General features: G+C 40.8%; 1 protein-coding gene and 1 pseudogene across 4 annotated transcripts; one reads left to right on the forward strand and one right to left on the reverse strand.

Moving 5' to 3' along the window:
• Nucleotides 1–556: 556 nt before the first annotated feature.
• Nucleotides 557–11,248, reverse strand: LOC147885750 (serine/arginine-rich splicing factor RS41-like). Of its 4 annotated transcripts, none has more exons than XM_087396535.1 (6): nt 11,087–11,248; nt 10,516–10,688; nt 9,175–9,290; nt 1,432–1,670; nt 1,127–1,297; nt 557–1,023 (listed from the first exon to the last, which is right to left on the reverse strand). In XM_087396535.1, exons 2-6 carry the CDS (start codon nt 10,619–10,621, stop codon nt 960–962), a joined length of 696 nt encoding a protein of 231 aa, XP_087252661.1. In that variant the 5' UTR covers nt 10,622–10,688; nt 11,087–11,248; the 3' UTR covers nt 557–959. The 4 variants fall into 4 exon arrangements, with proteins under 4 accessions (XP_087252661.1, XP_087252660.1, XP_087252663.1 ...); XM_087396534.1 differs by having other exon boundaries at nt 11,069–11,248; XM_087396536.1 differs by having other exon boundaries at nt 560–1,023; nt 9,175–9,287; nt 11,069–11,243.
• Nucleotides 11,249–33,252: 22,004 nt separating this feature from the next.
• On the forward strand, nt 33,253–34,187 carry LOC147885751 (chitinase 2 pseudogene; annotated as a pseudogene).
• The last annotated feature ends 37,902 nt before the right edge of the window (nt 34,188–72,089 follow it).

The following is a 72,089-nucleotide window of genomic DNA, read 5'->3' on the forward strand; positions in this document are numbered from 1 at the left end:
ATTGCAAGAAAAAAAATAAAGGACAAATGACTTTGATTTGATAGACGTTTCTTACGAGAGAAGCACCTATGAAATGGAATACTGGTCCATCTGCTATAAAAAAATTATCTTTCCTGAATCCCTACAGCCAAAAAAATATACGAGAAAGTTCACCTTCCAAAGAGAGCATATTTCCTGGTTCTTCAACACCAAGGGGACTCGTTGATTAACATTAAGTATTCTCCCCTTCTGCTCTACAGGACGGGAGTCCGTTCACTTTCCAACAGTCTAGCCTGCGTTTCATTGCAATCCAAGCAAATCCTAGCTTCTCTCCTGAAGCAATTGTCGTGAAACCACGGTCATGACTCACAAGAACAAAGTCCCGTAGGAAGAGCTTATTCAGTTTGTCGGTTCACTACTAAAAACAGAATCCATCTTCATGTCAGACCCGTTCCATTTTTGCTAATTAACATGGGGCCAACAGACAGCAAGATATCCATGGAAACAAAATATTAACAGAGGGAGGGTTGGACAGGTCCACAGGGCAGGGCCCAAGAAAATTCAGCAAAACTTGCTTCATGCCCATCATTTCCAAGTTTAAAAATGTAAAAATGCACATTCATCCACTACATAAACAACAGATGTACATTTCAGAACTCAAAACTAACACACTGCCTAATTGCCAAGAGACATAACTATCAGTTGTTCCCATTTGGTAGACAATTTTTCAAGAACAAGGTCATTCCTTGACGACTTGAAAGATAACACAGTTTTGACAACACCCATGTAAATAATGTTGAAATTTGCACATTCTCAACGTCTACTGTGATCAGCTTCAGCATTTGATACCTCTGAATATTTTGCTTTCAATGTGGAAAGGCTCCTTGGTCAAACCTTTGATACAAGTGATCTTGGATGTACACAACTTTGCATACAAAGCAAGCAACATCGCATCTTACATTAATACATCAATCACTGTTTCAACGAGTTGTATAAGGCCGGTAGTCAGGAGACCTGCTGCGATATCTGGTGGGTGGTGAGCGGCTGCAAGAATCAATACATTATTGACAAATACATCAACAACACAGAACAACATGGAGATGCTTCAGTACAAATCAATGAGGGTACATATGATATTTTAGATCACCTGCGATATCTATCATACACAGGGCTTCCTCTTCTGAAGTCAGGGCTACCCCTGCCCCTGTAGCTTCCCCTCGGACCAGGACTTTCACGGCGCCCTCCCGATCCCCTAGTGGGAGGGTCACCATTTTCTCTAGCTGCATACTCAACAGTGATGACCCGATCCATCACTTTGCTGCCACAAAGCAAAGGATGAATATGGAAAGCAATTTAAAAAAAACCAACTGACGAGAAATACAGATTTCACAAGAGGTAAGGCTCGAGTCTCGCAGAGACAGGGAAGAGGGAGGGGGAAGCGATCAGCTGCACCTCATGTTTGTACTCTCTAACGCCTTTGTAGCTTCCTCTTGTGTCTCATATTGCACAAAGGCAAAGTTCTTGCGTATGTGGACCCGAATCAGCTTGCCATAAGGCTCAAAATGAGTCTCAAGGTCTCGAACAGATGTATTAATTGGATCAAAGTTAATAACAAAAAGAGTCTTTGCAGGTTTCAAATCGCTAGAACTCCTCCTCCGTTCTTCTCTCTTTCGGCTGGGCCCATCACCTTGCTACACAAGGAAAAGTTTGCATAAAACCATACTGGCAGACAACTGCTAGCAAGCTTTAACAAAAAGACTGAAAGGTTCTACATATAAACATGGAAGAATAAAAGAAGTGTGAATCTTGAAACATACTTTGAATCCCACATTGGAATTTTGCAAAACACAACGTTTACATTGTCACTCACACTCCAGCATGGTGAAATAAACACTCATCAATGTTCCTCCAGCATACAAAGCATTGAGTAGAAAGCAGTAATAGTAACAGCCTCTTTCCCCAGACTGACTCTTACAAACATCCAAAATTCTCATCTTCATTGCCATCATGTTGTTTGGTCTGCAATCAGAATATGATCTTTCTTGTTGGAATGTGGGCCTTGAGGAGCCTGCCTCTTTCCCCAGACTGACTCTTACAAACATCCAAAATTCTCATCTTCATTGCCATCATGCTGTTTAGTCTGCGATCAGAATATGATCTTTCTTGTTGGAAAGTGGGCCTTTGAGGAGCCTTTGTTAGTGCTAACCCCCCTCGTGGCACCTTGGAACTATGTAAATAAAATGAAAAACTTGGGGGCTTAAATCCTCGTTGGCTCACGCAACGACATGTGGCAGAGGGCCTTAGAGATTAATCCCATAGGCAATTGTGTAAAGTCATGGACCCTGGATATAAAGAAGGGAGGAACCCCTCCCCTACATCCTGCTAGCCTTTTGTTGGGATGTGGGGAAGGCTCTGCGTGGCTATGGGACAGGCATTGGGAACCCCGCACCCAGCACATTCTCTTGACACATGGCAGCCTCTGGTTGGCCATTCAACATGGTATCAGAGCGTGTCTTAAGGACCTGCGGGAATCTTGCAGAGAAGTCTATATCTGTACATGAATTCTCTCATCAGGTTCTGAGAGATTTTCATCAACGTAGTGCCGTGCATCTTTGCTAAGACTGTTTCAGAGTTGTACCTTGGTAGAAACTGTTGGAGAAGTATCCAAAAGGGAAGAGCCACTTCGACGTCATTGGACGGATTCTTGTAAATATTAGTCTAAGCTTGGTTTTCTGTGAGTTCCTGAGGATCTAAGGGTCTGCAGGGTTCGTCTGTGTGAAGGCTCTAGTCGAGGTCCAACTGTGAGGTGTTTCATCAAGTCTGCTGCAGCTAGTAAGAAGACATGGACAAATTAGAGAAATCCGAGAAGTTGACGATTGTCAAATACAACAAAACTAACTTTGCATCCTGGCAGCTTCCACCAGACTCTATTTCATGGAGAAGGGCTTGTGGGGGACTGGTCTCTGGCACAGACAAGAAGCCACAAAGAGGCCGAAAAGATAGTCACTTAGGAACAAAAGAATGAAAGACCTATAGCGATACCGGGACATGCACTGGATTTAGACTACCTTGACATTACAAAGACAGCTGCAGAAAATTAGGTGATACTTGAGGCACTCTTTGGTGTTAGAATGAAACATTCATAAGCTGCTTTAAAACATGAACTTTTCATTCTGCAAATGCAAGAAAATAAAATTCTTGGTACATATCTCAATCGGATGCAAGCACTTCTTAAGCAGTCAAGCGTTCTTGGCTCTAAAGTAGACGAAGATGATAATAAGGCTATTTTTCTTGCGAGTTTACCCCCTCGGTACTCTAAATTGTCACTATCTTAAGAATAAATGATGACATGGGTTTCTTAGAAGTTGTCGCTATATACCTAGATGAATCCAAGAACTCATCCTCTAAAAACACAACATAGTGCAGTTTCAATCTCATGATAGTCACTCACAAGGTTGAAAACCATAAACTCCATCATGCATAGTAGGGACTAGCTACTATGACATCCCCACTGACGCCATCAACGCCCAACAGTGGGTGTAGACCATAGTATAAAAATATGCTCTCACACATACAAATCCACACACCCACACATACTAGAGCATCCATTTATACAAAGTCTTCGTACTCAGTTTCTGTCAGCACTCCGGAGATGAAGGGCAGACTCAGCCATGACGAAGGCTAGCACTAAAGAAGAAGGCTAATCAAAAGGTAGTCCAAAATCTCTTCATTCAAGCTACAACTGCTTGTGAAGTCTAAACGTTTTCATTTTAGTCTCTCCCCAACGAGCATCTAAATCTAAATCTAGCTGATAGGGCAACGCACCATTTAAGATACAAAGAATTATCAGAATACCAGCAGGCCACAACTTGGACGAAAACTTCACAAGGTGAAATTTGCATGTCCGCTAATACGGCAAAAGCATATACCTAGATGAATCCAGGAACATTCCCAAACTCATCCTCTAAAAATACAACATAGTGCAGTTTCAATCTCATGATAGTCACTCATAAGGTTGAAACTCCATCATGCATAGCAGGGACTAGCTACTATGACATCCCCACTGACGTCATCAACACCCAACAATGGGTGTAGACCATAGTATAAAAATATGCTCTCACACATACAAATCCACACACCCACACATACTTGAGCATCCATTTATACAAAGTCTTCGTACTGAGTTTCTATCGGCACTCCGGAGGTGAAGGGCTGACTCAGCCATGACGAAGGCTAGCACTAAAGAAGAAAGCTAATCAAAAGGTAGTCCAAAATCTCTTCATTCAAGCTATAACTGCTTGTGAAGTCTAAACGTTTTCATTTTAGTCTCTCCCCAACGAGCATCCAAATCTAAATCTAGCTGATAGGGCAACGCACCATTTAAGATAGAAAGAATTATCACAATACCAGCAGGCCACAACTTGGACGAAAACTTCACAAGGTGAAATTTGCATGTCCGCTAATACGGCAAAAGCATATACCTAGATGAATCCAGGAACATTCCCAAACTCATCCTCTAAAAACACAACATAGTGCAGTTTCGATCTCATGATAGTCACTCACAAGGTTGAAAACCATAAACTCCATCGCTATGTTGCTAAGTAAGGAGAAATGCTCTAAAGCTCTGTCGCCAATTGCAGAACCTGCATATGTTGTAAAAGAGGAAAAAGAGAAGTTGTTGCTATGTTGCTAAGTAAGGAGAAATGCTCTGAAGCTCTGTTGCCAATTGCAAAACCTGCATATGTTGTAAAAGAGGAAAAAGAGAACTGCAGGGAGAGTGGACATGAAGATAATCGAACTTGTCATTACTATGGTAAAGTGGTCACATTGAAATACAAAATGAACACTTACATACATAGACACACACATGCACACATATATAGAGATTCTACATAGAAAAACTAGTAATGAACTCTTGGGCATTACCAAGCAACTAAAAGATGAGCACATGATGACATCACAAGAAAAAGCCTGTGTCATTGAAAACCCTCCTACAGATGACGAAGTTGCTGGATTAGTGATCACAGAACTGAATGGGCATTTTAGAACTTAAACAGTGTTTTCAAACTGCTCTGGATCTTAGTGTGTGTGCAGTTGGTTGTTGGCCTTGGCTCTTAGTGAGTAGGCCACTTTTCTACTTGTTGATGTGATAATGTTTTTGTCGTTCAATTCTGGCATTTTTTATCACTCCCCCATTTGGTTTTGGGGGAATGTTGGGTTAAACTTGTGAGAGTGCAGCGGAATGTGGACAGCCATGGAGAGCACAAACAACAAACTGAGAAATATGAAAGACAAGAGAAAGATATGCTGCACAAGAACTCAGAAAAATGCCCTCTACTGCTGGGAAAAACCTCCAATACAAGATTATACAAAGGGGGTAGATGGGCCCCAGCCCCCTACAGTTGGCCCTCAGAAAATTGGCCGACCTGCAGGTCGGTCTGCTCCAACCCACAGGTCAGGTGTACGGCCTGTTGGTCAAAGTCCTAAATTTTACAATGAAAATAAAAGAGAAGCGAAAGAGGAGAAAATGAGCTAACAAAGAGAATGAGCGGATCTACGTTCAAGTGACCAAACCTATAGTGTCACCTCGAGGGGTCCCAGTGATATAAGAGAGTGCCGTCAACTTGTAAATGTGGAGATCCACCATACCAGTGCACACTACCTAGCCAGAAGCTTTATATATATACCTTTGTAAGACTAGAATATGTCCAAACATACAAATTTAGATTTTTTGTTGTTCTAAAGACCAAAAATCTACACAGAAAACAAAAGAGAAAATGAAAGAGAAGAAAAAGAGGTAAACAAAAACTTTTATGAAAAACAAAAGGAAGACATACTTAGCAAGCAAAGCAACACTTATATCGTCATCAGTGCCCAAGCATAACCAACTATACTCGGTTTCTAAAGACCCGCGGAGTCTCTTGGGCATACCCTACATCGAATGAGACTATTCTGCCAAGTTTGTGTGTCTCATGAAGTGACAGTAAATTAAACCCCAGAGACGGAATAGGAGTGTTTTCCCCCTCTGCGATTGGGAATAGTCTTCGAGACTGCCTTCACCACGAACCTTGATGGTCGAACTATCTCATATGCAAATGTCACCCCATGACACGAAGTTCTGAAATCCAATTGGGGACAAACACATGTTTCGAAAGGCTCCACTACCTAGAATCCAAGTTCTGGAATCTTCTTCCTGACGGGCAACCCCCTCCATGGGGATGCAAGAGAGTCTGACAATCTCAAGATGAACAAAAGCTGGAGTAATAGCTGCAGACGAGGAATCGGGACCCTTACTCCATCAAATCATGACGTTTCTGGCCAAAGCGTTTGCAAGTGCTTCGTTCTCTGCATCTGTCTTCTTGTCAGAAGAGGTTCTTTTACCTGGGTTCTGTCCTTTATTCAGCGTAGCTACCAAAGCCTCCAAGCTCCTGCCTTGTAAAGGGCTCTGAAATCGCCCCTCTTGGTCTAGCTACCCATATGCACCAACTCCTCCCAGGTAGGAGTATTCATCCTCCAACTGGTGATCAAAGATGAACAAAACGTTGAATATTGGGAAGAGAGATGGGACAGTAAAGTAATGGCCATGTCCTCTGATGAAATCTCCTTTCCTACGAATCTCTTACTAAAGCTCCTAGATCTTGCTGATGTGATCCCACATGGTAGATGACATTGTGAGATCCAACACTCTCATCTGGACCTGAAAAGAGACTCTCTTCATTGGAGACGTTCTGTTGTAAAGGACCCCAAGTCTTGTCAATCGTCGTGTGCTTAACATGATTGATAATCGAGTGCAATTCAAGAAAATAAAGGAACGTACCCATGCATTAACCGGTCCCAAAGCTTAGCAAGACTTTCAACATCCTTCTGCTCCAGGTTTGATTCAAGAGAATTGGGCCTTGGAACCCCCAGTAAGATGAAGTCTGCAAGATCATAGGACTGCAATACCGACTCCATCATAACTCATAATTGTTGCCATCCAATTGCCAGTCCACAAGAAAGGTGGGTAACACCTAGCTACTTCACATGTAGAATCAATCTCTGCATAGTCAATCATCTTGGATTCATCGTCCAAAGCTTTCTAAAATCTTGACCTTGTTCTCAACCATCTCAGCCAAGATTGCCATTTTGGAAAGATCTGAAAAAGTGAAGGTGGATCGGAAAGAGTAGAGAAGATAGCCCCGACCCCCTACGGCTTTCGCCCCTCAGAAACAGGCTGACCTGGTCTGCGAAATGGGCAGGTCGGTCTGCCCAAACCCACAGTCAGGTGTCCAAACCAGGCGCAGCAGTCTTCTCTCTCTCTCACTGGCCTTGGGCTTCGCTAGGAAGGCAGTTTGCAACGCGGCTTCTATGAAGATCAGTTCTCTGGGTTTTCCCTAGTAGCAGATACGTTAGAGCAGCTGCTCATATGTAGGGTCCATAGTTGAGTCCAAATAGTCTTTTGTATGCCAACAAACCCCATAGGGTTGAGGCAAATCACGCATGTCATCAGTTGCTTGTTCTGGATAATATATCATTCTTTATCATCTACAGCGTCACAGTTTTCATTCTGTAAGAGTGAGAGCTACAAGAAAATTGATTTGTTCTTTCATCTGTCCTTAAAGCGTCATTACCTGTCATATAAGGATCGGATAGGTGTTCTGTTCTAAATCTCATTGGGATTCATGCATGTTCTCTTCACCTTGGTATTTCTCAGTTTTGAGTTGTGAATTCTCACTGTATGCTGTCAAAATATTGTAGCTGTATATTGATTGTTTATTTGCTGTTTTGTGCATGCCTGCAACAGTTTATAACACATCAATCTGAATCCTGGAGAAGGAGCTCTACCCTTCAATGCCTCTTGGACCTTCTGCACAACCTCAATTGCAGGTTGAATTGCAGGTTGTCCAGATAGACGCTCAAGTGCTGCAAAATCTGTCCCAACAGATGCAAACGACACTGCAGCAGGTTTTTATCCTCCAGCAGAGTCAGGAATCTTAGCATCTTCACAACAGGATGCCACACTTTTCACCTGAAATGTATTAGGACAAGAGGAGGATGGTAGACCGGTAGCCACGGTATAAGTGGCCAACCCATGAAAAAGAGACGTGTGCTATTATCCACACATTATGTGTGATAAAGCTAACCAAACCACAGTATAAGAGGCCAACACATGAAAAAGAGATGTATGCTATTATCTACACATTAAAAATGTATTTGTATGCAGCTACTTCTGTGGTCTACGTGGAAAACTCTTCTCTGAGGTATTTTTACAATACCTCTAACCTATTTCCATGTAATAGGATTACCACAAACTCCTAGTGGGCATGATGCAATTTGGGTGATCATGGAGTGGCTCATCAAATTGTCACGAGTCACCTACAAGAGAATATGTCAGACACTCAACTTGCCCAAAGTTGATTCGTATGTATGGCTTACTGACTGGAATAGTTAGTGACAATGATGCTAAATTCACCAGGCATTTCTGGAGATCTATGTTCATGAAATTGGGACTCAAATCAGCATGAGTTCAGCTGATCATCCTGAACCAGATGGACAAACTCAAGAGGACAATCAGACAATCGAAGATGTGCTGAGCCTGAATCGGTCCATTCATGCTGACGTATGGATACCAGCTCAAACCCCCATGGGTAGTTGGCATGTCAGCATTGGCGCTGTTTGGAGGGCCAATGAGTTACTGGTCAGTCCTATATATATCTGCACACTTTTGTGGTCCTTTTTTATCCTTAAAAAGATCATTGAAATGGCCTACAAGCTACATTTACCTGATGGTGCTACATGTGACCACAATTCTGTCAGCAAACAAAACAAAATCTGTTGTCTTGTTGCTGCCATTCTATTTCAGTAAGCATCTCTCAAGGGGCACACGTAAGCTTCATATCCACCATGGTTGTAAGAGCCTTGGATCACTCCATGTGTATAAGCCCAGTCCTGGTCAACCAGGACAGTGGAGCTGGGTTGGTCTAGTCCAGATAAGTCAACGTTCCTTGAGAACCAAACTGATACAAACAAACCCTAGACTGCCAAAAAGGCAATGCTGCATCCTAAAAGTAGCCTAGAATGGTATGTACATACATGCAAATCTCTAAGACATATGATGAGCTTACTTCTGCACACAGATTCAGAGGAAGACATCCCATACAAACATCCTGGAATTTTTCTCTTTTTTTCTAAAGTCTATACAGACCACCTAAGTACCTTTGCCCATTCAACACATAACCGCCGTTTTTGTCTTCCAAACTCTTGATTATCGAGGCCCTTTATTGCATCCTCTGCATCCCGTTCATCGTCCATGTAAACAAACGCAAATCCTGCTTCAAATGCAGACATAAATACATCAGGATTAAATTGTAGTTCCAGCACTATGAATCTAAGGCCACTTAAATCAACAAGTACACAAGGAGAGAGATCAGACAAGAAGAGCACAAAGTATTAAAACAAAACCTGGCATTTCAGTTGCTCTATTGTCAGGAAGAACACTTCAAGCTGCACTAATATGATGTCAAGGAGGTTTGACTGGTGCACTAGTAGAATCGTTAAAGAAACCAAAAAAAAGATTTCGATTGCTCCCTCCTGAACAGCAAAGATGATGACATCTATCGTGTGCCACAATTGGGAGACACTTGACATCGAGATGAAAGGGGTGAAAAGTGGGGAACGCATGATGGGAATTGTGGCTTCCTTGCACAAGACTAGAAGCTGATGAACTTCCATGTGTGGAATCCTTGCCATCAGGTAGATTGGGCATGCACATAAGTCCAGAAGCCAGGAAGAGCTTAAAGCTCGTTAAAAAAGCCTGCGCCAAACAAATTCTTAAGTATAAACGGGTAGAATTTTGAAATGTAATAAAAAACTTTGTCCATGGCTGGTGAACAGAAGCTGAGTAGATATCAAACATCCTGATTTTATGTTCTTTACCTGACATTACTCATTCTTCATAAAATAACGTAGAGAAACTTAGGTTGTAAACATTTTGGATCTGAACCCTCTATATGGAAGACTCAGCCAACCGGCGAAGATACCCTTCAAACCTCCATTTACCTTACAAGATGGGCAAAACGACCAACAAGAGGAAAGGCTGCTTACTGACCTTGCATTTTCATGCTACAAATTAGAGAGCGATCAAAATCAAAACTGGCATTTGAGCTCATACAGAGCCAGGATCCCTGGGGACAACCATTGAACACAACACACTCCTATGACTACCCGGTCTACTATTATACAACAGTAGCCATCAAATATTGTCATTCACCTTTATCACTCGAGCACAGCACTTTCATTCGACCCCTCCATCCATTTAACAAAAAGCAAACATGGCAAGATTATTGTCTCCCAAAATGGTCAAGACTAAAAGATATGAGTAGACTTCATACTACAAAAGGAGGTGGGCTCTCAACAAGGCCTACCTAGAGCATAGCCAGGAGACAGCCTCAGAACAATAGGGGTAGATGTTGTGAATCAAAGAGACTTGAAACAACGACATGCAAAGTTCGTCCATAACATACGTTCTGCAAGCCCGTGAGCTAGAAATTCGCATACCTGTTTTCATATCCACCCGATCTACCTTCCCGTATTTAGTGAACATGCGTTCTATCTCTGACTGCCGCGCATCGTACTCGAAATTGCCACAAAATACGGGCTTCATCTCTTCTCCAACGTTCCAATATAACTACAACGCTGTATCTTTAGTTGTAGCCTTAACGTTCAACGCCCTGATCAGAAATTCATAACACATGCGTGTAAGTGCATAAACAAGCAAAAGCGGCAAAGCGAATCCAGAATTGAGCGTGTAGTCAATGCCATCTCAATTAAACACTTATGATAGCGTGTGGAACGGAACCCTTGCACGAGATGAACGAAGTTCACGAAACAAATGAGCGAGTGCAAGTCCGGCAAGTCCAATGTTCAAGCGTAGAGACAAAAGGAAAAAATTTACAAAACTCACTATTACGAGACAATCCAGAAAAATTGCAACAAAGCTACGTCAAGGATCTCAAATGCCAAATCTTGTAGACCAGAGGCATCTAGGTAGCGACCATGGGAAAGAAGGTCGAATTCAAAGACAAAAGGGGTGAAAAGAAAGAGGAGAAACCTGGCGAAAGAGCTAGACCTGCAGGACGGTCATCGAATCGGAGCCTGTTTTTGGAACGCCATAGCCAACGAAACAATACACGGTTTCTCGAGATCCCACAGGTCATACAGCTTCTACTCCATTTAGCTCTATATATTGCAATTGCATATATACATATACATATACATATATATATATCTATATATCCGTGTTAGGGTTTCGGTCACATGGTGCTAGTGGGAGTTGAACCACGTGTGTGTGTGTTGGGGTGCCCATGGAGAAGGAAATCGAATTGGAAGATGGCTGCCAACCGTGGTGGTCCACCCCAACCGGCAATCATCAGATTGCTTATTTATGTCACCAACTTGATGATTCGTGTAGTGGGCGGTTGGAGGAGTTGGCCATAGAGTCATTTTGGAGGATGGTTGTTGAGTGGTGTGAGCCCAACCTGTGTGTGCACATGCATGAGCATGCATGTAGGATGCTCATTGGGTTAGAGCCCTTTTTTGGAATGCCAAAGCCATGAAACAAATAAAGCAAAGACAGTCACAAGATCCCACAAGCCATAGCTTCTACTCTTAATATCTAGCCAGCTATTTAGCTTTATATATTGCATACAAGTACATGTTAAGGCACATGAACTTGGTGCTCTCGTGTCATAGAAGTATGTCTTGTGTGTGCGTGTGTGTGTGCGCGCGTGCATGTGCCAAAAGGGCATCCATTAATTCTGCCATCAATGTGTCCCACAAGAAAATCCCATTGGGTGGGATGCTAATGCCCAGAAGCATGAGTGGTCAACCATGAAAGCAAGTGGCAGCCCAAGGCTGATCACCCTCATCGTTTTCCCCGTATGTGCCAATTTGTATATGTGAATATTCAAAATATTCAGGCCATCGAGATATTATTGGCTGATATCTCGGTGGGCAGTTTAAATAAGGTTTTATTGCCACAACCTTGGATTCTAAATCGGGCCAATTAGATCTGGTCTAGGAATAACAATGCTTAGTGGATTGCAACAACTTTGGAGCTGCAAAGTTCCTCTTCAACAACAAGTATTTTTATGGCAAGTGATGCTTGGAGTTATTTCGTGTGGACAACTCCCGACAAAGAAATATTGATCCTTCTCTTTGTCATAGATGCAAGGCTCCACGGGAATCCTTGCTTCATCTTTTCTGGCAATGCCCTGTCACTCGTGATTTTCTCATTTTCCTGCAACAGAGTCTCCAAGCTCGATTTTCTAATGCTTGCTTTGGTAAGTAGTTTGGCTTTTCGGGATACATCCACTGAGGTCGGGATTTGATATCTTCTTCACTTGGGCTCGATATTGGGGACTCCAGACTCCAAGGAAAGACCGAAATCTTAGAGTTTTTGGAGATTCTACTTTTTCCAAGATTCACTAATTCTCTTTATGATAGTCTCTCTGTTTAGCAGATAGATTACATTGTTTACTTGTAATAGATTGAGATCTTTTGATGCTCTAATGGCAAGTTCCCTCTTTGGGTATTTCCTCTTGTAATACAAATTTCCATGGATTTCACTATTAAAAAAAGGGAGTGTGTGCATGTGTGCTTGTGCATGCATGCACTTGCATGTGCGTGTCTGCAAGACGATCATCAAGTCAGAGCCTTTTTATGGAACACTATAGCCCCAAACCAGATGAAGGATGATCGCAACAGAGATGATTTCGAGATCCCGCAGGTCCTAGTTCTACTCTTAAAGTCCTGCCAGCTATTTAGCTTTATATAATGCGTTCAAGTACATGTTAGTGTTACGATCACATGATCTTGGTGCTCTCATGTCATCATGGGGGTGTGGGGCAAATGTGTGCCTCAGTGTGAATGTATGTGTGTGTATTTGTGTGCACACGCATGTGTATGTGTGCGCACACACTAGTGCATGCATGCACATGTGTGTACATGCATGTGTGCATGTGCACAAGGGGTTGTGCCGTCCAATACTTGAGCTATAACTAGTCATCCACAAGGTACCTTGAAAGGAGAACTTAGGTACACGGTAAAACAAGTGGGCATGGGTCCCTCCTCCTAGCATTCCCTTTAATTTTCAAGGGCAAACAATGAAAACGCTTCAAAATATAAGCATCTAATAGGTCGTAAAAGATCCAAAACTAGAAACCCTTAACTCCATCACATCGAATGGGCATGGAAATTATCACTAAATTAATGCAGATACCAAGAAAAGAAAACGAAAAGAAGGACTAAATACTACACGAGGTCCACGAGGACTCAATTGCTCAAGAAATATCAGGGCAATTGTTTTTTATATCAAGGAGTTAGAGGCAAATGTCTCTATTTTAAATCAAAATGCAAAATTATGTTAAATACATGAGTCAAGGTATAACCAAGCAAATGCTCGCTAATCTTTTAAATCAAAATGTAGAATTACATTAGACATAATGAGGACATCAATAGTATCCTTGGGGCTATGATAGATTAGCCGAAGCTCATGTCCCACACTAAAGAGTTGCAATCTATGATGTCACTCCCTTAGAGTGAAGTACACACAATATAGAGTATGCAACACAAAGGATGGTTTGAATCAATGTTTGTCAAGATTTGTAAGGTATTTGGCACTAGAACATATGATATGCTAAGGATGTATCACACATGTAAGCAAGCAATGCAAGTATGTTCCTCATTCCTATAAAAGGGAGGCCACGTTCATGCAACAACACATGCAATCTCTCCAGTTCCCTATGAGCACAAGTCTCAATCTTGTAACCTAATTGAGAACCTAATTGAACTTGAGTCCATGCTTATTTAGTCTAGCTCTTCATATGTGCACTTGGGATTCATCCACCTGCACATCATATGTCCAAGGTTCTCATGTTTTAACAACAACCAGAAATGTTGAAGACATTTCCTGATTGGAAGCCCCTTGGAAGGAACACATTGCTCTTGTAATTAGGAAGACCTACCAATTGATAAAGGACGTTGAGAAAACATGAGAAGATGATGTTAAGAGAGAACGGCCTTTATTTTGGCCAAATATTGGTAACAACTTGTACCCAACTTGTGGTCTCTTTGAAAATGAGTTTGAATCATTGCTGCCACATCCATATCGTGGACCAAAGAAGAGAGAGTTTATGCTGCAAATAGACATAGACGTCCATTGTTTTGTTACAGTTCGACCATTGGGGACGATGAACATGAGAACGTGAAGTTCTGGGTTGCAAAAGTGGTGGACGTGAGCATGGATGACCATGGGAGTGCTACAACATTTACAACGATATGGTATGAACCACGGGGTAGGAAGGAGAACTAGGATAACAATACATTGTATACTAGTTGTCTAAAAAAGTACTAGGTCCCAAACCATGAAGTAGTTTCAAAGCTTTCCAAAGAGACAATCATAGTATCCTAGAAATCAAGGACAAAGAAAACAAAGAAGCACATGGGGTATGATGTAGAAGAAGAAGAAAAATACCGCAAACAATTATTTCACACATTACAAAGTTCTTAAAGATGCTCGCTAAGGAGGAAGTAGAAGGAGATAGCGCAAATGAAGAATGCCCATGATAACACCATTCAAGCATCCATAAAGACTGAAGGTGATGGTGGTCAGATGAGAGTCAATGAAGATGGCACCCAAGATGCAAGTGACGATGAATCAAACATTCAAACAAGCAAATGTTAGGATCGCCCATTTGTACCTAACTCATTGTAAAGGCAGAAATAAATTATTGAAAAGGCCATGACAGACTCCTTTGTACAAAGACACATCCAAGGCAATATTTCTTGTAAACTTATGATCATAATGTAAAATTGCAAAAATAGCTATTGCTATCTTTTAGAGTACAAAAGAGTCTTCCATGTCTCTTGTCTATATAAACCTTTTAATTTCTTGAATCTTCAAGAGTGTTACAGTTTTCTCCTAGTTTTTCACATTGAATTTTAAGTGTAGTTGCATGGATTAAATTAATTTATTAATTCTTTATTTTGTATTAAGTGATTTTAATGGATTTAATTATAATAACCCAAGGAATTTTTTAAATATGAATAGGGTTCTTAAAAATAAGAAATACAGAATTAGGATTTAATAGTAGTTTTGGCATTATTAGTGCAACATTGTAGAGAGATATTGCGAAATTTATTATGTGGAAATGCCAGTGCCGGAAAGTAAACTTTGATTCTTTGAATGACATTTTCATAAAGTGAACTTTTTATTTGGGAAGGACTTTTAGGATTACTCCAAATGTAGACTCTGGAGTCCAAAATTAATGAAATAAGTGTTATTATGGGATCACATCTTAGTGCCACAGGAATACATAATAAGAAAAAATAATTTATGGATGTATCGATAGGTATAAGGGGAACCTTCAGTTTGATCTAAGTTCACTCAAGTACATGATGTCTTCTGGTACATATACATTTTACCGTGCATTCATGTTTTGGAGTTTAAAATTGAACTCTAGTAGTAGACTTTTATGATAGAGATGGTTACACTACATTGAAACTTACAATTTGATGTATTTCCCATTCATGGGAAAGTTCTTTGCTAGGCTTGCTCAATGTGGTGCATGGGCTTGCTTTGATGAATTTAAATGAATTGACATCAAAGTGCTTTTAGTGCTAGCTCAGTAGCTTCTCACTGTTCAAAATGCTCTTAAATCTAGCCTGTCACGCTTCAATTTTGAAGGAAGAGAGATCAATCTTCTTCCCATTTTTGGTGTGTTTATAACAATGAATCTAGTATATCCCAATTGCACACAACTCCCGGAGAACTTAGAGGTTCTCTTTAGGCCCATTTCAATGATGATTCTTGAATATGCACTTGTAGCTAAAGTGATGCTCTTTTTTGAGGGATTTAAAAATGCCAAGATATTATCACAAAAGATGGTCAAGCTCTATAAGCTTTCAAGTGAACAACTTAGCCAACAAGATCATTATGTTTTTGGCAAGTAAATTCCATGCTTATAATGGCTCAATCTTCGAAAACATCCAATTCTAATCTAAGTGAAGAGGTTGTCCTTAAAAGGCCTCTTAAGGACAATAATATTCCTAAGTTTCTATCTCAGATGTTGGTCTCTTTCTAGCCATCATCACTGATCTTTTCCCAGGTGTCAATAATCCAGCACTAAATTTTGACCGGTTATAATCTGCATTGGAGGAATGCATCTTTGAAGTTGGCTTGCAGTCCCTACCAAAGTTTGTGATCAAAATAATCCAGTTGTATGAAATAATAAATGTCTAATTTGGAGTCATGGAAGTGAAACCTATAGGTGAAGGTCTACAGCTGAAGGTACAACAACATGCTATCGAGTATATATTCTCACTTACTATAATTTAATTCATTGTGAGCTAATGTTTTATTACCAATACCTTGGATTCTATCTCTTGCACCACCATACCTATGCATTTTGACTCCTTACCCAAGGTCTATAGTTTCTTTGTGAAGGAATACCTTGCATGGCCTAAATATAGAATATTTTCTAGATTGCTTAACTATTCTTTCCTAATCGCATACACTTATGTCCTTGGCACCTGTAATGTTAATTTGTTACATTTCATCATGCAAAGTGATGCTTTATCAAAAGCAAATCAAATTAGCTTTAGGAACTTTTCAAATCATTTATGCATATGATAAATGTTGTCTATGCTACATCTCTTTTATCTTATGTGATTTTGTTCCTCAAGATAGAGGTTCATTGCCATATGAATACTAATACTGATAACAAAGAGTGAGACATTATAAACATGGACTTATTATCATATATGTTGACTCGTATGATCTTTTGAATGTTTCGATCAATTATAGTGCATATTGACCGAGTATTGACCATAAAGATGCATGAAACTCATAATGATTTTCAAACTGTTGAGCCTTCTTTTGTGTGCAAAGTGACTTTTTTTAACTCATAAATTTCCTTGGAAAGTTTTTTATTTACGTGTTGCACCTCGGTATCACTCCATATGCATGTCTTCTGCTGTTACCTTGAATGTTTTATAATTCATGGGTTTAACTAATTGTGCTTTTTATTACCTCAAAATTATTGTTTCATCTTTTGCTAACAAGTTTTTCTCCAGCTTCACTTTAAGGATTTGGCCCATCCTATGGAAAGGAGATTGCCGTTGAATGGTTTTGTATAGTTTTCAAGGCTAGATTTGCATCGTTGGATGCACAAGTTTTGCTAGCTATTATAGGTTTTGCTGCTAACACATTTTATAACAATAATTAAATAAGTTTTACTACTAACATATTTTGCTAACATTTCTTGAATGAATCAAGCTTGTAGCGTTCAATCTTGTTTAGAATATTAGATTTATCTTGATGATAGGCACATTTCTTATCCATACTATTTTTTAATTTATTATTCCACCTTTATCAAGGCAAATTTTTTAATTTATTATTCCACCTTTATCAAGGCAAATTTAATTATTGTTTGATTACTAGGTAGTCGTTTTATTATTTTGCATCGACCACGGATGTTACTTATGTGGCTAACCTTAGTACCAAAGTAAACCCAACAAAGACACCATCATATTCTATCATAAAGGGTATAAGCATTTTTTCGTCATTATGAGATCACTTGTCAATGCTAGAGGTATGCTTGACCTGCAAGGACAATTTGTGGATTTGATTTTCTATTGTCTAACATGGATATTCCAAGTCTATTTGCTATGGTTTTGTAGTCCAATATAATTGGGAAATTATTTCAGGCATGTTTCATTACCTCTTGAGTGCTCCACATTACTGTTTTATATTTGCTAACAAGTTTTTCTCCAACTTCACCTCAAGAAGTTGACCCATCCTATGGAGAGAATCTTCCCAAATGTTTTGTACAATTCTCAAGGCTAGATTTTTGTCCTTGCATTTGGATGCACAAGTTTTGCTACTCCAAAAAGGAGTCAATTTCTACTTTGAAAGAAACGTCTCAAATGTTCTATTTTGTTTTGAAGGACGGATTTTTCCCAAGATGTTTTCCTCATCACACTCAAGTATGTGCAGGTTTGGGCTACTACTTGTGTCTTGGATGAACTAGATCACCTTATGGAGCCCGGTTTGGTTTCATCCAAATGCTGAATATTGGTTTGAATAATGATGAGCACATACGTTTTCCTTCATCATAGCGAATTGTGTTTATGAGTGCATGCAGGTTTTGCATAAGTTCTTGGAAGAATTAGGTTTGTCTAAGTATTCAATACATATGTTGGATTCCTAATTCAAGTTGTTTTGTTATTTATTTTTCTAACAAAATATGGTTCTAGCTTTGCTTCAAGAAGTTTTATCCTCTGGAAACAACTATTCTATGTTGCTTAGAACAACGGATTTATTTTGATGATGAGTGCACTAGCTATCCGCATTGCCTTTCATTATTTTGCCTCAACCACAGAAGGACCACTTATTAATTGATTGCTGGACATGGGTCTGTGCCGTATTATTGAGATGCCATCTTATTGGACAGTGGTTCGTGCTTTATTTCATTCCAGCTATCACCATGTACATTGTGCCTAAGTAACACAAGCTTGCCTCTTTTCATAGCATCTGGCTTGGTTTATTTATTTCGACTATGCATTATAACCTTCAGGATAAGGTGAAGCATCCTTGGCAAAATAGAAGCCTTACCCTCACATATTCATCTATGGGGTAGCAGAAGAGTTCCCTTGAATATTTGATTATCCTTGGAATAGCATAATCTTCTCTATGTGCATCACAAGAACCCTTGATATTTACATTTTGGTAATTACCCATGGTTGAGGTGAGGCACCTAGGTTTGATATATTTTTCCTATTTATACAAAGAACTTGGGATCATTCCCATTTTGTAAAACATTGCAGACATCTACATGCACTGTGCATGGGATTGTCCATACCTTGTATCATATGTGCACAAGATTGCTCATACCTTGTATCATCATCGACATGCACTTTGCACTGTATCATAGCACAAAGGAATACTTCTAATGTGGCTAATGACCATGGTTGTATAAGCATTTATGGATACATGTAAGAGTGTGGGTTTATACCTTGCACTCCCCAAGGGTTTTTTCTTCCGATTAGGGACCTTAGTTTGAGTGGGGGTGTTAAAGCTATATATATGCTAGAGCTTAAAGCTTGCTTTAACTTTGGCTAAGGCACCACCGATATGAATCCATGCATATGATGAATGCAATCACTTCTTTGGGAGGAGCTTCTATCTCAACAGATATGAACTTCATCTCTCTCTCACTCACACACACACACACACACACACACACACACACACACACACACACACACACACACACACACACACACACACACACACACACACACACACACACACACACACACACACGCACACACGCACACACACACACATGCGCGCGCGCACACACACACACACACACACACACACACACACGTGCGCGCGCACACACACACACACACACACACACACACACACACACACACACTTCCTACCCCTTCCTCCCTTTTGTTTAAACCCATTCACCCCCCCCCCACCCCCCCCACCCCGCCCAAATTAACCCCTCATTCCTTTCTTTCACTCCTTTTTTTTTTTCGTCTTTTATATTTTTGTATTTTCCCCTTTCTAATTTATTAACTATCCTTAAAAACCCCCCTTACTTCCTTTTTAATAAATTCTCTTTCCTTGCCCCTTATTTGCTTCGTCATATTACTGTTCAATTGTATTTAATATTTCTACTTTCTCTTGATACTGAGCATGCCCAATAACAGATACAATGTAAGTTATAAGTCTTCACTGCCCATAGGGCCATCTGGGGCTACAACTTCTTGCAGGATCTGGGCTTTAAGTGGGGACCTTGTAAGGGAGTTGTTTTTGCTTTTGGACCAGCAGCACTACCTCGTGGAGGCATCGGTGTGCTCTGCTTTTCTACCGGGACATTTGCAGGTTTGGCACTGGAGCTTGCAGCAACTGTAGGACTTTTTTCCTTTTGCTCCCTATTGGCGGCTCCGCTCCTAGTCTCCAAGATTCTTTAGCACCTTGAGACATGTGAAGGCACAAACTATAAATTTTCGGCACATGTTCATCTTTCGACTCTAAAATTACTGAAAAGCCAAAACCGTCTCACCTTTCTCCAATCCATCCATCTTTCATTTCTTTGCTCTTTTACCAACAAAACTCTGTAGCAGCACGTCATACTTCTCTATAGAAACATCTTGCCCTGAAGGTTCATCCTCCCCTACAGGGGATTTCTCTTTCTCTTTCTGTTCAACTGGAGGGGAATTCCCCTTTCCACTACTGTGCATTTCACTTACATCCTCCTTCCCTATGAAGGAGTCAAGTAGAGACAAACGGTCACACTCAGACCACTTCTGTGATGAACCTGCTTGAGACATTTGTTGCCCTGCAAGTAACAACAATCGAGTGACTGAACATTAACAAGACTTAAATGTAGGAAATAGTCTCTAATAGTGCTTATGTTATTTGCAACTCTTGTTTGAGCTCTAATAGTGCTCTACTAGTCCTACTTCATGTTGTAATTATGCTTTCTAGTGCAAGTTAGTATTCAATTAGTGCTATAATAGTGCTTTCTACCTTTTAGTACTTTAACAGTGCTCAATTAGTACTTACTAGAGTCCCAGTACCTGTTAGTCCTCTAATAGTGGTGAAATAGTGCTTGTTAGTGATCTAATAGTGCTTCTTAGTTCACTAATAATTGGTTTAATCTATGCTAGAACTTAGTAGAGTTCTAGTACCTGTTAGTCCTCTAATAGTGCTATAGTAGTGTTGTAATAGTGTCCTCCAAGGCTATGCTTTAACTTGATATAGTCCAAGTGCCTAGTACTACTCTATTAGTGCTCTAATAGTGCTTGTTAGTGCACTATTAGTGTTGGTCAGAGCTATGATAGAACTTCTTAAGAGTTCAAGTACATGTTAGTCCTCTAATAGTGCTCTAATAGAGTGTTGTAATAGTGTCCTCCAAGGCTATGCTATAACTTGATATAGTTCAAGTGCCTAGTACTACTCTATTAGTGCTCTAATAGTGCTATGACAGTGCTTGTTAGTGCACTTAGTGTTGGTCAAATCTACACTAGAACTTCTCAAGAGTTCAACATGTTAGTTCTGCAATAGTGCTCTAATAGTGTTGTAATAGTGCTCTAATAGTGTTGTAATAGTATTCTTTATGGCTATGCTATAACTTGATATAGTCCAAGTGCTTGGTACTACTGTAATAGTGTTCTAATAGTGATCTATTAGTGCTTGTTAGTGCACTATTAGTGTTGGTCAAAGCTACACCAGAACTTCTCAAGGGTTCAAGTACATATTAGTCCTCTAATAGTGCTCTAATAGTGTTCTAGTAGTGTTCTTCAAGGCTATGCTAGAGCCACACTATAACTTCTCAAGAGTTCAAGTACATTTTAGTCCTCTAATAGTGTTTTAATAGTGTTCTTGAGGGCTATCCCAAAACTTGATAGTCCCAGTGCTTGGCACTACTGTAATAGTGCTCTAATAGTGCTTGTTAGTGCACAATTAGTGCTGGGGTCAAAGCTAAGCTAGAACTTCTTAAGAGTTCCAGTACATGTTATTCCTCTAGTAATGGTCTACTAGCGCTACAATAGTGCCTGTCAGTGCAGTAACACTGCAAGTCAATGGTGTGGTGGTGGTACTTGTTATGTGCTCTAATGGTGCAGGTCAAATATGTGCTACTATTGTAATAAATACTGTAAGTGCTATGCTAGAGCTCTAAACAATGGCCAAGGTAGTGTTGGTGAAAACTTACCTCCAAAGCTGATTGAAGCATGTAGTTTTGTGTCCTCATGTGGTGGTCGATGTGCACCTACTATTAACTAGAAAAGAATTCAATGCATGAGGTTAGACGCTAGGCATGGTGACGCTCGAGGGTGATGGAGGAAAAGGGAATGTGAGGGAAGAAGCATTAACATAGGTGGGGAAAAAAAGATTAAGAGGGGTGGGAATGAAGAGAGGGACTATGGCACAAGGGGGAAGGAAGAGGGGGAAGAGGAGCATGTACATGATGGGAGGTGGAATGTAGAGATGGAGACATCAAGGGAAGAGAGTCATGCTTTATTGGAAAGATGGGGTGGGAAATCAAAGTACTAGCTAGGTGGCTTTACAAGAATGAGCGTGTTCCATCAAGAAATAGCCCCCTCCTTTTATAGCCAAGAGAGGGGGTCTCTCCCAATAAATGCATCCTCCCACATGCATGGTGTGTGTGGAAGAGTGTCCCATGTGGGCTAGGCGGTTACGCACTCTCAATTGTGTGCGACAACCCTTTGCCTCATTTTTCCACATACATCAACCCCCATATCCCAAGTCTAAGATACTCCCTTGGTCTCATCCCAATTTTATAATACGTTCAAACATCTAGGAGGACAAGTGGAGGGTTGGCACAAGGAATCTTGCCACCTCATCCTACTTTCCCATTATTTAACTTGCATTCTTGGACTTTGTACACCCCCCCCCCCCCCACATGGGCCTATCCTACATGGAGGGAATAATCCAATATAATATCCATCTCTACCTATTTTATATTACTTCTTGCATGGTCCTTGGGCCGTATCTCACTAAATGCAAGCGTGGGACTACCTAGGTGGAGGGGTGGTGCATGGAGGACCCATGCAACCTTATCATTTTATATTATTACTACCATGGATTATGTACAACACACCTTATGGGTCCTCTTACATGGAATGGTGGCACATGGTCATGCCCTGCCACCTCAACCTTGGGCCTTATGCACATCATATTTTATTATATTATTGCCACACATACAAGCACACACACATATTTATGCCTTTTACTTTGGTCAAATTTATCCATAACAGTTTCCCCCCCCAGGTAGGGAATGCATAGCATTTCCATGCCTAGGACCATCACGCACAAAGAAGGGCTTGAGATAATGCTTATTGATCACCTTCTTGCCATATGGCTCATGCAGCTCCTGAACTTGTACGGACCCATTGCTACGTTCCTTGATGACTTTGTATGGACCGGTCCACAGTGGGAGGAACTTTTTATCCATCTGGTGGTCCAATCTATTATCAAAACATAGCACAACATCCCCCTCAGCAAAGTGTCTTTCCCATCCCTTGCGAATCTTAGCATCCATGCAGGCCTTTTGTTGGTTCTTTTGGATCTCTGTTTGATGGAGTGCAAGGCATTGGGTTTCATCTACCTTCTCAAGTTGTACCAACCTGGGCTCTACATGTTCATCTTCTATCATCCTCTGTTCTTGTGCCAATCTCAAGGCCGGAATCTCTATCTCTAGTGGTAAAACTGCCTCAGTACCATACACCAACTCAAAAGGAGTGTGACTTGTAGATGTTTTATGAGTGATGTTGTAAGCCCACACAGCTTCAGTGACCTTCTGATCCCACTGGCTCCTGTTCCTTGTGGCCATTTTTCCCATGGATTTACAAAGGAGGCCATTGGTCTGCTCTGTTTGTCCCATGGACGCTGGATGATAGATGCTAGAAGTGCGGTGATCAATACCCATGCGATCCATGAGCAACTCCACTGCTTCATTTAAGAATGGACTCCCATGGTCAGATACTATTTCCATGGGTGTCCCAAACCTTATGCAGATACATTCAAATATGAAATTTGAAACTGCCTTACCATTTGCAGCGGGGAGGGTGATAGCTTCAGCCCACTTAGTGACATACTGAGTGGCTACCAAAAGATACTTCTTTTTGCGGGCAGTCATGGGTAGGGGCCCAACAAAATCTATTCCCCACTTCTAAAATGGATGGATGGACATCGCTGGGTGATGTTGCCCAGGATGCAAATCCTTCCTACCAAAGAATTGGTATGGTTCGCAAGTTTTGCAATACATAGTGACATCCTTGAACAAGGTCAGCCAATAGTACCCAGCATGTAAAATCTTCTTAGTTATATAGTCACTGGCATAGTGGCCTCCACAAAATCCATCATGATAATGCTTCAATACCTTAGGTACTTCATTTGCATCAATGGACCGTCTTAGTACCCCATCCACGCCTTGACGGTATAACACCCCATCAAAGAGAGTGTAGCGCCTACTATCTCTATCGATTTTCTTTCTCTCATAGCTAGTACTTTCTGGAGGAAAGGAGAAAGTGATCAGAAACTTGTAGATTCCACCATACCATGGATCCCCAACTTCTATGGCTACTACAAGGGTTACATCGAGGCATTCCTCTAAATCAATCAAAGCATTCTTCAAGTTGGAACAACCCCCTTTTACAAATTTGAAAGAAAATTCATATTCTTGTAAAACTGCCAGCCATTTGGCTAACTGGCCCATGGGATTTCATGATTGAAGAACCTGCTTTGCAAGACCATTGCTACAAATTATAATGAAGGACTTTCCAGCAACATAATGCTTAAATTTCTCAATGCAGAACACCAAAGACAAAGCATGCTTGTCAGCCTCAGAGTAGCGTCGTTCAGTTTCGAGCAATTGTCGAGAAGCAAATCGAATGGGATACGTGAACCGATCCTCCCCTTGCTGGAGAAGAATACCTGCCAGAGTATGCTCACCAAACCCATGATTGATATAGAAAGTCTTTGGCCAATCAAGATTGCGTAGAATGGGTTCTAAAGCCAGAGCACTCTTGATTTGTACAAACCCATGATCACAATCAAGAGAAATCAACTCCATCTTTTAATAGCATAGTCATGGGTTGCGTCAAAGCAGCATATTGATAAATGAAGCGGTGATAGTATCGTGCTAGATTGACAAATGAGCGTACTTGATGTTTGGTTGTTGGCAGGGAGAGCTTGAGGATAGCTTCTACCTTCTTGGGGTCAAGCTTGATGCCCTCAGATGAGACAATATGTCCCAGTAACCTCCCTTGAGTGGCTCCAATGGTGCATTTATAAGGGTTGAGGCTACCATTCCCATCATTGACCCTTTGGAAGGCCAACCTAACCTTCATGACATGCTCCTTACGTGCTGAGAATATACAAAAATAATCTAAAAACACCTCCAAGAAAACCCCCCAAACACCATCTGCATAAATCTTTGAAAGGTAGCAGGAGCATTGGTGAGCCCAAATGGCATTACTTTGAATGCAAATGTCCCCCAAGGTGTGGCAAATATGGTTTTAAGCACATCCTCCTCAGCAATTCTGATTTGATAAAACCCGGAGTAACCATCACAGAAAGTATACATCTCATGACCACTTACCTTCTCAAGAATGAGGTCTTGAAAGGGAAGAGGATGATGGTCCCTCTTGGTGGTTGCATTGAGTTTTTTATAGTCGATGCAGACCCGCCACTTGTTGTTTTTCTTTGGGGTGACTACCACTGGTGAAACCCATTCAGTATTGTGAACCGGAACAATACACCTAGCTTCTATAAGTTTTTGCAACTCTGAGCGCAAAGCATCGGTTTGTAGGGGTCCTAATCTCCGATACTTTTGAGCCACAGGCTTCGCATCAGGTTTCAACTCTATCTTGTGCTCTATGGCAGTCACATGGCAAAAGTGGCGGTAGCTAGTTGCGAAGAGGTCAGGGAAATCTTTGAACATTTCTAGGAACTCATCTTTCTCACTTGGAGTGACGTTTGGGGAAAGCATAGATTCAAGCTATTGAGGACTAGCTGTTACCTGGCGGGGTCAGAGACACCCCCATCATGTAAACTTCCTCCTTTGAGAACTCCCCCCCATCTGATTCTTCCATTGATTTAGACACCGAGGATGAGAGAGTATCACTGTCTTGCTCCTCTTCTTCTTCTGGTTCAGTGGCACCTGGTTGCACCAGGATCTTCTCCTTAGAAGCACCAAAAGACATGTGTCGTGTCTTCCAATAGCTGACTACATCACTCTTTCTCAACCATGGTCTCCCGAGTATGGCTGGGTAACTCCTGCCTGTATCTTTAATGTCCACTATATAGAAATTGACGGTGGTAGTCAACCCATTGACAGTGATGGGCAAATCCTCAATGACTCCCAGGGTGGTGAATCGTTGACCATCTGCTACCTTGATTCTAGTGGAGGAACGCCTTGCTTAATGCTATTAGTTGAGGAAGCGTGATGCTCAAAGACCGATGAGCATGGTCCTGAATGACCCAATAGTCCTCTTGCCTCGAGCCGATGGGAAAATTCGAGGGCGACCACTTACTCCTGCACCTTCTTCCCGGGGCAGCCTGGTCCACGATTTGGAGAGGAGTCCGAGGTGGTACGACTTCTTTTCCCGAGGTCAAGGATCTCTACGTTAGAATCCTCAGTGCCTAATTCACTTAGAAGATTCACCCTTGGAATATTGGGACATTCCATGCGATAATGACCCTTCTGGTGGCACTCGTAGCACACAACATTATCACATTCTCTTGGAGGGTAATTGGCTTGATTTCTGATGCCCACCATCTCAAGCCGAAGATCATTCAGGGCCTTGGCTAGGTCATTGACTGTGGGTTCTTTAGCAAGAGGGGCCGGGGGAGTAGGAAGGAGGGTGGCTCATGGGCGAGGCTGGGAAAATCTTCCAGGCGGAGGTTGAGGATATACTTCTTGTTGAGGGTAAGCATCTAAGGGAGGACCATACATTTCAGGTGGAGGCGGTGGATACATCCCTGATGAGGGGTGGGGGTATGCCCCTGAGTTTGACCCCCCAGGTTATTGTTGCAATAATTGAGGGGGTTGCAGAGGGACGATCATCTTCTTTGAAGTGGGGTCAATGAAGCAGGGTCAGCAGACTGAACTTTATCAAACTTTTGAGCAATCTCATGTGCTAGCACCATAGTTTTTGGATTCTCCCATTTAAGCTTGAGGTAAAATTCATCACTTGCTCCTGCTACAAGGTAGCCCAACACATGCTGAGTCATTCCAGCTTGAAATCCGGCATTGTCCTTCTGCGTGGCAATTAAAAGGTCTAGGAGCATGGCCACTCGATCCACATATCTATTATCGACGCGCCGTCTCACCTTCTGACTGCTTCAAGTTTGCCACGTGCAGGTACACATTCTCTGGCTCCTCTTCTTTGCCAAAATACTCAATCATCGCTGCTGTTAACCTTGGCCAGCTTTGGCGAATGTCGTCGGCCTGCTTCTCATACCACACTTGAGCCAAACCCTCTAGAAATGTGGGAAGAACCAACAGCCATCTATCTTCAATAAGAAAGTTGAGAGAAACACAACGGCGCTTGAAGGCCACAAGATACTCATTTGGATTTTCTTCAACTCATTCACAGAACATGGGAATATCAGCCATGCTTGAAAAATGGAAAAGAGAGAGTCGAAATGAGGCTTATCTATTGGCAAACAATGGAAAGAGGTAGCTTGAACTGAAAATCAGGTGAAGATACATCCACAAAGCATACATAGGCAGGGTAGGGTGTGACTGGTGTATTGTGAAATACTACACGGGAAGAATCTTAAGCATAGAATATCTCATAGACAATCTTAAAAGGACCAACCCTCATGATATCGCATCCATCTTTAAAGCGAGGGTTGGAGACACGGCGTTGCATGAGGTTGTTCATCAAGGCAAACAAGAATGCCATGACAAATGTCAACAATTGGAGAGCTTGCACATCACCTTCAGCTTCTTCTAGTTCTTGCTATTTCTTCAAGGGGTGTGCGGTCTGGCATCCTTCTTTTGAGCAATGTCCTTGAGGACCTCTCTGATGATCTTCCGAAGTCGGTAAACTCGTATCAAATATGCCCAACACTTAGTTTCATGATGACCACAACCTTTGCATTCCTTACAAATGATCACCCTCCTTCGTGGCTTGTGGCTTTGTTGGGGCGGTGCTTCCACTTGCTTCATGTGTGATTGAAGTACAAGCTTCACGTGCCAAGAAATCAGCAACTATATTTTGAGCTCGAGGGATATGCTGAATTTTTACCTCTTCAAATTGTTAGCAAAGTTCCAATGCTTGTTGATGTCGTGGAACCAAGCCTTCGCTCAGCACCTTCTAGCTTCCACTAACTTGTTCACACATGAGTTGAGAATCTCCTTGCACCTCAAGTTGCTTGATGCGATGTTCTTGCGCCTTTTGTAGCCCAAAAATGAGTGCCGAGTACTTAGCTTGGTTGCAAGTACTTGCTGGTGTAGACTTGCTATAACAATACACCTCACCCCTTGGTGAAGTGAGCTTCATACCCACACCAGCAGCCTTGGTCGAAGGTTTGTATGCGCCGTCAAATTGGAGGAGCCAAGATGTCATCACACCAAGACTCAAATCTGAACATCCCAAGTTTCTCGGTAGTCCAAGATAGGTAGAAGGAGAGGGTGGGGAGAATTCAATACTTGAGCAAGACATTCAGCACCAAATAAACTTGCAATCCTTTGTTGATAACTTATCTTTAGACTAAAAAGAATTACAACTTGAAGCTCGAAATGAGGCACAAAAGGTTGATTAGGTACAAAGGGATTCCTTGGTCGAAACATTACCAACCATAGTCAAGAGCCCTAGAAATCTTTGTAATGAGATGGAGAAGAAATCATTCAAGACGAGCTTACCCATAGGAATTAATAAGCAGATGCGCTAAATCTCCCCCCAAGCTTGGGGAGCATCCCACCCTTCGAAGAATGTCACCCTTTTAATTACCTCCGATGCAGTAAGTAGCTCGATCACTGCACAATGAGTAGAATTAAAATCAAAGTCCTCCCAGTGTATCACTAATTCTTCACCTTGAATCATCCACGATGTATCATCCCACTCGTCGTCTCCTTGAACAATGCATTGTACAATCAGTTGTTGAAGATCGACATGAAGATCAAGAAAGAGATCTCGCCAATTGGTAGCCGTAATGAGCGGAGGACCAAGCACCAAATCCTTGAACTCATTGAGAAGTGACATAAATATCCACCCTCCTCGTGTGGCGTGCATCCAAAGAGTGAACTTGAAAAGGTTCAGAATCTATGATCTAGTATCAGATATGAATAGAGCACATGAAATGAAGTACTTTTGCTTTTTACAACAAGAGGAAACTCCCTACGGTTAGAGAGTTACAGTTCATGAGATTTCACCATATAAGCGATATCTTTACACTTTCATCACTTCCTATTTGCTGGCCCATTGGTAAGTCTTTCTTTTGTGAATGGGGAGGTCTTGGGTTCAATTCCCACTCCTTAATAAAAGGAGAGGAGAGGAGAGGAGAGGAGAAGAGGAAGAGGATAGGGGTGTGAGATCTTTTGCAGGAGCCCAAAAAGTCTGTCCACGATGCGCAGGTGCGCCAGAAGACACAGGAACCTAGGAAAACAATCGCGATCTGTCCATGACCCGCAAATGCACCAGAAGACGTAGGAACTCAAAAAACAATCGCAGTTCATGATCTGTTCATGATGCGCAGATGTGCTAGCTGCAACTAGGGGGCGTGCGGGTGTTGCAGATGCGCATGAGCAGTTTTGCGGGCGCTATCGACTAGAAGATGCGTGGTGCTGTGTAGGAACCCAAAAGATGCGCACGAACCGCAGGCTAAAGGCGCAGAAACTGAGAAGTTTTGCAGCCACAGAGACGGAGAACTACAAGCAGAAGATATGCAGATTGGAGGCACGGAAGCAAAGAACTGCACACGGAAGGTGCTGCAGAACTACACTCAGCCGTAGGAGTAACGAATTTTACACCACTAGCCGTGGAGATTTCGATCCCAGTAGCCATACCAATTCTATTAACTAGAAAAGAATTCAATGCATGAGGCTAGATGCTAGGCATGGCGACGCTCGAGGGCCATGGAGAAAAAGGGAACGTGAGGGAAGAAGCATTAACATAGGTGGGGAAAAAGAGATTAAGAGGGGTGGGAATGAAGAGAGGGACTCTGGCACAAGGGGGAAGGAAGAGGGGGAAGAGGAGCATGTACATGATGGGAGGTGGAATGTAGAGATGGAGACATCAAGGGAAGAGAGTCATGCTTTATTAGAAAGATGGGGGGGGAAATCAAAGTACTAGCTAGGTGGCTTTACAAGAATGAGTGTGTTCCATCAAGGAATAGCCCCCTCCTTTTATAGCCAAGAGAGGGGGTCTCTCCTAATAAATGCATCCTCCCACATGCATGTTGTGTGTGGAAGAGTGTCCCATGTGGGCTAGGCGGTTACGCACTCTCAATTGTGTGCGACAACCCTTTGCCTCATTTTTCCACATACATCAACCCCCATATCCCAAGTCTAAGATACTCCCTTGGTCTCTTCCCAATTTTATAATACGTTCAAACATCTAGGAGGACAAGTGGAGGGTTGGCACAAGAAAGCTTGCCACCTCATCCTACTTTCCCATTATTTAACTTGCATTCTTGGACTTTGTACACCCCCCCCCCCCCACATGGGCCTATCCTACATGGAGGGAATAATCCAATATAATATCGACCTCCACCTATTTTATATTACTTTTCCCATGGTTCTTGGGCCATATCTCACTAAATGCAAGCATGGGACTGCCTAGGTGGAGGGATGGTGCATGGAGGACCCATGCCACCTTATCATTTTATATTATTACTACCATGGATTATGTACAACACACCTTATGGGTCCTCTTACATGGAAGGGTGGCAAATGGTCATGCCCTGCCACCTCAACCCTGGGCCTTATGCACATCATATTTTATTATACTATTGCCACACATACAAGCACACACACATATTTATGCCTTTTACTTTGGTCAAATTTATCCATAACACTACCACCAATGATCATGCAGCATCAGTTATTTGTTGTCCACAACACGCCAGATGCACGCACTCTTGCTCGATGGCGCATAACTATGCGAATTAGCAAAACAAATGGTACAGGTGTTTGCATGGTAGCATGCAAACACCCTATACCTCATCATCATGGCCAAGGCTGCACCCAACACAAGAACCAAAACTATCAAAGGGATTGGAATCCTAGCAGCTTACTGCCAGCATGGCACAGGAGGCTGCAGAGTTGTAGAGGTGACACATGGCATCATCGTCGTGGGTTCGAATGAGAAAAGAAAAATTAAGAGAACAACTACTAATTGCTAGAGATATGGTTGCTGACACAAACATCGACATGATACTACAATCTAACATCGGGTACAGAGACTTCAACTGCCTGTGAGCATCAACGGACTACAAGAACAAACTAAAGAAAAGCGCATTTACAATGCTTCACCAACTAGGCACGCCAATGTTCTTCGTAACACTATCTTCTATGGAAAAACTATGGGACCCACTAGTCCAATGCTTGCACGACCTGCAAGATCCCTCAACTCTACCGCAAGCCAATACAGCAAAGGGGCTTCTACATGAACTAATTTGGTCAGACCCTGTCACAACAGCGTGCTACTACATTCACAAATTCAAGTTGCTGAAAACTCTACTGTGCACAAAAAGATTAATCTATATTGGGAAAGTCCTAGACTACTTCTTCGTCATCACTGAATTCTAAAATAGGGGAAGCTAGCATGACCACGAGCTTATATGGATTGAAAACGCACCATCTCTTGAGGAGGCAAGTAAAGATGAATTTGTAAACTTCATTGATCAATACATTTCAATAGAAATCTCATTATTTGATGCTAAACAAAGTGAAATTCAAGTGCATAGGCATAGAAGGATATGCAACAAGCGAAGAAGTGCTGCAGGTTTGGGTTTCCAAGAGCACCAATGCAGAACACAACAATATTGGAACCACTTCCAGTTGATGATGACCACTACGCTCATTCGCGCAATGCAAAACTTATCTACAACACATTAGAGAAAGACAATGTAATGTCGATGGACTTTGTCACATACCTTGACTACGTGGGATTGAATGAGGATACATACCTTTTTGCTCTCAGATAAAAAATCCGAGCTAACTATTTTCCTAAAGAGGGACCCAAAGGACATATATACAAATAACTTTAACCAGACACTCTCAAACTTATGGGGAGTGAATACTAATATACAATTCATTCTAAACCCGCATGGAGCAGCATCATATTGCACATCGTGCATCGCTAAAGAAGATAAAGCTACAAGTGATGCTATGAAGGCCGCAATGCACAAAGCAATGAAAAACAAGGCAAACACGGATGAACGGTGCGCAAGGTTGGGAATGCAATACTCAACACACAACAAGCAAGCAGTGTACCTGACCCTTTCTCTACCCCTCACAAGTAGCTCAAGAGAATTTATATATATTAACACAAGCTCGTCAGAGGAACGCACACTACTGCTCAAAAGGCGTTGGCCTACACAAAAAAATCAAACATACATTCTTGGCGACTTCAACATTGATTACAAAAAAGAAAACAAGAACTTGAGAGACCTAAAAAAACTTATGCAAAAGCATAATTTGTAACAAATAATTAACACACAGACAACTATATATGGATCGACACTTGATCACATTTGGACAAACTCACACACATAAAAAATAAATTATGGAACACAGTTCAGTTACTCGACAGATCACTCCATCTTATTCACAACAATTGAAGACACTACTTGAAAAATAAAAAGGGTAGGCCTAATGAATATAATTCATCCTTGTTCGCATTGTAGTGAACGCTGGGGGGTACACTATTAAGAAACCCTAGATACGACGTGCGTTTAAGGGGTATTATAAAAACCCCGTACCTCTGAATTTTGCATGGATAAAAATACCCCTTTTACAAATGTACTGATTTTTTTCAAAGTTCAATTAAAAAACCCCATATGTAAATACATTTCTGAAAATGTACCTAAAATATTTGAATTAAAAAATCCCTCCATTTGAACCCACGTTGTATACTTACATATTTCTCAGTGAACCCACCGAGAGTGAACGCATACGGAGTGTCCAAGATAGAATACCACACGTTTTAGGGGCTTGGTCTAAACGTTCTTGGGGCTGGATTTGGATAGTCTTGTAATAATTGCTCTACATTAGATTATACATCCTCGAATATACAGATCATCAGCCCAGTAAGTAGTTCTATACTGCATGTCCAGCTGCCACCCCATGCCAGTCCAGGGGCTTTGCATCCGATTATACATCCTCAGCTTCATCGTAATAAGTGCTTCGAACGTTCTTTTCTTGTATCATCAGCCGGCCATAGTTTTCATGGCTGTGTCCAGCTGCCACTGCATGCACGCATTATATCTTCCTCTTCTCTCCCTTTCCATAATAATCTGCTTGCAGTGATCCACTTGCAGTAGATATAACATGAAACATATGTTCTCTATCATTAGCAAACTCCCGTTGCACACAGTTTTGGTGGTTTTCTTGCTGCAAAGCTATGCGCAGCTCCCGCTCCATGTCCATGGTTGATTTTCTCCTCCCTGTTGATTTTGTGGTTGCTGCTTTGTTTTGATGATAATCGATCCGGGCTGCGGCACGCATTGTTTCTGCGATGACGTTCCTGCGTATCGTTTCATTCATTAAGCATCCCTTCATGTCGCTTGTTTGCTTGGTGACTTCGCTTCTGCAGGACGTTCCAGAGATCTGGCGCAACCAGGAAGCCGCAACAGCACAGGGAACAGCACGAGAAGCGCCGTATTTAGAGAATACATAGGCGGCGGAGGCGCTGCGTTAACCGATATCCCCATCGACAGCTCGGTGGAATTCCACTTTCTCCTCGCTTTCGTCATGGACGAGCCTCAGGACAATTCCACACAAGGCCCAACCAACGGCAACTTCTCTGCCTTCTGGCAGCCCAGGATATCGCCCGCGCACGTCAGAGCCATCAAGGCGAACAACAGCAATGTGAAGGTCGCTATGAGCTTGGGCGGAGGCGGTTATACGGCGGTGTTCCAGCCCGTCACCGTGTCTTCGTGGGTCAGAAACGCCGTTGCTTCGCTTACGACGATAATCAGAGATTACTCCTTAGATGGAATCGACGTGGACTACGAGATATTTGACGCTACGGAAAACGAGTTCGTGGCTTGCATAGGGGAAGTGATGACCGAGCTTAGGAAGCTGAAGCTGATCACGATGGCATCCATAGCTCCGTATCCAGGGACAGACGCTTACTACACAGAGCTGTGGAAGAAATACGCCAGCGTGATTGACTACGTGAATTACCAGTTCTATTCAGAGGGGGACATGCCAGTGTCAGATTACGTGAGTCTTTACAAGGATACGAAGGCTATGTATCCTGGAGCCAAAGTGATCCCCAGCATGGAGACCATAAGCAACGGCACACAGATAGTGCCATCCAGTGCGATACAGGGGTGCCAGAAGATCAAAGACGACGGTGATTTGCAGGGCATCTTCATCTGGAGTGCGGACCAGTCCTACAAAGATTTCCAATACGAAAAGAAAGCTCAGTCACTTCTGGCCTCCTGATCGATCGATCAATCTATATCTTCTTCTTAGATGCTGAACAAACGTTTAACCCTTTCCCTCGTCGAGATCATTCTCTGTCCATTGTGTCTTCGAGATCTTCTCCTCTCTATGTTAACCATTGCAGCAATTTGGATTTTAGCAACCCACTATATTGACTTAGCTAACCATCTCTCTCTCTCTCTCTCTCTCTCATAGACCCTTTGGTCTACTCATATTTACCAACGGAGTGTTCAGCATACATGTTTTTTGCTAAGGAACTCTCAAGCAAGCGAAGCTACTTTTACCTTTGAAAAATATAGTCAAAGCACTAATTATCAATATGTAAATTACTTCTACTCTACAATATATCACAAATACAACAACACAAAGCAACTATAGACGTGTTTGATAGACTCTCAAAATAGCGGACACGTCTATAGGCATTGCTTGAATAGAGAAATTACAAGCACATCTAATAGTGCGTCTAATAGCTCGTCTATTTGCGCGTGTATTGACACGTCTATTTGTGCATCTACACTGAGAAAATACGGGCCTGTCTAACACTGCGTTTGTCAACGCGTCTATTTGCACGTGTATTAGCACATCTACACTGAGAATTAGATGCGTATTTAGCCGCGTATTTAGACGCAAAACAGAGAATACAGAAAGTGAGATTTTGGTGTACATCACTGCTTTCCAAACATTGCCCATGATTACCAAAGCACATAATTTTAACAAAAACATCAATGCTTTTTTGCAAGTCCACATATACAAGAATTAAGTGAGGTGAGGAGAATGAGACAATATGTAAAATAGTTTTGCCAATATCAATGATGGGCTACTTTTAGATCTACAAATACATTCAACCCACTACTACTTGTGCTACTCATGTGCTCATCGAAATCAGCATCACCAATGGTAGGCTCGTCCTCACGGGTAATGGCCTCAATATCTATATCTCCTATCTCATGATCATCCTCATCTCTCGTATCACGGTCGTCATCACGTCCATGGCCATGATCATCCTCCATACGCTCCATATTAGTAAATGTACTATACATCACTTTGGAACGTGGCATAATAGGTATGACATGCCACCATCTATTATTATCTACCATTGGTTGATAGAAAACCTAATTCAAACACAAATATAATCATGTTATTTTCCTTGCATCGAAGGTATCAAATATTTAAAAGCGAGTATTTTTATATGTGTGCACAGTACATGTTCACATTGTTGCGGTAGTACTAGTGTGTCCTTCCTACTTTGCCAAAACTTTGTGGAGTCAATAGTTACAAAGCCACTTGCATGGCATTTGATTGTTGCATTAGGGCCTCTTTCCACCACGTCCTTAAACCACTTTATATCCAAAACATACACAAAGAACTGTCGAAAGTCAAGCTTAATAATATCTTGGATTATGCCACAATAATCATCCATGGCTCCATTGGCTCCGTCAAAGCTAGCAATGACATCACAATCTTGTGTGTTTCTCTTATCATCACTCCGTTGTGTCCGAAAATGCTTGCCCTCACACCATATAGCATTGAACATAGTGCACTACACCAAGAAAAAATCAATTAAATAAGCAATCTAAATTATTGAAAGCTCCTAACTTATGCATAACATTCTATATACTGACCTTGCTCATGCATCCACAACAAGACAAAGCACCCACAGACGCGCACACAGATGTGTTTACTGAACTAAAAAAAAAACTTACGGGCGTGTCTATTTGCACGTCTATTTCTGTGTCTAGAGACCCGCGTCTAACAGCGTGTCTATATAGCAGACAGACGTGCATATAGACGTGTAAATAGACGCTCTACTAAAAAATTTAAAAGACAGACAGACGCATCGTTAAACACATGTATAGACGCATTTATAAACAGTCTTATAGACTTGTTTATAGACACAAATCGACGCTTCTCGAATAGATAGACGCGTATATAGACGCGTTTATAGACGCACTGATAGACACGCTACATAATATATTTTTTTAAATTTATAGAATGTTGTGTATGTTGTGTATGCTATATAGTTACAAGAATCCCATTTCCACATTGTGTAATTCAATTCTTACAGCCAACCACATTTTAATTACAATTCCAAATAAAACATTACAACTCTAAAATGCAATAAAATTGAAAGCTCAAAAAGTGCTTGTATGTACATATACACGAAGCTAAGCCACATCATGTGGCTTCAAGTACAAAAAATAAGAGGAGTGTATATACAAGAGGCACGAAACCAAGCCAGTGGCTTTAAGTACAAAAAAAGAGTAGCTAGCACTACTTCTACGACTAATCTATATTCTCCACATCCTCGCTCCCTTCCACGCTCCCTTCTGCGCTCCCTTTTGCACTCCCTTCTCTGCCTCCTTCCTCGTCTTCTTCCTTGTCTTCTTGTGCAGGGACCTGTAAACAAGGGACAACATATATCAATGTATGAAAAATCAAATCTTTACTTATAATATTAACATTATTTAATTACTTTCAAATACCTCGGGGGTCGCTCCAGTAGCCCGGATATACTGCTTCTCAGTAATCAACCCGTCATAATAGAAGTGCTTCCATGTATCTCCTCTGCGATGGTGGCGGTGGTAGGTTGTCTCGACAGGAGTAGGGTATCTGCCCACGATATCAAGCTGCAAGACGACACAATTTGCGGAGGGGTTAGTACAAAGAAACAACCTCCTAATAAACTACATAAGCAATGTAATTTGAGATCGATACTTACAAATTGGGCCTCCCATGATTCAACACCCCCTGCTCCAAAATGCACGCTTCCATATTGCTCCATCTGGATCCTTCGTGCCTCCATGTGCTGCAGACTGGGGTCCTCCCTCGCTGACTTCATTGCCTTCTTCCACTCATGCTTGTGAGCGTAGGCCCCTTGGTGGTTAACCTCCCTCGAGCTTGGCAAGCTCCGCTAGTGCCTGCCTCTTAAGCGAAGATCTTTTATTACCAAGTATCGTAACAATCTTTGACTTAGCCCATTTATCTATGAACTGACGATTGGGGGGGTTAGGATACCTAGAGCGAACAGTAGCGAGGGTCTCATCAGCTAACCTCTTTGGTTGGTCTTTGTAGTGGATAAAGCAATCTCTGTAATTGTTAGTAATTACAGAGCACATGAAGGCCATGATGTCCTTTCCCCGTGCATCCATCAAGATGCCTCCAGTCTGAGTGATGTCATAAAAGATCATACCATCACCCGGAGGCACGTCTAAATCATCTGAATCATCATCATCCCCACCACCGCCCCTCCCAAGCACTGTGCCATGCATCCCCCATCGCTCTCCCTGCTACTATGCCTGCTACTGTGTCATGTCGAGCTAGTACGCTAGCCACTCGTAGCTGGAGACTGCACGGGACTACGTGGACCACTGGTACCTCACAAGCTCGCCCATCTTGTAAATACAATCCTTCACGTCCTTCGATGCACTACGAGAAATGCTAGTAGGTAGTATGAACTGAACCCACGAGGAGGTGGTTGATTAGTTGCTTATAATTATTCACTCACAAATTTGAAAGGAAAAAGATATTATGCACATAAAATACTTACTTGGAGCATCTTGTGCCAATCATGAGATTTCAAGCCATATAATTGCTCTACACCTCTTTTCTTGCTCTTTATAAAGGCTCCTTCAAACACCTCATGCATCCAGTGGGAGTACAAATTGTAGTAATAGCATGCTTCACTGCCGCCATCTCTAGCTTTGATAACCTCCATGGTGCACGAGGTAAAAAAACACGCCCATTTGGTCTCTCTTGTGGCCAAGCTTCATGCATCCTCCCTGTGGTACGTAGATCCTCCCTTATGCCTAGGGGATCTCGTGTCCCATTCAAATGCTCCCAAATGGTAGATGCCACATTCTTGAAGATATGCATGGGATCAAGCAAGTGATTGATCTTGAGGTGGGACCAGTATGGTAAACGATAAAAGATGGAGTATCTAAACAAAAGCTGGTGTTAGTGGGCAATCTTTATTTCCAGCCAATATAGCACACAATGGTTACAAACCCTTACCGACTCATGCCAAGTGGTGGAGGAGTCATGGAACCATCCCAAATTCTCATCCAATCTCCTACGGTGAGTGATTGTGGAATTAGAAGGGGCAGCATAACATGTCCTTTCTTAATAGCCATAGAGGGTGGAAGATTATAATTCACCAATATCACTGGCCATACACTGTAAGAGGTGCTTTTGAGCTTTGCAATGGATTTGCACTTGAACATATGTTGGATGCGAGGGATTATGGGAAAATGTCATAGAACCTTATGAGGCATGTCCAAAGTTTTGAGATCTGCTCTATATCTTGCCTCTCCACAAGTAGGGCACTCTGTTGCATCCTTATGTAGTCCACGAAATAAAACGCAATCGTTGACGCATGCATGGATGCGCTTGTAATCTAATCCTCCAAGAGAGGTCACATGTTGCCTTGTCATATCTCTTGAGGTCGGTAATTTATTCTCCCGTGGAAGCATTTTACACAATAGCCTGCATGTGAAGACCATAAATGAGGAAAAGCATTCGAGTAATTGACCCACTAGCATAATTCACCATGTTTGCAAAATAGACTTTTAAGCTTACTTGAGTAATGAATTCAAACTTGCATTGCTCCATCCATAGATGGTTTGCAAGTTTAGTAACTCAAGGGAGGCACGTAGAACAGAGAAAGTGCACCCCTCAAACAGTGGAGTTGATGCTGTGGTAAAAAGATCGTCCTGCTCCATGCTATCATCCCTCCCTTCGGATTGATGGACATATAAATCCTGCACCATATCATCAAACACCTCCTCCTCCATGGCTTCATGAGGTAATGGTGGAGGGCTACTATCACCATCACTCCATGCATCTGTAACGGTCCCTCCTGAATATCCCACCTCATATCGCCGACACTTTGCCTCCTCACGGCGAGCATAGGGCAACATATGTGGGTGTGGCACTGCATCTTGTATCAAATTAAAACGGGATCATAACTCAAACATATGAACACCCATAGGTATCTCAATCAACCTTAACTCGTTAACACTTACCATGTTTATGGTCGCATCCCATTCTCCATACTTTGAGATGTGATTGAGTGTAATCCTGCGTGCACGATACATGTTTCCTAAACATCGATCACACATACATTTGATTTTTTTCTCCAACCACATTTCGTGATGGTGGATACGGAGGGATTCATCCTCACTGGAGCTACTTGTTGAAGATGAAGACATCCTATAAACAAACAACCCAAAAAAATTTGCTTTTCTTCAAATATTTAATTTTAAACTCTGTGGCGCATCTGAAGACGCATCTAAAATTACGCCTGTCTATTCTATGGTGCGCGTCTATAGGTGCGTCTAAAACCACGTCTGCTCTGTGTATGTAGACGTGTAATTACACGTGTATTTAGATGCGCTATTAAATGTGCTTATAGACGTGATTTTCAAATCTGCTTTTAGCGCGCTCGCTTTGCTTTTCTTCACATTACATATACTTTGCACGGCCGGCTTGCTTTGCTATTAATAGATCCACAGTTTTGACGCTTAAGAGGAAGAGAGGAAGGCACCCACACTTACTTCCAAGCTTACACTTAAGAGGAAGGCACCCACACTTACTTCCAGGCTTATAGGAGAAGAGGGAGAACAAGGAAGAGAAGCAACTTTGAAGAAGGAGAAGAAGCTTCCATACCTTTGTCCAAGGTAAGTCTCTTTACGGTTGATATTTTTTGAAAGTTGCTCTCTTTGGATTTGTCCTTTGTCGTATCCAAGAAACGAATGATTTTGGTATCAGTGTTACGTTTTTGTGTCGGGCGCATGTCCTTTTCTACTTTTTAGAATAGTCCGTCTGTCGGAGCGCGTCTATAGACGCATCTCAGAGCACATCTAAAACCACATCTATAGGCGCGTCTAGACTGTTTGCAGACACAGACAACTGCATCTATAGACGTGGTGTTATACGCAAAAATAGATGCGCTTCTCAGATGCGTTTATAGACGCGCTCTGACAGTAATCTTTTTCGACAGTAATCTTTTCTTCCCTTTCCCTTTCTTCTCAGCTCATCAGTAATCGTCTTTTTTTCTTTTTTCCAGTTCATCATGTGGCCAGGAAGCTCTTCGGGCTCACCTGATCTCCGGGAGTCTATTTTTAGGGATTTATATAACCTTTTAGGGCACCCTCCCAGTCCTGTGGAGTTATATGGGTATATGACGGGTACTCTAAACACCCCTAGGAGTCGGCACTACAGACTCCAAACCACCCCACACCAACTGAGATTACCCCAATGGAGTCAGCACAGCCCAGCCGGCTACACAGCTGAGGCCCTTCTCCCATGCCGTCTTATGCCCCTTCCCCCATGCCGTCTTATGCCCCTTCCCCCATGCCATCAGGAGGTCCTTCTATCTCACAGAGCCGTCGGTGTATTCCTGTGTAGTCGAGACTCGATTCTCTAGCTACGAGTGGTCCACGTAGTCCTGTGCAGTCTTCAGCTACGAGTGGCCAGCGTACTAGCTCGACACGACATGGTAGCAGGCGTAGTAGTAGGGAGAGCGGTGGGGGATGCATGGCATAGTGCTTTGGGAGGGGTGGTGGTGGGGACGATGATGATTCAGATGATTTGGACGTGCCTCCGGGTGATGGTATGATCTTCTATGACATCACTCAGACAGGAGGCATCTTGATGGATGCACGGGGGAAGGACATCATGGCCTTCATGCACTCTATAATTGCTAGCAATTACAGAGATTGCTTTATCCACTACAAAGACCATCTAAAGAGGTTGGCTGATGAGACCCTCGCTGCTGTTCGCTCTAGGTATCCTAACCCCCCAATCATCAGTTCACAAATAAATGGGCCAAGTCAAAGATTGTTACGATACTTGGCAATAAAAGATCTTCGCTTAAGAGGCAGGCACTAGCGGAGCTTGCTAGGCTCGAGGGAGGTCAACCACCAAGGGTCCCGCCCCACACCGCTCACAAGCGTGAGTGGAAGAAAGCAATGAAGTCAACAAGGGAGGACCCCAGTCTGCAGCACGTGGAGGCACGAAGGATCCAGATGGAGCAATATGGAAGCGTGCATTTTGGAGCAGGGGGTGTTGAATCATGGGAGGCCCAATTTGTAAGTATCGATCTCAAATTATATTGCTTATGTAGTTTATTAGGAGGTTGTTTCTTTGTACTAACCCCTCCGCAAATTGTGTCGTCTTGCAGCTTGAGATCATGGGCAGATACCCTACTCTTGTCGAGACAGCCTACCACCGCCACCATCGCAGAGGAGATACATGGAAGCACTTCTATCATGACGGGTTGATTACTGAGGAGCAGTATATCTGGGCTACTGGAGCGGCCCTCGAGGTATTTGAAAGTAATTAAATAATGTCAATATTATAAGTAAAGATTTGATTTTTCATACATTGATATATGTTGTCCCTTGTTTACAGGTCCCTGCACAAGAAGACGAGGAAGGAGGCGGAGAAGGGAGCGCAGAAGGGAGCGTGGAAGGGAGCGAGGATGTGGAGAACATAGATTAGTCGTAGAAGTAGTGCTAGCTACTCTTTTTTGTACTTAGAGCCACTAGCTTGGCTTCGTGCCTCTTGTATATACACTCCTCTTATTTTTTGTACTTGAAGCCACATGACATGGCTTAGCTTCATGCTATATGTACATACAAGCACTTTTTGAACTTTCAATTTTATTTCGTTTTGGAGTTGTAATGTTTTATTTGGAATTGTGATGAAAATGCGGTTGGCTGTAAGAATTGAATTACACAATGTGGAAATGGGATTCCTGTAACTATATAGCATACACAACGTGCTAAAGCATGACAATCATATTGAATGCAATGATGACACATGGTAATGAACTTGTAGAAAGCTAAGAATAAGGGATATCATAAAATCATTATTTCATTGAAAAAATTAGGAGTTTTGGATGATGCTGAGGTGCAAGGGCCCATTTTCACCCTATGGACCTTGTTACACATGTGAACGTACAAAATATGGAATGGGTCAATAGGATTTGATGGAGAGGAGTCTTATGGAAGAGCAACAAAGAAAGGGAGAACACCAAAATTGTGGGTGCTAACTCACCCAGATCAAGGTAAGCTCTTATTATGTATGTATGATACAAAGGGGTATAGACTGGGCCATTGGCCTTTACCCCAACAACCTCCCACTTAAGGGCCAATGAGCCTTTAAGGGAGAAGATGGGCATCCTAATGTCATTCGACACCCATCAATACTCTGCAATGTGCAAACCGCTCTGAGGAAAGGCTCGTTGTAAGAAGATCTGTAGGGTTCTCATATGTGTGAACCTTGACAAGCTAGATGCTCTTGTCCTCAATCACCTCTTTGATGAAGTGATACTTCACATCAATATGCTTTGTCTTTGCATGGAAGACAGGATTCCGTGTCAACTGGATGGCACTCTGACTATCATAGTGCAAAACTGGAACCTCTCTTGCAATGTTTAAGTCTCCCACTAGATGAGTAAGCCATATAGCTTCCTTGCATACCTCAGTGGTTGCAACATACTCTGCCTCAGTGGTAGACAAAGCCGTACATGGCTACAAACAAGAGACCCATGAAACTGCACCTCCAGTAAATGAGAAAACATATCCTGTAGTAGACCTCCTGGTGTCTACATTCCCTGCAAAATCGGCATCTGCATATCCAACAACAGATGTGTCCTTCCTCCCAAAGAAAATGCACATGTTCTTTGTACCATTCAAGTATCTCATGATACCTTTCACTACCTCCCAATGCTTCTTGGTAGGATTTGCCATATACTTGCTAACAGCTCCCACTGCAAAAGCAATATCTAGACGTGTAGCAACCATGGCATACATCAAGCTTCCTATTGCAAATGCATAAGGTATCTTTGCCATTTCAGCCTGCTCCTCATCTGACTTAGGGCTGTTCGCTTGGCTGAGTTTCACATGTGGAGGCAACGGAGTACTTATGGACTTCCCCCTCTCCATATTGAAACACTCAAGTACCTTGCTAATGTACTCTTTCTATGACAAATGAAGGAGTTTCTTGTTCCTATCCTGAATGATCCTCATGCCAAGTATGTGACTGGCATCACCCAAATCCTTCATGTCAAAGGTCTCATGCAACCTTTTCTTCAAGGCATCCACATCCAAAGTAGATTTCCTAGCAATAAGCATGTCATCAACATATAAAATCAAAATAAGAAGGCTGCCATCTGATGCCTTCTTTGTGTAGAGGCAATGATCTCTCTCACTCCGTGTGTACCCTTGGGATCACATAAATGCATCAAACTTATGGTACCACTCCCTAGGAGCCTACTTCAGCCCATAAAGACTTTTATGAAGCTTGCGTACCATCTGTTTTTTGCCCTACACAGCAAACCCCTCTGGCTGCTACATATAGATGTTCTCATGAAGATCTCCATGTAGAAAAGTTGTTTTTACATTTATTTGGACAAGCTCCATGTCCTCTCTGACTACAATCCTGTCAACATGACATAATCTAGAGATGGAGCATATCTCTGTGGAGGTCGTGAGACTCTAATGGAACGTCTCAACACTTGCTCACCATGAGCATCTTGCTGTCCCAACTGATTTTCCTGCATAACTTGAGGTTGTCCACCTAGATGTGATTCTCCCACCTCACGATCTATGGGCTGTCCATGCCCTACATCATGTGGAACAGGTTGTGCATGCCTCTCATATGGTGTTTGTCCATCCTCTTGAAACACCACTCTGCGTATCTTAACAATCTTTTCTGGCTTCTTGTGCATCTTGTCCTCATTAAAGATAATATCATGGTTGCGTACTATCTTCCTGGCCTCTAGATCCCACAATCGGTATCCCATCTTGCCTGAATCATCATATCAAGAAAAATGCACTTCCTTGACTTTGGATCAAGCTTGCTGCATTTTTCCTTAGGGATATGAACATAAGCTTCACAGCCAAATACACAAAGATGCCCATAAGGTGATGGCTTGCTTAACCAAACCTCTTCTAGCACTTTCCCATCTAGTGCCTTGCTAGGTGATCTATTGATAAGATGTACTATATCTTGATAGACTCAGCCCAAAAGCCATGAGGTAGATTGGCATTAGAAAGCATGCTTATCTTCCTTTCTTGAATAGTTCTATTCATCTTCTCAGCAACCTTATTCTGAGAAGGATTCTCAGGAGTAGGCTTGATGCCATGTAGCTCACAAAATTTCTTAAATGCATGAGAGGTATACTCTCCTCCATTATCAGTGTGCAAGCATTTGATTTTCTGCAAATGCTAAGAACTTTTGAAATGCATCAAAGACATCACTCTTCTTTCGAAGAGGATAGACCCACACTTTCTGTGTAGCATCATCAATGAAAGTAGCAAAGTAAGAAGCACCACCCAATGAGACAGTAGGCATAGATCCACACACATCAGTGTGAACCAACTCCAATGGTTCAAGCCTCTTCTTGCCCAAAGATTTTTTATGTAAAGACCGTGCTTGCTTCCCATACATGCAATGCTCACACATGCTAAAATCCAAAAAATTAAACACGGGAACATACTGCAAACTAGAAAGTATCTTCATTCCTATCAGGCTCATGTGTCCCAACCGACGATGCCACAAAGAGACAAATGGCTGCTCGGTCACATTGATTACATTATCTCTTATGCCTGACACATGCATTGAGTAAAACGTTCCATGCTTAGAACCTCTAGCAATCACAAGTGACCCTTTGCTAATTTTCCATGTATTGTTGCCAAAAAACACATGATAGCCATCATCATCAAGCTGTCGCGTACTTATCAAGCTCTTTTTCAGATTTGGAACATGCCTAACGTTCTTGAGTACAAATGTAGAACCATTAGGAAGAGACAAGTGGATATCTCCCACTCCAACAATGTCACATGGATAATCATTTCCAAGTCTCACGGTTCCTTTCCTTCCTGCATCATAAATGGTAAACCACTCCCTATGTGGAGTGACATGGAAAGATGCTCCCGAGTCTAGTATCCAATTCTGTGACAATGCATCATCACTAGTCACAAGAAAAGCATGCTCAAACATAGAGGCATAAAGAATGTCACCCTCATCACTATTGTTACTTATGGCATTCACTTCCTCTATATTGACTGTGGATTTCTCTTCCTTCTTGGGCTGCACATTAGCTTTGCCTTTACCTTTATCATTCTTCCATTTGTAGCAATCCTTATTGAAATGGCCTTTCTTCCCACAATAGAATCATTCCAAATCCTTTTTGGCATGGGATTTTCTTCTAGATTTGCTTCTAGACTTGCTTGTATTTTTGTCATGGTATTTCCCCCTGCAATATGACCTCCCTCTCACATTGAGAGCACTTGAACTTTTAGTTCAAGCATTGTTCTTTCTATTTACCTCCTCAGTGAGAAGGCTACTCTTAACATCACTGCTCGTCAGGCCTCTTGCACGGGCTGAATTGCTTATAGCAGTCCTAAAAGTGTCCCAACTTTCAGGAAGGGTGACCAATAAGGACATTGCCTTAACTAAGTCATCAAAGGCAATTTTTTGAGCTGAAAGTTGATTGAAAATTGTGTTAAACTCATTTAAATGGCTAGACATTGAAGTCCCTTCTTCCATGCAAAGATCTATAAGTTTCTTCAGCTAATACACTTGACAAGCGGCACTCTGCTTCTCATAAAGATCATGCAACTTTGTCCACACACCATAGGCACCACCTGCAGTACCTTTAATATTAAAATACACCGATTTTGAAAGTGTGAGCATGATCGTGGAGTGTGCAAGCTCATCCAATTCCTTCCACTCTTCATCATCTTCCGATAGGATTTGCATGTCCATGTGTTGGATTGGACTCAACCTTTGCAGTGGTCTTAAACCCTATGGTCTCCATCTTCTTTCAAAGCAAGAGTACCATCAGACATCGAATGTGGGAAGTGGGTGGTGAAACGGCCCATTTTAACCCTATGCACCTCGTTACAGATGTGAAGGTGCAAAATATGGAATGCGTCAATGGGATTTGCATATCCATGTGTTAGATTGGACTCAAACTTTGCACAAGTCTTAAAATCTGTGCTCTCTATGTTCTTGCAAACTTTGAGTCCCATCTAACACCGAATATGGGCACTCGGAGGTGAAACGGCCCATTTTCATCTTATGCATCTCCTTACATATGTGAAGGTAAAAAATATGGAACAGGTCAATAGAAATTTCATCTCCATGTGTTAGGTTGGGGACTCAGTTTAAATAGGTCTTCAACTCTATTGTCTCCATGTTCTTGCAAAGTTCAAGTCCCATCTATCACCAAATCTAGGCACTTGGAGTTGAAACGGCCCATATTCACCCTATGCACCTCCTTACATATGTGAAGGTGTAAAATATGGAATGGGTCAATAGGATTTACAATATAGAATGGGTCAATAGGATTTGCATTTCCATGTGTTGGATTCAACTCAAACGTTGCACATGTCTTAAACCCTATGGTCTCCATGGTTTTGAAAAGTTTGGTCCCATTTGATAGTGAATGTGGGCATTGGAGCTGAAACAATCCATTTTCACACTCTACAGCTCGTTACATATGTGAAGGTACAAAATATGGAATGGGTCAATAGGATTTGCATGTCCATGTGTCGCATAAAACTCAAACTTTGCAGAGGTCTAAGGTGTCCATGTTCTTGCAATGTTTGAGTCCCATTCGACACCAAATGTGGGTACTAACTAGTATGTACAGGGCCCATTTTCACCTAATGCACCTTGTTAGGTATGTGAAGGTGCAAAATATGGAATGTGTCAATAGGATTTGCATGTCCACGTATTAGATTGGAGTCAAACTTTGCACATGTGTTAAACTCTATGATCTCTATGTTCTTCTAAAGTTTGAGTCCCGTCTAACATCGAATGTGGGCACTGGAGGGTGAAACGGGCCATTTTCACCCTATACACCTCGTTACATATGTGAAGGTACAAAATATGCAATGGGTCAATATGATTTGGATGTCCATGTGTCCGATTGGACTCAAACTTTGCAAAAGTCTTAAACTCTATGGTCTCCATGTTTTTGCAAATTTTGAGTCCCATATGACATCGAATGTGGGCATTGGGAGGTGAAACGTCCCAATTTCACCCTATGCACCTCGTTGCATATTGTGAAATCAAATGTGGGCACTGAGAGGTGAAATGGTCGCAACGTTGGATTCGCATGTGACACTGAATGTGGGCACTGGGAGGTGAAATGGTTACCCTATGCACCTCGTTACATACATGAAGGTACAAAATAGGGAATGGATCAATAGGATTTGAATGTATATGTCTCGGATTGGGGACTCACACTTTGCATAAGTTGGGCTCATCTACAGAAATAAGAGGATCGGAAATGGGAGGGGCAGGGTCAGGGCTTGAGGTCGAGGCCTCCTCTTCCATTTGTCCCCCCTAGAGAAGGAAAATAAAGGTCATTTCCCAAGATAGGAACCTATTTCCTGTGTTTCCGATGACTTCACATGCTAGGAGGTCATCAGTGTCCACCTCCCTAAACCCTTGGGGTGTGAGCTAGGCTCGAAAGCAATCTAGATGCTTCACGAACCTGGGTTCTTGATTGAACAAGTACTTCAAATAATCAATTGGACCCATCTTTTTGTAGACTCATCAAGTTGATATGCAAAACTCACGATGTAGTCTTGCATGTACTTGATGAGGTCTTCAAAATCATCTCGGGCTCCCAGGAAGGTGCCTAGGACATCTATGCCCTTATCAAAGACCCTTATCAAAGACTGGAAATAACTCCTCCTCTCTATCAATTAATGGAGTACAAGAGATGAAATCATGGAAGGCAGACCTAGCAGAATCCATGGTAATTTGGTAGCTCGGAGAACTGTGGCTATGATAGTGAAACTTTGAAACTAAAGTAACTTTATAACCTATATATACCCTAATGTTCTAAATATAAAAAATAAAAAGAATTATAAAATTTTTGGGAAAAACTTGACATTGACATGAAACAAAACCATTCAAAACATCAAAATTAATTGCATCACTATTAATTGGAAAATGTCAAAATCCACAATTGTTCCACCCCACATTTTCTAGACAATCTTTAATATTGCAGGAGGGATAAAAGTGGCACTATGCATGAGCTTCTCTGCACACTTTCCTACCTTTTCACCATTTAAGGTAAAGTGAAAGGACTCAGACATGCCATCCTCCATGATCAATAGGTGTTCCCACATGTCCCTAAGAGTCCATTGTGATGTGATAGTCACATTCTTGACATCTCCTAAATGAGAACCAATACATAAACTTACCCCTGTATTATTATCATCGTTAGAGTCAAGGGGGAGCCAATTGCCACTTGTTTTCTTCCAGCGCCTATATTGGAAAGCAAAATATAACATTTGGTGGGAGATGTGGTACTTGACAACCACATTGTCGTTACATACATGGCGTTGAAACAGATCACCCTTTTGTTCACCTGACCTGCTTCCCCAATTCACCCCAAGAAATTCCTCAAGGGCATTCTCATGTAGGCACTTGCATGACCACATGGTTTTTGTTCTGTGCATCTGGATATTATGAAAATAATAAGAAAAAATGTGTGGAGGCATAAACCAAGACAACCTTACCCATTTAGAGCCAAATGTAAACTTCATGGCCATGCCCACATCCTTTGCAATCTTTTCCTTGTATGATTGCATTGTTCTTGTGTCCACCATGCTGCAATCCATGTCTTCAAGTTGTGGTGTTGCAATGCATTGAAGATGGCCATAACCTGATGCCGTCCTTGGAGTAATGTACTTGGAATTATACCAATAGATATTTCTCTGTTTCAAAGCAGAGGGCTTCTCTCCAGCATGCATTTGCCTTCCTAAATCCTCATGAATGGCAGTAAACTTACCTTAGAAGCACTCGATTGGTTCCCACTCCTCAAAGTTTGAAGGAAATACATCTGCTATGCACAAGTGCTATTTCAAAATACAATTTCAAACTGACTCATTACACTGGTTCTATTTCAAAATACAATTTCAAGCTGACTCATTACACTTCAAAATCTTACACAAAATGCAAACTTACAATACGATGGTATTGCCGATTGATTGCATGATGGAGGAAGGCACATGTCCTTCCCCATGTAGATGTGTTGCACCTTTGCAAGCAATCTTTTCTTCCCAAGCTTGAACTTCATGGTGCGGCCCTTCCATTCATGCAAAAGATCACCTCTTTTGCTCTTGGGAAGCTTATGTGGACACTTGGCAGATCCTCTCATGACTATCCAATCATTCAAGCTATAGGTACAAGGCACCCATTCACCCAAAGCATTTTTGCTCCTGTTGGACACAGAGTATATGTATGGTCTCCTCACCATGCTTGTACAGAGGTCACAACAGCAATAGTGGACTAGAAAGTGTAGCTTGGAGGGAGAGAGCAGCTCTGATAGAGGGAGAGAGAGGGAGAAGGTATAGAGGGTGCAACTAAAGGTTGAGAGAAGCTCCAAGAGGTGCTGTAGCTAGGAATGGAGGGAGAAAGAGTAGAGGGGGATGAGCAGCTACTCCAGAAGGTGTTGTAGCTAGGAATGGAGGGAGAAAGAGCAGAGGGGGATGAGCAGCCACTACAGGAGGTACTGTAGCTAGGAATGGAGGAAGAAAGAGCAGAGGGGGATGAGCAACTACTACTGTAGGAGGTGTTGTAGCTAGGAATGGAGAGAGAATGAGCAACTGCTACAGGAGGTGCTGGAGAGGGAGTAACACAATGGACCAGAGTAGGAGGGGGCAGAGAAGATGCCAAATTAGTTCCCACGTTTGAAAAATGGAGGGAGAATGGAGCTGGACCATAGAAGAGGAGGGGGCAGGCCTGTAACAAGCTGAGAGGGGGGCAAAATTCACCCAGAAGGGCCCACCACCTCTTGAATGACTTGTAGGTTTGTTTGGGGTAGGTGCATATGGGAGAAGGGTCAAGCATGGGTTGAGGGGGGGGATGTTTTGAGTGGTCCCTGGTGTAAGAGGAGTAGCCAATAGGGGCTGTTTGTAGGTCTGCCCACCCTCCACCTCAACATGGAATTGCCCCACAAAAAGGAGCACTCCCATTGGTACACCTCAAATACCTCACTAATCCCTTGAAATTAGGAAACACTAATTGGGGGCCCTTTGGAGACCCCAATTCTCCCCTAATGACTTTTTATTGGGGAAGGATTTTTAGGATTAGTCCAAATGTAGACTCTAGAGCTCAAAATTAATGAAATAAGTGTTTAATAGATAAGATATAATTGAATCCTTGTTACTCTTGTTCTTGATTGCAATTTATGAGGGATAGTTAATAGATCATTCAATGTGTATGGATATAGATCCATTGCCATAGAAAATATCCTTGGTTATGGTCATATAAAACCCAAAGATATACCCAGAGTGAAAAGGCCCATTAATAAGGAGCCTACTAGTATCATGGCTGGGGCCACAAGTGGTCTAAAAAAGCGGAGAGATGAGGCATCATTACGGTTGAGAATAGTTCCAAAGAGCAAAGCAGCTACTTCTCCCATAGGACAAGCTTTTGGATTCACAACTTATGGGACATCAACATCCACTAACTAATCAAATAGTACATGAGGCGCTCGATCTACCAAATCATGATGAACAACCAATATGTGAGGATCATCTATGTGGAGGTTAGCCCATTGTGTTCGAGGAGTTGTAGCCTCTGGATGGTGAGCATCTAACTACTGAGGACCATTCATATTAGTAGCCTATGACTTCATCTACATAGGAGTAGATCATGTCACCTCACAAAATTTTAGTGTACCAGGTGCATTTAAAAGAAGGGGATTTTAATTCCAATGTTGGAAAATTTTTAACAGGATTACAATAACAAGAGGGGTTTTTGAATTCAACTTTAGAAAAGAATCTGTTGGTCCATAAGTAAAGAGGGGTGGTTTTATTGGGGGAAATATGTTGGTTGGGTTTTTTTTAATACCCCTTGAACTCACATGATATATAGGATTTCTTAGTAGTGCATCCTCGGAGGTTGTACTCTAAATTGGCTATGACTTGATTTAGGATTGAATTGTGCTTTCTCTTATCTAGAATACCTATTAATATGTAGTTTTAATTGATGATGATAATTAGAAACAAAAGAAATTGAAATAAAATAAAGAGTCAAGATTTACCTTCTTGTTATTGAGAATAAATAAAAATCCTTTGAAACACTAACCTCTGTCTCGATATGAATGTCATGGCACAATTGGGCGAGTGTACAAAATTGTCTAAGTGATATATTACTCAAGAGGTTTCCATTCTCAATTACCACAATGTCAAGTGATTCATTCTCAGGAGCAAAAGAGTTAAGATCTTGATATATTAGAACTAGTTGCTTCCTAATCATCATACTGCATTTATAGTAAAAAGAAAATATAAAATTTCATGAGTCGCAATCATGTGCTTAATTTTAATCAAGTTGTACCCAGCATTGTTTTGCAAACCTTGATTGAACATTTGCAAGTAACTCTACAAAGACAATGATTGGCATGAAAGTGTTTATTCTGACAATTCTAGTAGCAATGCCAAGCCATAAATACTATTGTACTTCTATAAATAGCTTGAATCTTCATGTCTTTGTTATACTACCATGAAGAGTTTGCCAATCCATGGAGTTATTTTGGCATTTCTAGTAGCAATGCCAAGATATAAAAACTGTTGTACTTCTCTAAATAGCTTGGCTCTTTATGTATTTGTTATACTACCATGAGGAGAAATGGCTATTCCATGGTGTTTCATTTTTGAATACTTTGTTTTTTCAACACACCATGCACATTACCATTGTCCAATATACCCAATGGAGGGAGCTTTGTTACAAATCTACCTTGATAGTACAATTCTCCTATTGTCCATGTAACACATCCAAGAATCCTAAAAAACATTTGAGGAGCATTTGAGAGGCTAACACTATTCATAAGATAATGGGTTTATGTTTGAAACAAAAAATCAGACATTGGGGGTTAGGACAAGCAAAAAGCACGGGTTAAAAAATATGAATACTTAAAGGGTTCAAGAACAAAAAAATGTCTTCTAGTTATACACTGTGAAGGCTCAAAGAAGCCACAAGTACACTTGGTATGTATTATGGAAAATAGTTTGGATAATCTTACAATGCAAGTTCTTTATGAATGTACACATGTTGAATAAGTATTTGTTTATGGATTCCATTCCATGGAGTTTTTGAAAGTCTTTCACCCTAACCTTCCAAGTTGCGAAAAAAGTGTAGCTTGATCGGGATCTCTTTCTTCTCATGGGTTATAGTAGCATCCATCTTCCCTTTAAGACAATGAATATTTGATGTCTACCTTCTACACTGGCCCTATTGGAAACTTCTATAGAATATATAGAAGGAAGAGGTTGATGAGGAAAAAAGCTTGCATTGATATCTTGGTCCTTGACATTTTGACCAACATAGCATTTTGCTCATTTTCAATAATGGTTTCCCGTTGCCATTAAAAACTTATAAAAGACAATCCAACCTAGAACTTGAGCACCTAAAAAGTCAAGGAAAATTGCTCATGTCTATATTTTAGCAACACAATGTTTCACACAATGCACGGTAGTGGTCCATTGGAAACTTGTGTAAGACTATTAAATCTAAAAAGTAAACATCTAATGCTCAAAGAAACAGGTCCAAAAAGCAAAGAGCTCACGTTTATTTCCTCGTTATTTTATATCTTCACAACCTCTATAGATGATATGCTAGTTTTAGATTGATGAGAAATAACTCTCACCTCTATGTAAAGGCCTTTTGCATTGTGGATTGCACACCATTTTGCATTGGGACATCCTCGGTGTTTCCACTCAGAATGGATGATTCATAACAAGACTAAACTTGCAAATGGGTTGAAGGAAAGCAAAAGAACAACTTTAGGAGCGAAATAAAAAGAATACTTGACTTATGTGAAAGAGACATGAATATGCCAATAGCTGAAATGCAAGCAGGAAAACTAGTTCAGTGGAGAAATAACATTTGAGTCTTTTGTTTGTGAAAGATAATTGAACATGCCAATGGGTGAAACACAAGCAAGAAAACTAGTTTAGGAGGGAAATCACATTTGAGTCCTTGATTTTTTTCAAAGATGACAGTGTTAGGTTTAGAATCTTATTAAGATTCAAAAAATATCACTTCATTTAATATTTATAGTTGTATATCTTAAAAGTTTTATTTTTTTCTCTTATTAAGTGAAATTATTCTAATTTTGCTAACGTTATGTTGGCCCGCTTGTGATTGGTGGAGAGGGATTTTTTGATTTGGCCAAAGGGCACCCAAATGAGATCCCTTTCTTCCTAATGCTAATTTATAGAACATGTAGTGACCTAAAGTACAACTACCATAATGATAAACAACTAATGCTCTTGTAAGACCTGTAGCTTTTCTCATGCACCATGCATAAGCACTCCACAAAATATGCATTGGTATACCTCTACCATGACGTGTATGTATCCAATGGGTACATACACATCACCATGAAGTCTCGTGCCTTCCTCATGAGCTCATCGTGTTGGTATGTGAGTGTTTTCTCCTTTTCAAGGCTTGCCTTTACCTCCTTCGTCATCCTATCAAATGCCTCCCAAATTTTTCTTTGTTCTTACGTTGAGCCACCAAGTAAGTAACATGAGAGAAGAATCAATGAAATCATTTAAAAAAAGAACAAAACATCTCTGGTACCATAATAGCCACAACACTTGCACTCTCACTACTTGTCAGTGCCCCGGTGCTCTAGATGGACTATCTCCCAAGGAGCTCCTAAGAGCAGGTATGCATAATGCATAGGGACACCCATTATTTGGTCTAGTGCCCACAGTTCATGAACAGATGGGGAATATCCTCTGTCTCCCTTTTTGCAACGTGCACATTTTCCATCCCCATGCCCAATTCTTCAAGCTTTGCTGGTTGTCCAAACTTCTTTGTATGAATGATGAGCCAGAGCAAGCCAGACTGTTTCTTTGGGATTTCCTATCCCACATCTTCTTGAACCTCCTTTCCCACATTGCTGCTGGGTATTGCCCTACCCATGGATTTTTTATTGAGATGTGCAATTAGGTCCTCTTGGTTCTCCTGAATGATAGGAGCTGCTAGCCATAGTTGATTTTTCCCCTCCCATCTAAACTCTCTAATTGAAGGCTTGGCCCTTCCTCCCATCCATGTTAGGGATTCAACATCCCAAAGATTTTGTCACTCCTTAGCTAGTGTGGCATCGAATCGATTGAGTTTGAATTTTGCCGCTACAACCTCTTCAATCCTCCACCTTCTATTTGGTCTGTCCCACAAGTCCTGCTAGTATTTGATTCTTTTTTGGTTGAGATGGAGAGCCCCTTTGATGGCAAGTTCATGTGTAGGGGATGAAATCTAGATGACCGAAAACCAAACTGGTTGGAGAAAGTTCATATTTTCCATGAGGAATCTTTCCAAAGGAGATGCGGCTTGAGAAGTTCCCATGCTTTCCACATCCCCTTCCATAATTCTGATCCTTTGGCCACAAAGGGTCCCTTGCTGAAAACTGTTGTGTCTTCAGGGAGATTTTTCCATTGCTTGCATCTATAAGTTTTGAGTTTTTCAATGTTTTTCCTTACCAAAAAGGCCTAGTTAGTCTGCGGTGCCTCGAAGGTCTTGATAATCCACTCTGCCATGAATCTCACCACACTGACAACTCCACGTTTACTATACCCAGCCCTCCTTTCGCTTTGGGCATCGTGCAAAATATCCACTAAACCTTAGCCAAATTTTCTTTGCCCCATGTCTCCTCCCCATAGGAAAGGCCTGGAGAGTGTGTGGATCTAATTGAGTGCTTTCTTTGTGGGGAACCAACATGAAATAAAGTATATTACTGAAGGGTAGACATAGTCATTCAGTAAAAAATTTCTCCAGGCTAGTGTGGGTTGGAGACCTTTCCATTTTGATATCTTCTCTTTGACTTTTTGAATGACCCATTCCCACCTACTTTTTAAATGACCCATTCCCACCTACTTTTGTTTGAGCACTTGAAGCCCATTGGAATTCTGAGCAACCTAAAAACCTTACCTTCTTTAATTACTTTGCACCCCATCTCTAGCAGAGTATTTGGCAGTTGGGATCTTGTGCCAAAGATTTTGGTCTTACTGTGGTTGGCCCCCTTGAACTAGAGGCTAGACAAAAGGTCTTGAGGCAGTTCAACATAGTGTCCACTGACGTCAGGTCATTTGCTGGGGTGAGGTTTGTGTCGTTAGCAAATTACTGGCACACAATTTGTTTGTTCCCTTCTAGTGAATACCCATAATGTTACCTTTTTCCACCTCTCTTTGAATTAGCCATCCTAGTGAGTCAGCTGCTATGGCGAAGAGCAGAGGTGAAAGGGGACATCCTTTTCTAATAGATGTTTTTAAAGGAAAGGCGTTTGAGGTTTAGCCATTAACTTCCACTTTCGCAATTGCCCCTGTAGCAATGCATTAACATAGCTCCTGAAGACAGGTCTAGTTCCCATGTCCTCTAGAGACTGAAGGATAAAACCCCATTCCATTATTTCATAGGCTTTGTCGAAGTCGACTTTCATGAAACAAATGTCTTGCCCATGATCTTCCACATACTCTAGCCCTTCCCACAGTGTGAGAATTTCTTCCAAAATGTGTCGCCCCTACGTAAGCCTTTTTTCTCTTCTCTAATCCAAACTGCATTTTCCCTTTTAGCCTGAGTGCTAGAGCCTTGGTGAACATTTTGTAGCAGGTATTAAGTATTGTGAGTGGCCTCAAATTCTTGAGTTAGTTTCTCCTTCGGCCCTCCTTTTTGGATTAGCTTAATCATTCCTGTGTTAATTCTAAAGTCAATAAATTTTTTTGCTATCGTTTCTTTCTAGAGCATCATGAGGAAGGGTCTTAAAATCTCCCAGTATAAAACTTGAAAAAAATTTGATTATTAGAAGGTTGTCTTCCCTTGGTGTCTTTCCCTTGGCCGTATGATATACTGCTACCTTCAATTCTTCCACTATCACCTCCCTTTCCAGAAAGGTCGTGTCAAATCTTGCTACCACTTTAGGCTAGGCTTGACTGCACTGCTCCACCGCTTCTTGCTTCCTGGTAGAATGAGTTTCTGATTCCCCCTGGGAGTGTTGTACTACAGCTTGTATGATCAGATCTTGGTTGTTTAGTGTTGGTTCACCCACATTGAGTTCTTCGATCATTTATTGGGCGTATTTTTTCCTAAGCATCCAGAACATTCCCTCGTTTGCCCTATCACCTTTTCCCACCCACCAGCCTCTTGTGTAGATGGTTGCTTGTTGTGCTTCAGCTATTGCTTCTCTTCTAAGGTTTTCCTTGATTTCTCTATAACTGATTTGCCCTTGTTCAGTAGAGTCTTCTTCTTTTGCTTTCATTTCTTCCTCTTGTTTCTCCCATCTCTCCCGTCTTGAATTTTTTGCCCTTTTTTTAATTGCTTTGAGGAAGATCTTTGTTCTCTCTATTGCACTGACCCATTTGTTGAAGGTATTAGATGAGCCCCAAAAAGCCACCCACCAGATGAGGCTAATTTTGTCTTTAACATAGAGCAATTGGAAAAACAAGGGATCAACTTTAAGATAGGATTTGCCTATTCTTCCCTCTCCCTTATCAATGTGCAAAAGAACCGAGTTGTGATCCGAGAAAGGGAGAGTGGAAAGCCCTTTGACCTTGAACGTGATAGCCTCCTCACAAATGGACTTAGATGCATAAATTATGTCAATCCTATTAGAGCTATATATAGCTCGCCCTAACTTGAACTAGGTCTCACCTATATATGTGTAACTAGTGATCAATATGAATTAGTCTGTTGGAGTCTATTTGGTGTGTCTATCGTCTCTTCTTCTTCTCTCTCAACATGGTATCAGAGCTACAAAGGTCTTGCTATTGTATGCTCACTGCTATAACATAGAAAGATAGGAAGTATTAGTTGTTGATTTGATTACATAGCACTTTCAGAATCTCATCACTTATTACATGATTCTTTTATGCTGGATGTATTTGTCCTTCTTTCTTCTCATGCAATATGGGAATATCTCATTGCTACTTTTGAGAAGAAATTTGTCATAGAGATTCTTTATCTTCGTAATCTTTTGAGCACTCCATACAAAGTTGGAGCTCCTATGATAACTCATATTGAGTCATTCAAGAATATCATCAATCAACTTGCTGTTGCTGGTGCACTTGTTCCACAAAATCAATTGGTGACCTATCTTCTCGACATAGTCTAAGATCCATTATATGATAATATTGTTACCATCCTTTCCAACAAAAATGAGATTGATTTTGATCAAACATGTATTTATTTGATTGAGTACGCCCAACAACGCGAGCGTCGTAAAGACCCTCATGAATTTGTCATGATAACAATGGATGATGCACATTCAGAGACAACTTGTGTTGCTCGCAAGCATCCTTTCTCCAAATATGGACGTGGTGGTCATCCATACAGAGGTGGTAATTCTTCTAGTCTCAAATATCCTGAGAAACATTGTTCTTATTGTGAAAAGCATGGCCATGTTATCTCTGATTGTTGGGCTCGACAATATGATGAGGAACATGGTGTTACCACTAAGCAACCCCGCTTATCCAATAATTCTCCTTGCGAATATTTTGGTTGAAATCATCCATCCTTTCAGTGCTACATGAGGCGTTATGATCGCGAACATACTCAAGCAAATGCTGCTCAACAACAAGACGCCCATATGCATCAAGAGGCAAATCATATCTGTTTTGATGTCTCTCTAGAAAGGATAATTCATGTTCGAGATGGTTTCACTTTTATTGTTGATTCTAGTGCTACTGGGGTAATATGATATATCAATCTCAATGGTTACATAATTATCATGCTCTTCTTCATAAGAAATTGGTTTATCTTACTGATGACACTACCTGTCATGGGTGTTGGTGATTTATATCTTGGCATTCTTTCTTCAACAAGAGTCTTGCGAGGCATTCTCCATGTTCCAAATCTTTAGAGAAATCTTCTTTCTATTGCACAACTTGTTGATCTTGGTCTCTTTATTGGCTTTGACCACATACAGTGTTGGATTGAAAAATATGGACATACCATAGCAGTTGCTCCTCGACATGGTAACCTCTTTCAACTTTCCTTAAATGACGATATTGCTAATGTTTATAGCCCCTGGTGATCTAGATTGCAAGCCATGGCATCATCATTTTGTTCATTCGGATTTTCCCAAGCTACTTGCTATAAATCGTCATGATCTTGTGGATGGTATGAATCTCCCAGCTCGTCCTCACATGGGCCTCTATGAATTTCTTTCATGCATCTACTTCAACTCATTCATATGCTTTATTGGATCTTGTTCACACTGATATATGTGGACCTTTTCCTCCATCTAAGTCTTTCTACAACTATTTCATCACTTTCATTGATGATTGGTCTAGATATACAACTGCATTTCTCTTGTGACATAAGTCACAGGCCTTATCAGTATTCAAGCAATATAAAACTACTATGGAACTTCATACTGGTTTTGGATCAAGACCCTTAATAGTGACAATGGTGGAGAATATATTTCTAATCTTTTTAATGATTGTTGCATTGAGTGTGGCATTCATCATGAATATACTGTTCCATACTCTCCTCAACAAAATGATAATATTGTTACCATCCTTTCTGACAAAAATGAGATTGATTTTGATCAAACATGTATTTCTTTGATTGAGTACGCTCAATGACGCGAGCGTCGTAAAGAACCTCATGAATCCGTGATGATAACAATGGATGATGCAGATTCAGAGACAGCTTGTGTTGCTTGTAAGCATCCTTTCTTCAAATATGGACGTGGTAGTTATGGACGTGGTGGTCATCCGTGTAGAGGTGGCAATTCTTCTCGTCTCAAATATCCTGAGAAACATTGTTCTTACTGTGATAAGCATGGTCATGTTATCTCTGATTGTTGGGCTTGGCAATATGATGAGGAACATGATGTTACCACTAAGCAACCCCGCTTATCCAATAATTCTCCTTGCGAATATTGTGGCAGAAATCATCCATCCTTTTGATGTTACAAGAGGCGTTATGATTGCGAACATACTCAAGCATATGATGCTCAACAACAAGATGCCCATATGCATCAAGAGCCAAATCATATGTGTTCTGATGTCTCTCCAGAAATCTCCAGAAAGGATACTTCATGTTCGAGATGGTTCCACTTTTATTGTTGATTCTAGTGCTGTTGGTAATATGACATATCAATCTCAAGGGTTACATAATTATCATGCTCTTCCCCACAAGAAATTGGTTTATCTTGCTGATGACACTACTTGTCAAGTCATGGCTATTGGAGATTTATATCTTGGCACTTTTTCTTCAACAAGAGTCTTGCAAGGCGTTCTCCATGTTCCAGATCTTCAAAGAAATCTTCTTTCTGTTGCACGACTTGTTGATCTTGGTCTCTTTATTGGCTTTGACCACACACAGTGTCGAATTGAAAAAGATGGACATACCATAGCAGTTGCTCCTCGGAATGGTAACCTCTTTCAACTTTCCTTAAATGATGATATTGCTAATGTGGTTACAGCCCCTGGTGATTTGGACTACAAGCTATGGCATCATCGTTTTGTTCATTCGGATTTTGCCAAGCTACTTGCTATAAATTGTCATGATCTTGTGGATGGTATGAATCTCCCAGCTCGTCCTCACATGGGCCTATGTGAATATTGCACTCTTGGCAAGCATCATCGAAAACCCTTTCATGCATCTACTTCAACTCATTCATATGCTTTATTGGATCTTATTCACACTGATATATGTGGACCTTTTCCTCCATCCAAGTCTTTCTATAGGATTTCATCACTTTCATTGATGAATGGCCAAGATATACAATTGCATTTCTCTTGTGACATAAGTCAGAGGCCTTATCAGTATTCAAGCAATATAAAACTACTGCAGAACTTCATATTGGTTTTTGGATCAAGACCCTTCGTAGTGACAACGGTGGAGAATATATTTCTAATATTTTTAATGATTATTGCATTGAGTGTGGCATTCATCGTGAATATACTGTTCCATACTCTCCTCAACAAAATGCTCATGCAAAGCGTAAGAATCACACTTCTCTTGATGCTATGCGATGTATGCTCCTTCATTCTAGATTATCTCAAAGCTTTTGGGCAGAAGCACTTCTGACATCCATCTTTGTGCAAAATCATCTTCCTACAACTACACCTTCTGGTCAGATACCAATCACAGCTTGGATAGGGGAGACTCCTTCTATATCACATTTTCGAACTTTTGGTTGCATTTCTTATATTCATGTACCAAAAGAGACACGGAAAAAGCTAGATCTTCCTGGCAAAAAGGTCATATTCATTGGATATTCTCCGAATTCTAAAGGTTAAAAATTCTATGATCCCTCTTCTAAGAAGGTGATAATCAATCGTGATGCCATATTCAATGAGCAGTTAATGGGAGGGGCATGGTCTATCGAGGATGTAGAGGACAATGAGTCCTTACTTTCTATCTTTCCTTTTCTATTTGATACTGATTCCACTTCTGATGTCATTACTACTCGTTCATGTGATGGCATCACTTCTACTCCATCTGCAGAGCAATGTGTTGACAATCTTGATTTGGATCCTGCACATACATAGGCCTCTGATGATAGTGTTGATATTTATGTTGATTTGCCTATTGATTTTGAACATGGTTCTACTCATGATTCTGTTGATGACTTTGAAATCATTGATCATGCAATGGTTGCTGATGAAGACCCTACTACTTATACAGAAGCTATCTCTTTTGCACAAAAGAGTCAATGGCAAGAGGCAATGGAAGCTAAATATGATTCTTTGATCTCTAAAGGTACATGGGTTCTTACTGAACTACCTCCTGGTCGCACTGTTATCAAATGTAAGTGGGTTTATAAAACCAAAACTAAAGTTGATGGTTCTTTTGACAAGTTTAAAGCTCGTCTAGTTGCAAAAGGATACTCACAAATTGCAGGAGTTGATTATCATGATACTTTTTCACCCGTTGTTCGTAGCACAAGTATTCAGGTACTCTTGGCTTTTGCTACTCAATTTGATTTGGAGATTCATCAAATGGATGTGAAAACAACTTTTCTTAATGGAGATCTTAAAGAGGAGATTTATATGGAGCAACCAGAAGGGTTCATACTTCTTGGTCAGGACCATCTTGTTTGTCGCCTTCAAATGCTCTTTATGGTCTAAAACAAGCTTCCCGTTCTTGGTACATGAAAATTGATCAGTTTCTAACATCTCAAGGTTTCAACTCTTGTTTCTTTGACCCCAACTTATATGCCAAACATGATGGTGCTCTTTTTGTCATTCTTGCTCTTTATGTGGATGACACCATACTTGTTTCCAACAATCTCGATTTCTTGCAACATGTCAAGAAAATCTTATCCTCAGCATTTGATATGGTTGATCTTGGTGACATTCATTCATGTCTTGGTATTCAAGTTCAGCAATTTCATCACAAGGGATTTTTGCTACTTTGACAAACAAAATTAATTCAAGATGCAGTTCAAAAGTTTGGCTTGATGAATGCTCACTTTGTGACCACTCCTTGTCTTGTGAGCTCTGTAAAAAATACTTGATTAACTCATGATGTTGAGGTTTCACATCAACCCTATGCCAATCTTGTTGGTTTCCTATAGTTTGTCGGTTTGAACACTCGACCAAATATTCTTTTTACTGCCAATTTTCTAGGTCAATATCTCGCTGCTCCCTCAATGCAACATTGGTCTGCAGTAAAACGTGTTCTAAAGTATTTGAAAGGCACTTATGATTTTGGATTAGCTTATCGACGTCATACAGAATCATCTTCTGTGATGTCTCTTGATCTTTTGGGATATATAGATGCAGATTGGGCAAGCTCTCACTTCTCTATGCAGTCTACAAGCGGTAATTGCTTCTTTATCAATGGTTGCTTAGTCTCTTGGGCAAGTAAGAAGCAACGTTGTGTTGCTGTTTCTACCACAGAATCTGAGTATGTAGCGGCTTCTCTAGCAGCTCGAGAATTGGTTTGGCTACGACAATTGCTTGTAGATATTGGTCATCCTCCATCATCTAGTACTCCTCTCAGATGTGATAATCAAAGTGCCATAAGTCTGGCTAAAGACTATGTTCAGCATAACAAATCCAAACATATTGCTGTTCATTACCATTATGTTAGACATGAAGTGAAGAAAGGGATGATAATGATTGAACATTGTCCCACTTCTCAGATGATTGCAGATATTCTCACTAAATGACTTAGTGAGGCACGCTTCACAATGCCACGATCAGAACTTGGAGTTCTTAACACCTATTTCATTAATTTTGGACTTTTTCTGTTGTTTTTGGACGAAGCCCAAAAATCCTTCCCAAATGAAAACTTTACTTTGTGAAAATATCCTTCCCAAATCAAAATTTTACTTTCTGAAATATTCTTCCCAAATCAAAAGTTCACTTTGTGGCACTATCATATTCACATAAAAATATTGTTTTTTCAATCTATACTTTTGCACCAACATGCAAGAATTTGAAATAATCCTATATTAGAAATTCTAGCTATATCTAACTTATTTGTTAATTTAATTATTTTTAATATTTTTCCTTGACGTGATAAATTTATAAATCCATGAAAGGAGACTTAAATATTTCATGAAAATAACATTGTCACTCGCAATATGCACAAAATTTTTAAAACTTTTAATAAATAGAAAAAAGACATGATGCCATAAGACCCAAGTTTTGTATTGAACCAAAGAGGTATAATAGCAATTATATCTATTATTATATGATTACATTGAGAGACGTTGCTCTCAGCTAGAGTCTTTATATCCTAAATGATATAGATTGAACATATGTTTACAATTTAAATTGTTGCTCTTAAAGAGCCTCAATTCGTGCCATTTGCATAATTTGACTCCCCATTGTCTTATTGCTTAATGTCATGACAGTCCCTTGCCAGGTGCCATCTGCATAATGACTCCCACTTGTCTTGCCAAGCCTTGCTTCTTGGGTGCATTGACTCCCCATTGTCTTATTGCTCAATGCGATAGTCCCTTGCCAGGTGCCATCTGCATTAACTCCTTATTGTCTTGCCAAGCCTTGACCCTTGGGTGACATCCAGTGCAAAATACAGGTGCCATCTGCATTAACTCCCACAAGTTGTCTTGCCAAGCCTTGCCTCTTGGGTGCATTGACTCCCCATTTTCTTATTGCTCAATGTGATAGTCCCTTGCTAGTTGCCATCTGCATTAACTCCCTATTGTCTTGGCAAGCCTTGACCCTTGGGTGACATCCAGTGCATATTTTGACTCTCATTTGACATAGGAGGTGATGACTCTGATTATAATTGTCTTGGATTGGCTTCTTGCCAAGTACCCAAATAAAATCCTTCAATGGACTTCAATACAAAGCTTTGATCATGGACATTCTTCATTTGTGCTGTCTCCTTCTACTTCCTCCATGGCGAGCATCCTTAAAAATTCGTGTATATGCAAAATAGTTTGCTGTGGTATTTTTATTTTTCCTTCTACCTCATATCCCATGCGCTTCTTTGATTTCTTTGCCCTTGAATGCCAAGACACTATGATTGTCTCCGTCGAAACTTGAGAGACTGCTTCATCATTTGGGACCCACTCCTTCATTATACAATTAGTATACAATGTGTTGTTATCCATATTCTCCTTCTTGCCCTTTGGCTCATACCATACCGCTGTAAATGTTGTAGCTCTCCCTTGGTCATCTCTTTGCACATCAACTACTTTTGCAACCCAAAACTTCACATTCTCATATTCATCATCCGATGGCCGAACCACAACAAAACAATCGACCTCTATATCTACTTATGGCATAAACTCTCTCTTCTTCAGTCCACAATATGGACGTGGGAGTAATGATACAAATTCATTTTCAAAGACTGGAGCTGGGCACAAATTGTTATGAACATTTGGCCAAAACATATTGCATTCTTCCTTGACATCCTTTGAGCCTCGCATTCTCTCAAGGTTCTTTATTAAATTTCGTGTCTTGTTAATTACAGTGATAGTGTGTTCTCTCCAAGTAGGCTTCGAATCAGGATATCTCCGTAGCATTTCCTCTTTGTATGTAATAAATGCTTTTAATCCTTCTATTTCACAGTTAGACCTCTCATTGAATTCTTGTATAGGAGCCCATGTTGGATACCTTTCCTTGCTGGGAATTGAAGTTAAGAGACTGTAAGGTTCTTCAGGTTCCCATTTTGTATCATGAGAATACTGTTGCCGTTGCATTACGGGTTTTTCATCTTAAAAAAAAAAACAAAAGTAGTGTGGATTGGTATGACCTGTCAATGCATCACCACCCATTTGTATGAAAGGTAGAATGAAGCTCTTCCAATCATACATTCTTTCGAGCCTCTCACATACTGTACTTTCCTTACGACCACCAACTTGCCTGCCACATCTTCTTACCAAGTCATCTATTGTCTCCACATCCTTGCATTTAAGCTCCCTTGAGACTGTGCTAAAAACCTAATCGAAATCCTCATGTGTATGCCCAACATACAAAAATCCACATTCGACCTCATTGAAGATTCGATGAGCAACTAGCATGGAGCAGAATGCAAACATGAGTACATTCTTATTTTCTCACCAGCAATAATCATCTTGTATTCTCAAAGTTGGTGGTAGGCGACCTTTTTCTACATGTACATTGCGAATTGCCTTCATAATAGATGTTACAACTTGATTGCTATCATGTAGATGCAAGGAATCAATCCATATATCTGCAAGGAACTTCATTCCATGCACTAACACTCCACATAGATGTGTCTTTAGAAAGTGCTTTCCTTGTAATTTAGATGGAGTGGTAACAAAACGAGGCAATGTTGTTGTATTGTTGTTGTATTCTGATCCATGCCATCTACAATAAGGCACATGTAGTCATTGGGATGCGAAATAGCTTGCTCCTTCCAAAATGCATATTTTTGTCTGGAATGTTGAATAAGGTCATGATGAGATTTTTGGTTTTTTTTGTATAATTCCCTTTGATTTGGACATGTTGCACTCTCAATCGCTCACTTTAAATCATCACAGACATTGCCCTTTGACATTTTTTGCCTCCTTGGGATTTTAACATATCCAAAGTTCTTCTTCCAAAGAGTATACAAAGTATGAGAAGAAGCTACGGCATCCCCTCTTTGCCTTTGCTTTTCTGCAATAGAGTCAAATACTTCGAGCTTTGTCAAGCCCATTGGAAGGTGCATTTCAGTGATTGCGTCACCGTTAGAAAGTTTGGTAGATATATGGGGTTGAGGTAAAGCATTTTCATGTATGAAGTCTTGCAAAATTGCTGCTGCCTTGACAGTTGAGATTCTTGATTTGGACCTTCCTCTATTACCGTGAATGCTAAATTTGTTGCCGCCCTTTGCCTTAGTGACTAAATCCCAATACGTACCATGGGATAATCCAGTAATATTGCGATATGCCTTATTGCAAATCCTTTTTCCATTTACGAGAGGTTTTACCTTTTGTCTTGAACTTAGCCTTTTATTGCCATTCTAAAGAAAGCAAGAGAGACTTGTGACAAGGTATTCATTTCTTTCGCTTCCTCTTCTTTGCCACACGTGTCCTCTACATTCCCTGATGTCTACAAGATCAATGAAGCGCATACATCTTCGCTTGCAACATAGATATCCCAATGCATTTAACATGTTCTCCTCCTTCATTACTCTCTTCCTCTTTGGTTGCTTTTGTGGATCTGCCTGGATTCACTTTCTCTTCATGCATATGTATAACCGTTTTCGTTCCTCGTGTACATTGCTATTTGTATTTATGCACTTCTTCTCCTCACATTTGTTTGTAACCAAGCATCCATGATTGGTCGTTGCATCCTTGGCCATATCACAATCAAAGTTAAATATTGAATAATCCTCTGTTGATCTCATCCTCGTTTTTAACATACTCTTAGGACCATTCAATGAATTCAATATTCTATGAGAGTATTGAGAACCTTGAAACTCTTCCACTCCTGAGAGAACATCACTCATTGGGACATCTTGCATGGCTTTCACAAATCCACAAGCTTGATTGACACCAGGTTTGTTAATATGCATGAACTCATCCACACTTGACAAGACATCGCTATTGAAACCTCTGCCCTTCTCACCGTGCAAGAATTCATCCACCCCAGATAAGGCTTCGCTTCTAAAATCATTTTGTTTCTCGGAACCAATGAACTCATCCACTCCAGATAAGATGTCACTTCTATAATTGAGTATATTGAAATCATCCACATTTGAAGTGATAGAGCCTGGCACATGGGCATGCTTTTTAGGCCCTTTGATATTGTAGTATACCTTGTCTTTATCATTGAAAACCACATGCCTCTTTCTCATGTTTAAAAATTGCATGCTCCATCTCATATTCTTGCCTACCTCATAGTAGGGATCACATAAGGATGTTATGTTATCAACCATACCATCATCAGTGACTTTTAGAATCCTCATCTGTGCAAATGACCATTGCTCCACTTGTTCAAATCCCAATACTTCACCTTCTGCTACAGTCTTATTTGCAAATGATCTCATTTGTAAAATGTCCCCTATAGTAAAATCCAAGATTTGAAGTGAAAGGTCACAAAAGCAGAAGCCAACACACTCACGAACTTCTATACTTCTTTGAATGCAGTTGTGCCTAGGGGAACTCAAGAGTGAGAAGAAAGTATGACAAGCCTCAAGGTGGTGAGGGACAGATATGCTGACTACACTTTTATCATATTTCCTCCTGTTGAAGTGTTCAATGAGATGCTTGAAACGTGCATTGCTTGTGAGCGTGGACAGTTGACCTATGAAGCTCCTTTGTTTATCTCTGAAAAGTCAAAGGGAAAAGTCAAAGGTAATGGATAAGAAGGAGTTGACGGCAAGGATGTGGAGGCCTATAAAGTACTTACCTGACAAGTATGCATCCATGGCAGCACAAAAAATTTTAAAGAAAGAATGGTTTTTTGGAAAAAAAGACAAAGACCACTGCATGGAAGAATGCATCAATGTACAGGTGAGGCGTGATGCAGTGCATAGTGCCATTAAGTATTTGTTGTCAGAGAAACAAATTCCACTTACTCATTGTAACATTGACTATAATGTGGTGAAGCATATAGCTTCTTTGTCAACACCCAAGGTAAAGCTATGGGCAAACAGGTGGATTAAAAAGGATGAAGATGGGTCAGAAATAGTAACCTCTTATATGAGAAAAGAAATCCCACAACAGGTGGTTGCATATGTGGAAAGATTAATCAGTGAGATAAAGATGCCGATAGATATGCATCAAAGCTTTCAATTCAATGTAGAGGTTATGGTAGAGTCTGGAAAGCTTGTGAACTTCAGGGGAGTCTCAGAAGATGACTTCTTCAAGAATGAGTCAGCATGGGATAAGCCACAACTATTCTTTATCAATGAAGTTTCTAGCGATGATATCCATAACTTCATTGATAGAATAGTATATACCACCATTAGCAAAGTGGCAATTTGCAACATTGTCAATTTTGTTGATAAAAAAGACATAGAAGCCATGCAGGTTACTCTAGAGCGAGCATATTCATCAGATTTGAAAATCTATAGTGGTGTTTATGTAGCAAAGAGAGGCAAGAGAGAATGTGGCATAGCGATTCAATCTCTTGAATCATTCTTTTTGTGTATGCGGAGTCCCAACCCTGATCACTCCTTACAAAAGAACATAAGAGGGAATTCAAATAATTTAAGATTGATGCTAGAAGAGCAAGATATTCCCAGGTCCATACATTAGCAAAAAAACAACTATGAAAGTCCTGCAAAAAGTGGGAGTCTCTTGCTTACCATGATGGAGAATTTGCTACCGGCAGGTTGGGAGCTCACCTTGTGCAGGATGGGATATTTATTTGAGGATCTCCTCAGAAAAGGAAACTCCACAAATATTATTGAAAATAAGCATTTCATGGCTTATTTTAAGCTTCAAGCAGATCTAACCACAGGCTATGAAAAAGAGATAGACCACAAGGACACTGATGACATGGATGATTACCTTGAAGATCATAATGTCCCAGTTGATGATGGTGAAAAGATGGACTTACATGACCCGTTCAGAGAGAGGTTGGTGGATGAAGACAAACATGATGATGCCTTCTTTGATAATTATGGCTTGCAGGGTTATGAAAAAAGGCCACTACGACAATACTTAGCGGTATGAAGTTGCTATTTTTCAACTAAATACAATTTTTTAAATAAGATTTAAATTTAAAGATAATGAGTCTAATCTCTCATATTTGTTTACAGGCAATAGAGGGAGAAGAAATGGATGAAGTCAATATGGAGGCACTCCCTTCTACTTCAACAATGCAACCACCTCTAAATTTGATTGAAGAATCCCATGAGCACAAGAGCTTTAAAGACACCATGGAAAAGCAGAATGACCCCAAACATAGAATACAAGCTATGACAGAGACCCATTCTGCAAATTTAGCTGCATTGGATAAAATGGAGAGCTCATTTGAAGTTAGGATCGTTTTGAAACGAGAACCTCAGTATTTGAGCTTTGGTAGTGAGGACGTTTCAATCCTCTCCAATCCTTTAAAAGAGGTTAATGACAATGTTATCTTGGCCATTCTCAGGTAATGTTTGTTTATTTGTTGCTACTTCAATGAGCTAACATTTGTTTATTTATTTACAGTGTAGTTATATATCAATTTCCTAGTGCAGAATGCAAATCAATTCTATGAGCTAAAGTTTGTTTATTTCTTGGTGCAGTGTAGTTATTTCTCAGCTTCCTAGTGCAGTGCAGCATCGTGTCTACATGCTCAATGCTCTCCTTTCTTCTATTCTTAGCTCTCCTCAAAAGAATATAGAAGATGTTTGTACCTGGTTAAGCCCTTTGAATTTAGATGGGGTGCGAGTCATCTTTATGCCTTATCATGAGGCGTAAGTATCAACTCTAACCTTATTTTTACTATTTCTTTGGCAAGTTTGTGTAAAACAATAATCATTTTTATTCTGCTTGTGTAGCTCACATTGGAGTCTGATTGTCTGGGACCTTGAACTCAACCGTTTGTGGTTTGTGAATTCAATGGAAGGCTGTCATGCCAACTCCCCAAGGTAATTATTCTTTTAATATTTTTGATACTTTCTTATTTTGTATCTTATGATCATGACATATTAATATATTTAATATGTCATGATGGATAGTGCTGCATATCGGCTAGTATCTACTGTCAGAACAACCACGGAGCAACAAGACCAAGTAGAATTCAAAAGATGTCTGCCAGTGGAGCAAAAAGATGGGCACAGCTATGGGTGGAGAGTTGCCTACAACTGCATGTTATTTCTTAGAGAGATTTTTGATTTGGAGTTACCAGTCAAAATGGAATCATACACAGAAGCCGATCTGCTAGCATTTCGGGCTGAGAGTATTTAGCGTCTAATTGCTACCATTGGGAAACAACCTGAAAATATGACTACATTGCAGCATGTATAAAACCTTATCTTTATACTTGTATGCTTGTTCAAACCTTTAATTGGGATGTGTAAATCTCATAACTTTTTTATATTTTCCTCCAAGAGGAGAAGAGACTGAGTCTAATGAAAGCATGCTATCTTTATACTTCTATGATTATTTAAACCTTTATTTTTATTTGGGATGTGTAAATCTCATAACTTTTTAAATTTTTCCTCCAAGAGGAGGAGAGACTCACTCTAATGAAAGCATGTATGAAACCTTACTTTTTAAATTTTTGCTCCAAGCGGAGGAGAGACTCACTCTAATGAAAGCATGTATGAAACCTTATCTGCTTCATTAAGCCTTTATTTGGGATGTGTACATCGCATAACTTTTTTATATTTTTATAGCAGAAGGAGGATGTAGAAGACATAGCAAGTGAAGAAGAATACGATGTAGACTACTCTCTCAATAAGATGAGTCATGAAAATATGAATCTATTGGAGCAGATTGGAAGTTCATTCACCGCTATGTTGTTAATTCGACAACAACCTCATTTTTTTGAATTTGGTGAAGAAGAGATTTCAATCCTCTTGAATCCTAAGAAAGAGGTTAATGTCAAAGTCATTACAACCATCCTCAGGTTTGATGCAGCCTTTTCATTGGCTTTATACTTTGCTTATTTTGATTAAACCCAAGAAGCTAATACTTTTTTTGTAAATATAGTAATGTTATAGCAAATTTTTCGCAAAATATACAAAGCGTTTCATATATGCTCGATCCTCGTATTTTAGAAGTGCTTAGCAACAAAGAAGAAACCATAGAGGATGTTTGCAAGTGGTTGAAGCACGTTCCTATGAATGACGCACGAGTTATTTTTACAGCATATTATGAGAAGTAAGCATCAAACCCTAGTTTTTTCTATTACATTGCTAGAATTTTCTCAAACACCGTAATTATTCTTTATTGATAATGCAGCTCACATTGGAGTCTAGTAGTCGTGGACATCTTTGCGAAGAAGTGCTTCTTTGCCAACTCAATGACATCCATCCATGGCACTGTGTTAGAGTAAGTATAGACTACACTTGTTGTCACTTCTTGACATGTAGATTAATATGCAATGCACATATTCACTGTTGTTATATGTTTTGATGTGCAGATCAGCTCGAAAGTAAGTAGGTGCTATTGACACAGTAATGCAGCAATGTGACTTGGCACAACAAATAGAGTATATAACATGTCAGGTATCACATTAAGAGAATAGCCACATCTATAATTGTGGATGGAGGGTGGGCTACAATTGCTTTTTGGTACTTGGTCAAATTTTTGAGATACAAAATGACACAACACTATCAACATATACGGATTTGCATCTCTATGCATTTATAACATGTACCATTCGAGCAATCATCCCACAAGGCAAATAGATGATAATGGCTCAGAGGAGTGCGAAATGAATGCCATCAAAGAGTCAAAGGGGATAGAAGACCTCAACTCTACAAACATGGCTTCATTGGAAGAATTGGGAAGCTCTTTTAATGTTAGGGTTATGATTCAACATAGACCTCAATATCTTGAACTTAGGGGAGAGGAGATTTCAATCCTCTCTAGAGCTTCAAATGAGGTCAATAACAATGTTATGATGGCCATTCTCAGGTTTGATACAAACTTTTTCTCTGCTTGATAATTCAATATTTTGATTAAATCTAATAAGCTAATATTCATTTATTTGTTGGTGCAGTGTAGTTATCTCACGATTTGGTAGAGCCATACAAAACCGTGTGTATATGTTGGATTCCCTCCTTTCTCCTATACTTAGTGATAGCAGAAAGACGATAGCCGATGTTTGTAAATGGTTACAGCCTTTACATTTACATGGCGTGCGAGTCCTATTTATGGCATATCAGGAGATGTAAGTATCATGGCAACCTTTATTTTCATCTTATACTGGCAACATTGTGTTAAATAATAATGGTTCTTGATTATTCGTGTAGGAAACATTGGAGTCTGGTGGTTTGGGACCTTGAAGACAACTATTGTTGGTTTGTTAACTCGATTGCAGGCTTCCATGGCTCAGTGCAAACATAAGTATTCTATTAATCTGTTGTTACTTCTATATTATGTACCTTATGTAATAGACACACTAAGTTTTTTAATATGTCATGATGAGCAGGTCGATTGAGAAGTTGGTATCTGCTATCAGAGAAACAGGACAATACAAAGACTCGGTAGACTTCCAAAGTGTTTAGTAGTAGAGCAGGAAGATGGGCATAGTTGTGGGTGGAGAGTTGCCTACAATTGCATGTTGATTTTCAAAGAAAATTTCTCACTTAAGCCACATATCTCATCGAAAAACTCTTTGGAGCTCAAATATTTAGAGGAGGATATACAATTGTTTAGGGCTGAAATCATTCAAGACCCACTTGCTGCCATTAGAATACAATGTGCAACTGAAGCAATATCAGAGCTTGCATTTAAGAAGAGGAGACTGAGTCTCCTGTGAAAGCACTGCACACTACAGAAGAAGTAGAGACTCAGTGTACACCTACAGCACCACA

Source organism: Dipteris shenzhenensis, chromosome 25, assembly GCF_047967505.1.
Source record: "Dipteris shenzhenensis isolate YYH24624 ecotype China chromosome 25, Dip_SZ_1.0, whole genome shotgun sequence".
Classification (NCBI taxonomy): domain Eukaryota; kingdom Viridiplantae; phylum Streptophyta; class Polypodiopsida; order Gleicheniales; family Dipteridaceae; genus Dipteris; species Dipteris shenzhenensis.

Bases quoted from the DNA above. Each gene is read 5' to 3' on its own strand.
- LOC147885750 (XM_087396535.1), bottom strand. From the start codon at position 10,621: ATGAAGCCCGTATTTTGTGGCAATTTCGAGTACGATGCGCGGCAGTCA. The intron at 1,671-9,174 runs GTACTTAGGTGG...TTCCTTGTGTAG, and splicing joins TATGTGTTGAATGGGCAAAG to CAAGGTGATGGGCCCAGCCG. The intron at 1,024-1,126 runs GTGATCTAAAAT...TGATTCTTGCAG, and splicing joins GTGTATGATAGATATCGCAG to CCGCTCACCACCCACCAGAT.